Source organism: Balaenoptera acutorostrata, chromosome 10 (assembly GCF_949987535.1).
Source record: "Balaenoptera acutorostrata chromosome 10, mBalAcu1.1, whole genome shotgun sequence".
NCBI classification, from domain to species: Eukaryota; Metazoa; Chordata; class Mammalia; order Artiodactyla; family Balaenopteridae; genus Balaenoptera; species Balaenoptera acutorostrata.
In genome coordinates, this window is record NC_080073.1 from 84,814,279 (window position 1) to 84,875,226 (window position 60,948).

The following is a 60,948-nucleotide window of genomic DNA, read 5'->3' on the forward strand; positions in this document are numbered from 1 at the left end:
CCATTACAATAAGAGTTAGGTAATAACACTGTCTGACCTTGGAGTGACTCATGCCCTTCTCTGCTGACTGGCTCCAGCAGAAAGGGTGATACAAAATAAATGGATGGGTTAGTACATCGTAATAAGATGGGCATCACCAACTCCAGGGCTTCTGAATCTTACTAATTTTAAACATATACTCTGTTCTAATGGCAAGTGCCCCGAGTAGATTGGGATATAATAAAAAATTGATTACTAAAAAAAAAAAAAAAAAAGGTCTTTTAAACAATGAGTGGTAACAATTAATTCTTTGCTAGTAATTAGTCAAAACAAAGTGAAAAACAAACATTCTAATATATGCATAACCAGTTTCAGAAATAGTTATTTTAATATTAGAAAGTATGTAATTACAGTCTTCAACAAATATTAGATAAGTCCCTACTTTGTGTCAACTACTAAAATAGATACTGGAGATACTGAAAGTATCATTAGATGGCTCAATAAACAATTTTTCTAACTAGTTGGAAGAAATTTTTTTAACTCCATGTTACAGAGTAGGTTATCAGTATGTAATTGCTGATCTACAATTAAATGTATAGCATCAATGGTTGAAAAATCAGGAAATTATAATCTGAGAATCTCCTTTACTCATGTGTAAGAGGCAAAGCTGCCTCTAAGGTGAAAACATTTTATCAGCTTAAATTCATTTCTCATAGCAAGATTTATTCTGATGTCATTTTTTTTTAAATTTAATTTAATTTTATTTATTTATGTCTGTGTTGGGTCTTCGTTTCTGCGCGAGGGCTTTCTCCAATTGCGGCAAGTGGGGGCCACTCTTCATCGCGGTGCGCGGGCCTCTCATCATCGCGGCCTCTCTCGTTGCGGAGCACAGGCTCCAGACGCGCAGGCTCAGTAGCTGTGGCTCACGGGCCTAGCCGTTCCGCGGCATGTGGGATCCTCCCGGACCGGGGCACGAACCCGTGTCCCCTGCATTGGCAGGCGGATTCCCAACCGCTGCACCACCAGGGAAGCCCTCTGATGTCATTTTTAAAAGACGATATATAATGGAATCATCTATAGGACTTGTTTAAACCACAGAGCTATACCACGTCCCAAAGCAATCAATTATATTTGCCAAAAGGCTAATGTTCAGCCGAGATTGAAAACAAGTGCCCTATAAAATTAGAAAATCTAGGAATAGGATGTTCAGAAATTGAGTCAGTCCATCACTTCATTTACTCTTTATTGCCAGGGCTAACATTTTGTAGTGTAGTGCCAAAATTGCAGACGAAAAGAAAGAAATAGATATAGTAACTTTGATGGAAGCAAAGATGTTGGAAGTAAAAAAGACATTCCAAGTATGGGCCTTGAAATGCCCAGTGAAATTTTGCAATGGAAAAACTCACTAGCAAATAATTCTATGTCCAAATAAATCGTCTTTTATATGTGAAAGAAGCAGAGAGAAGCTTTTCTGATATGGAATATCTCAGTTAGTAGACAATTCATGTAATTTCTTAAATTTTTCAGAATTAATGCAGCCAAGGAAAAGATCAATCAAAATGTAAAATAACCCAGAACCAACAGACTAAAGAATGTATTATTTGTTACCAGTGTGTGCAATATATTGTTGATTAGTACTCAGAATACACTTTAGCACCCCTCTGGTTTGGTTTCTTGTACTATAAGGGCTAGAAAGTGAAAACAATTAGATGTATTTGTGTAAGAATCTGAAGGGGGAGGCAGATAGAGACCATTCTCTGCAGTGTTTTCTTCTGTAAAGTGAAGGTGTAAAGATGCCAGTATTTCATCTCCAGCTTGATGGTTGTCAAGATGCTGATTTGGTGGTAGTGTCAGCCAGACTCTCTGCTTCAGTGTGTTTAATTAATCTAATAAAGATTAGCTACAAAAAAAAAGCTTGAGCTAACAGGATGTTTAATAATGAAGTAATGAACACTTTCCTCCTGAATTCAGGAACAAGATAAATATAAATTCAATTTAAAATTGTAGTAGAGACCTTAACGAGAATTAATAAGTGAAGTCAAAAGGTGGCTAGATACAAGATGAAAATTAAAAATTCAGTTGCATTTCTATATAAGCAATAAACAATAGAAAATTGAAATTTAAAACTAAAACCAGTTAAAATAGCATTTTTAAATAGGAATAAATCTAAACAAATGATGTGCAAAAGCCCGCTTTGAAAACTATTAAGCAACACTAAGAGAAATCAAAGAAGGCCTAAATAAATATGGAGCTATACCATGTTCATGGATTGGAAGACATAATATTGTTATAATGTCAGTTTTCCCCAAACTGATCTCCAGATTCAAAACATCTCCAACTAAGTAGGCAGAATAATGGCTCCCCAAAAGATGTCCTCATCCTATCCCTTTGAACCTGTGAATATACTATGTGATGTGGTAAGAGAGAATTAAAGTTGCAGATGGAATTAAGGCTGCTAATCAGAAACCTTAAAAGAGGGAGATTATTCTGAATTATCTGGATGGTCCCAATGTAATCACAACCGTCCTTAAATGAAGGAAAACGGAGGCAGAAGAGTCAATGTCAGAGTGCTCAATGGAGAAAGACTAGACTGGCCATTCCTAGCTTGAAGATGGAAGGAGGCCATAAGCCAATGAATATGGCAGACCCTAGAAACTGGAAAAGGCAAGAAAATGAATTCTCCCTAGAGCCTCCAGAAAAGAATGCAACCCTACTAAAATCTTGCATTTATCTCAGAGACACCCATTTTGGACTTCCGATCTCCAAAAATGTAAGATAATAAATCTGTGTTATTTAAAGCCACTAAGTTTTTGGTAATTTGTAACAGCACCAATAGGAAACTAATATACCAACCAAATTTTTTAAGAAATTGACCAGCTGATTGCAAAACTGACACGGAAATGCAAACACCTACAATATCCCCAAACCATCTTAAAAGAGAAGAACAAAGTTGAAGGAACTACATCACCTAATTCCTAGATATACTATAAATCTACAGCAATCAGGACATTGCAGTATTGGCCTAAGCACAGACAAAGAGATCAATAGAGAGCCCAGAAATAGATGTATAAGGTCAACTGATTTTTGACAAAGGTGCCAAAACTTAATAAGGAAAAGATAAAACAAATGGTGCTGAAATTGCTGGATATCCTATGGAAAATATTGAAGTTCAACTTCTACCTCACACCATACATAAAAATTAACTTGAAATGAATCATAGACCTAAACATAAAAGCTAAAATTATAAAGCTTCTAGAAAAAATATAGAACACTATCTTCATAACCTTAGAATAGGTAAAGACTAATCATAAAACAAAAATTCATGTATTGAACTTTTTTAAATTAAAACTTTGTCTCTTCAAAAGACACCACTAAGGAATTTAAAAGGCAGCCATAGTCTTAGGTTACTGCATGTTCAGGATGGTCTGTGTCTGAAATAGAAAAGTAGTTAAAATTCCCATAAATGAAGAAAAAATGACCGTCGGGACTTTTTGTCTACTCTTTTTGGGGAGAGAATGAAAACATTTTCAGTAGACTGAAAAATAGCTATATCTTGTTAGGCAGAAGCATAAAGTTGTTACGCTAGCTCATAAATCTTCATATACGTGTACAAGGGTATGTATGGATGCTAAGTAACTAAAGATGAGCTGGATATTAAACTCGATACACAGCTGGATTATGCTACATATTAAACTTTCTATTCTGAATCTACTTTTCTATATCTTGCTCTGCAGTTCTGGATTTGGTAATCTAAAACTACACTTCTTCTTGCAAGATGGCTTCTAGTTAGTTACATTCTATCAGAGAGCCATAAAGAGGTATTAAAAGGCAGGGCATGGCAAGAAGGAACTTCCTCATTACTCTTTTGTTTTTGTTCCTATATTACCCCAGTAACAGAACTTAACCCAGAAGCAACAATTGGTTCCAGTTTCCAACTATTTTAGTGATTCTAAAGCCAGTGTCCTTGTACCTCTTCAGAGTTACTAGAATCAACAAAGCAGCACCAAATCCTCAGTGCTCCAGAGGCACCAGCCACAGCCAAGTGGAGACCTCCGTGTGGTAGTCTGAGTCTCAGCTCTGCAAGTCCCTCCGCAAGCATTTGGATTCTCTTCCCTTTGTATTCCTAGCCCTAGGGTGGAAGCTAGTTCCTGAAGTTACTATGTCAGCCATTTCAGTGTTTCTTTTTCTTTTTTTTTTTAAATAAATTTATTTATTTTTGGCTGTGTTGGGTCTTCGTTGCTGCGCGCAGGCTTTCTCTAGTTGCAGCGAGCAAGGGCTACTCTTCATTGCGGTGCGCGGGCTCCTCATCGCAGTGGCTTCTCTTGTTGTGGAGCAAGGGCTCTAGGCGCGCAGGCTTCAGTAGTTGTGGCACGTGGGCTTAGCTGTTCCGCGTCATGTGGGATATTCGTGGACCAGGGCTTGAACCCACATCCCATGCATTGGCAGCCGGATTCTTAACCACTGTGCCACCAGGGAAGCTCCTCTTCTTTTTAAGTCTTCCAAAATCTGTTTAGCATATTTTTTTTATTAAACTCTCTTCATTTAAATAACATATTTCTTACATGACTGGAATCAGACTGAAACTGTACTTTCAAGAAACCTTTTAAATATATTTTTTAAATTAATAGAATTATAAGGATCAATTGACAAATATACCATCATGGTGTATAATTTCAATTCACTTCTCTTAGTTATTACAGATTAGACAAACCCGGTGAACAAAGGTACAGAATATCAGAACAGCAATTAACAAGCTTGATATAAGGGTCATATATACATTCTTCTCAAGTACACGTAGTACATTTTAAATTTTTTATCATGTTCTACATGTTACAATGTATTTAAATAATTTTTTAAAACTGTATCCTCTGAGGAATTTTCCTGGAGTTCCAGTGGTTGGGACTTGGTGCTTTCACTGCTGTGGCCCTGGTTCAATCCCTGGTCAGGGAACTAAGATCTTGCAAGCCGTGCAGTGCGGCCAAAAAAGAAAAGTGTCCTCTGACCAAATTAAGCTAATTTTTAAAGATAATAAAGATAAAGTTTCACATATTTTGGGATTAAAACTCATGGGTGAAAGAATAAATTATAGTGGAAATTTTAAAAGCTTGGAACCATAAGAATGACATCATTAAAATAGCAAAATACAATAGTCCACCCTTATCCATGAGGGTTACATTCCAAGACTCCCGGTGGATGCCTGAAACTGCAAATGTTGTAGTACCAAATCCTGTATATATTATGTTTTTTCCTATACATACATACCTACAATAAAGCTTAATTTATAAATTAGGCATGATAAGAGATTGACAACAATCACTAATAATAATATAGAACAATTAAGTCAAGAACCTTCACCTTCTCACTTAAAGGAAGGACTTTACGGCTTCTTTTCTGGTATATTCTAATTGCCAGCATCACTACTCTTGTGCTTTGGAGCCGTTATTAACTAAAATAAGAACTACTTGAACACAAGCTCTGAGATACCACAACAGTTGATGTGATAACTGAGATGGCTACTAAGTGACTAACAGGTAGGTAGCATATACAGAGTGGATAAGCTGGACAAAGGGATAATTCATGTCCCAGGTGGGACAGAGCAGGACAGTGCAAGATTTCATCACACTACTCAGAATGGCACACAATTTTAAACTTATGAATTATTTCTGGAATTTTCCATTTAATAGTTTTGGACCATTGTTGACTGCAGGTAACAGAAAACACAGAAAGCAAAACTGTGGGTAAGGGGAGACTACTGTAGGAGTTTTCTACCATCTTCCCCCCAAAGAACACTGACTTTGACAATCACCAACAGACAACAGTGCCTTTGTGAAACTCTGGGAGTCCATTGGAAAAGTACCAGCACATCGTTGGAGCAGAAACAAATCCAAGATTGGACACATTGGTGAGGGTAAGAAGAACAGTTTTACTTTACTACCTGCCACCTCTCCTCCAAGGTGTCACAGCTCAGTGCCAAGGGACACTTCCTTAGCCTGTGATTTCTCCTTTGTGAGAAAGTGAGAGCATCTGAGTGAGCACCCGGCTTCCCTAGCTGTGTAGGACACTGTCAAAGAAACCGACATCTTTCTCACCCCATCCAGTATATGGAGGATGTGCTGCAAGACTCGGACGGAATGGAGACCGTGGGGAAGGAAGGGCCTGAGAAAACAGCAGCCAGGGCTCTTGGAGGGCAACAAAAGGATGCGGTTCCTACTAAATGCTTTGCAGACTCCACCAGGAAAAAAAGAGAGAGGACAAAAATAAATAAAATTATAAATGAGGGCTTCCCTGGTGTCGCAGTGGTTGAGAGTCCGCCTGCCAGTGCAGGGGACACGGGTTCGAGCCCTGGTCTGGGAGGATCCCACATGCCGCGGAGCAGCTGGGCCCGTGAGCCACAATTACTGAGCCTGCGCGTCTGGAGCCTGTGCTCCGCACCAAGAGAGGCCGCGACAGTGAGAGGCCCGCGCACCGCGATGAAGAGTGGCCCCCACTTGCCACAACTAGAGAAAGTTCTTGCACAGAAATGAAGACCCAACACAGCCATTAAAAAAAAAAAAAAAAAAAATTATAAATGAAAAAGATATTACAACTGACACCACACAAAATACAAAGGATCATAAAAGACTATTATGAACAATTATACACCAATAAATTGGACAACTTAGAAGAAATGGTAAATTCCTAAAACCATACAACCTACCAAGATTGAATCATGAAGAAATAGAAAATCTAAACAGACCAATTACTAGTAAAGAGATTGAATCAGTAATCAAAACCTCCCAACAAAGAAAATTCTAGGACCAGATGGCCTCATTGGTGATTTCTCCCAACCATTTAAAGTAGAATTAATACCAGTTCTTCTCAAACTCTTCCAAAAAAACTGCAGAGGAAAAAAAACTCCCAACTCATTTGATCAGGACAGCATTACCCTGATACCAAAGCCAGATAAGGACACTACAAGAAAAGAAAACTACAGGCCAATATCCGTGATGAATATATGATGAATATAGGTGAAAATTTCTCAAAAAAATACTATCAAACCAAATTCAGCAGGACATTAATAGGATCATACAACATGATCAAGTGGAATTTATCCCTAAGGTATAGGATGGTTCAATATTCCTGAATGAATAAATGTGATATATCACATTAATAAAGTAAAAGAAAAAAAGTATATGATCATCTCAATAGATGCAGAATAAACATTTGACAAGATTCAACATACATTCATGGTAAAAACTCTAAGCAAAAATTGGTACAGAAGGAACATACCGCAACATAAGAAAGGCCATATATGACAAGTCCACAGCAAACATCATACTCAACGGTAAAGGTTGAAAGCTTTTTCTCTAAGATCAGGAGCAAGACAAGGATGGCCACTCTTGTCACTTCTATTCAGTATAGTAGTGGAAGTCCTAGCCAGAGTAATTAGGAAAGGAAAAGAAATGAAAGGCATCTAAATCAGAAAGGGAGAAGTAAAATTGTCTCTGCAGATGACATGATCTTCTATATAGAAAATCCTGAAGACCTAATCAAAAATCTGTTAGAATAGACAAATTCTGCAAAGTTGCACATAGAAAAAATACGTGCTATTTAGACATTCACATATGTATGTGAGTGTGTTAATGTATAAACTATATCCTAATGTAAGTATGTGATGAACACAAAATGCAATATCACGATTCCCCTGGGGGTCAGGCAGGAAGACGGGACAGTGTAAAGGCATACAGGTAGCTCTAAGCTATTAATAAGTTTCCAGTTCTTGAACAGAGTGGCAGGCTGGAAGGTGTTCATGGTATTATTTTTTTTTTATTTATTTTTTTTATTTTTTTTATTTTTGGCTGTGCTGGGTCTTCGGTTCGTGCGAGGGCTTTCTCTAGTTGCGGCAAGTGGGGGCCACTCTTCATCGCGGTGCGGGGACCGCTCTTCATCGCGGTGCGCGGGCCTTTCACTATCGCGGCCCCTCCCGTTGCGGGGCACAGGCTCCAGACGCGCAGGCTCAGCAGCTGTGGCTCACGGGCCCAGCTGCTCCGTGGCATGTGGGATCTTCCCAGACCAGGGCTCGAACCCGTGTCTCCTGCATTAGCAGGCAGATTCTCAACCACTGCGCCACCAGGGAAGCCCCATGGTATTATTTTTAATTCATTGAAAATGGAACAATGATGATATGGCTCATGAACCTAGAATGATAATTATTCCATAATTTTTTTAATCAAATAGTTTCTTTCCTGAGGACACAACATCTAGAAGTTGCCTGTATTTCTCCAACTTGATTAATATGTTACCTGTTGAATAAACCAAATTCCAATTAAATGTGTTGATTTTTATAGATATGGTTTACATTATATTTATAATATTTAATAGTAAATTTAATATATACATAAAAATTAATATCTCTGAAATTAATTTCCATGGAAGAAATCTAAATAGAAAATAGAACCTAATGTCTTAAGGGAACTTTTCATAAAGTTGTTGTTTGGATAAGCCTCTGACTGTAGTCAAAGATTTGTTAATCACCTCTGTGGGGCACCAGTCCCCAAGGTCTAAACCACATCAACATAGTAGCCTTTAAAGTTGTACATAAATACTTCCCTGTTACATCATTATGGTTCCTGTAGTACACACAGACCAACAGAGCACTCTGTTTAACTAGGCAGAAATCTATCTACAAATGTGTTTAACAAGAATATACACTAAAAGACTACAAATGTAAAGCAATTATACTCCAATAAAGATGTTAAAAAAATAAAAAAGACTACAAATATCTATCGAAAATACATTTAACAAAACCTAATTTTCAACTCTTCCACCAGTCCCACATCTAGTTTTTCTCCAACATCCACATTAGATAGAGACTTCTATTAAATCTCAGTTCAGCTGTTGCATTTAAATATGAATGTGATTGTGATGTTAGTATAAGAAACCGGTGGCTATTCCAATATTTCATACTCAGTAACTTGCCAAACAATTTTTCTGAATTATCAATGAAATGAAGGATCATCATAATGGGCACACGGGTACTTCTGGACTACATAAGAGCATGACAGCTATGAATTCTTCCCTCAGGAAAGCATAAATACATTCTAATATTTTTGTCTTCTGGTAAGTATGCCCTGCTATCTCCAACAGAAGACGTGGTGTAGAAAACAGATCCTAGATAGCTTAGATGTTAGACGTCAGTCTAATATGAAAACAAAAATGTGAAAGGTATGTGAGATATAAATAAATACCAATATACTAATGCCCTCCCAGGAATGAAGACTATATTAAATTTCAACAAGAGCAGTTAGTGGATATTTTAAGTTACTAAATGCTCTCTATGTGCCAAGCATCTTACTAAACATTTTATGTTTAATATATCATTTAATCCTCCTCACAAACCATTCTACAAGGCAGCTGCTACTAGAGTAACTATTTTATGGATGAGGAAACTCAGGCTTAAAGAAGGTAATCAACTTGCTTCAGTTCACACAGTGAGAAAGTAGCTGAGGTCTGTTCTAATAATATCACTGATGGTCTGACTCTAGAGTCTGGGGTCTTAACTATTTTTATATTGTATTTTTCTGCTTTGGCTTTGTACAGCTACAGCAATATACTTCTCACTTCACAATTAATGAGATCCATTTAATATCTTTTCATTTTTTACAAAATTTTAGACAACTATGAAATGTTATGTTTCTGGTTTTCTCTCCATATCATTCTGTACACTCAAGTTATGGTTCATTTGACTTTAACTTCACTGAAGAAAGTAAAATGTAAAATTATTCTAAATTATTAGAAACTGAAGTCCATACTATGAAAAATGAAAAAGTGAGTTTTAATTAAAATATAGCATGCCTCTTTTTTTTTTTTTAATGGCGCCAGCTTCAAATGGATTCTTTAATTAATTTATTTACTTTTGGCTGCACTGCGCGCGGGCTTTCTCTAGTTACCGCGAGCGGGGGCTACTCATTGCAGTGGCTTCTCTTGCTGTGGAGCACAGGCTCTAGGCGGGCAGGCTTCAGTAGTTGTGGCAAACGGCCTCAATAGTTGTGGCGCACAGGCTCTAGATCGCAGGCTCAGTAGTTGTGGCGCACGGGCTTAGTTGCTCCGCGGCATGTGAGATCTCCCCGGACCAGGGATCAAACACGTGCCCCTTGCATTGGTAGGTGGATTCCTAACCACTGCGCCACCAAGGAGGTCCACATGCCTCTTTTTTTAACATCTATTTCTTCAGCTTATGCTCTAAGTCTCTTTTTTATATCATATTGACTTTTAAATTTAAAATAATATCTAAAATTTGAGACTTAAAGGCTTAAACTAACATGGAAAATGTTTAAAAGCATAAAATGAAAAGTCCTATATTTGGGTTCACTAGATTAAATTATGCATAAAGTATAATTCCTGGCTTGACAGCACTTCTAACAAGGGTCCTTAAATAATCCAAAGCTTAAACTGAGCCAGTAATATTTTTCACCTGCTAAATCTAGCTAAAACATATTTTGGGAAATGTATGTAGATCATAGATGTTCGCCATTCTCTTCAATAGTGTAGCACATCTGGAGTACTGTGTTCACTTCTAAACTCCCTAATCTGAGGCATTTGATAAACCACGGTGCATCCAATGGATAGCAACCAGAAAAGCATAGTAATTAAAGATCATACAGTGATCTATGCAATTAGCCTGGGAAAATAAATCTAAATGTATATTTAATAATAGATTATAATATTAAAAGAGGCTTAAAAGACAAAAAATTTTAATGAGTCAAATTAATATTGTCTAGAGATGAATATTTGAGTAATTAAACTATTAAAATACAAGGAGGTGATTACTATAAACATCAGGACAGTGGATACTTTGGAGGACAGAGAAGGGTTATGATTGGGATGAGGCACAAAGAGAAGTTCCTCCGGTGGCTGGCAGCATTCTACTTCTTGACCTGGGTGTCAGTTACAAGAATATTCACCTTAGCTCATCAAGCTTTTATTTTTCTTTCTGTATCCATGTTTTATTTTATAATAAAACTGTTTGTTATAAAGCCATGTCAAATTGACTTATTCTGTATTTATTTCCAGAATAAAGAAAAAGAGTCAGGGCTGCTCTCGTGGCGCAGTGGTTAAGAATCTGCCTGCCAATGCAGGGGACATGGGTTCGAGCCCTGGCCCGGTAAGATCCCATATGCCGCGGAGCAACTAAGCCTGTGCACCACAACTACTGAGCCTGTGCTCTAGAGCCCGCAAGCCACAACTACCGAGCCCATTTGCCACAACTACTGAAGCCTGCGCGCCTAGGGCCCAGGCTCCACAACAAAAGAAGCCACCGCAATGAGAAGCCTGCACACTGCAGCGAAGAGTAGCCCCCCGATCGCCGCAACTAGAGAAAGCCCACGCACAGCAACGAAGACCCAACGCGGTCAAAAATAAAATAAATGAAATAAATTAATTTAAAAAAAAAAAGCCAATGCCTGGATCTTACAAAGAGGCATGTTTGAGCTCAACATAAGAAGTAAGAGACATTGATTAAAGGAAAGAGGTTGCTTCATGTGCAACTGACTTTCCTGTTACTGAATTTATGAAAATAGGAGTTGTGTAAATATTCTGTGGAAAGATTTCCTATGCAGGGCAGAAGGCTGGATTCATGGCTTCCAAGGTTCATATCAACTCTAAAATTCTATGGCCTTTTGATTCCCAACACTATCCCAACCTGAAGAGGTCAAAAAAAGCCAAGTGCATTTTGTAATCAAGGCATTTTGGAAGCTCAAGTCCTCTCCTCCTCTGAGGCTTATCGGTTCAATCTGTACGTTGAGTTTGAAAGTAATTTTGTGTATATAAGTATGCTTGTGCACTTAAAAAATCATGCCAAAAAAATGTTTAAGCATTCCAGTTTACCTCTAGACCATCACAGTGAATCACCAGTGTGAAAAATGAAGGGAATAAGGGATAGATAGAGTAATAATGATTTGTGGATAGGTGAATATAGTTTTTCATTTTTAGAATTAAATATAAACCAAGCACAGTTCCAAGTGTTTTCACAAATATTAACCCTCACAACCTCCCTTCACTGAACACATAGAGAACCTAGTATACAGACAGGTTAAATAAACTGCACAGGGACACATTGCTTCCAAGTGGTGAAGCTGGGATTTGATCCCAAGCACTCTGAGTCAGGAACCTGTGCTCTTAAGCACTATGCTTAACTTAGCTGACATCTACTCCATAAAAACTAGACACTCATTAATTAAATTAAATTTCCATTTTGTATTGAGAAAAACTACATCCTTATCTCATACTGCTTGGATACTACTTGGTAATAACAGTTCTTTCTTCATGATTGTAACAGTATAATGTTCTAACTAAAATGCTTATTACAATGATATACTGTAGGTAATTTATCTTTACCTTATTTTACTACAACTGCAACAAATAGGTTATTATTCCTTGGCCCCAAAGACACTATAAATGTAAAGTACCCTAGGTCTGAAGTTCACAGTCAGAGATTATATGCATTAAAAAATTCATTAACTCAGTAAACATTCCATCTGTTTAATATGATACAGTATTCAGAAATAGTAAGACTGATGTAATTTTATCCCTTATCTGTATTCTTTTAGAGTTGAAATTAGGTGATAGTTTTACCTATAGAGTTCCAAAGCAACCAGAGGATAAACTCATGTAATTAGTAAACTCCGTGGGGAAAAATCAATTCATTGATTGTTTAATTAACTGCTTTTTGTTTGAATTAACTGCCTTGTTAATTTTGCTGAATGGCCAAGTGAATAGGAGCTAAAACAGATTGTTGCTATGTATATGTGGTGACCAAAAGTTTCTGGAATTAGTTCAATTTTTAACTGCATCAAATCAATAAGGCTACTTAGATGGTGTAATAGGATTCATAAAAGGTATTCAAAGAAATATACAGCCTCTGTACATGTAAATAAAGGTTGATAATAAGGAGGATTTTTTTTCCTGGCATCAAAAACACATGCACAAAAAAAGGGCAGTATAGGAGAGAACATCAAAACTGATACAAGAAGGGGGGGGTGGCGGTGGGGTGGGATGAACTGGGAGATTGGGATTGACATGTATACACTAATATGTATAAAATAGATAACTAATAAGAACCTGCGGTATAAAAATAAAAAAATAAAATTCAAAAAAATAAAAAATAAAAATGATACAGGAACAACAGTGTCTGTAATGTTGAAGAGGAGGAAAAAGAGGAGGAGCCTGGTTGTGATGATGATTATGATTACAAAGGTTGAGATGTAGACATTTGGAAGTGAATATGGAAAGTGGCTGTTAGCAAATGGTGGAGCTTATCCCAGGAAAGTGTCATTTAACTTTTACCTCAAGCTCAACAGCTTTGTAAGAAAAATATTTGTGTGATCAAGTGATGCTTATGTCATAGTTTCAAGGAGGAACAACTCCTCAAAATATAACCCACTCTTAAAGTTATATAATTAACTTTATGGATTTATTACTTAATCAAAATACATAAAACCATGAGTGACACAGAATATTAAGCCCTTTCAATGATTCACAATTCAGTGTGATTGGGTCTGACGTATTATCTTTTTTTTTTTTTTTTTTTTAGATCTTTATTGGAGTATAATTGCTTTACAATGTTGTGTTAGTTTCTGCTGTACAACAAAGTGAATCAAATATATGTATATTATCTTTAGAACCATTCTGGGGAATTCTTTGGCAGTCCAGTGGTGAGGATTCCCAGCTTTCACTGCTGGGGGCCCAGGCTCGATCCCTGGTTGGAGAACTAAGATTCTGCAAGCCTCATGGCGTGGCCAAAAAAAAAAAACCCCTCTGGATATGATTAAATATGTAGAGATTTTGGGAAATGAACACAGGAGATATGTTAAGAGGTGTTCCAAAATGGGAGAAAGCATGCAAATAAGTGAGCTTTGGATATTCATGACAAACTTTGCAGATTTTTAGTTCTACCTAAGGCTGACACTATTTTTTGTTTTTATGGTATTGTCTCTTAGCCTTTCATAAGGAACAATGGAAACCAGCAATGGAAGTTCCAGAACAGACTTCATCCTTCTGGGCTTTTCTGATCAGCCCCAATTAGAACACATCATCTCTGTGGTTGTCTTCATCTTCTATATTGTAACTCTGGTAGGAAACACAACTATCATTCTTGTATCTTACCTAGACATCCAGCTCCATACTCCCATGTATTTCTTCTTATCCAATTTGTCTTTTTTGGACCTCTGTTATACAACTAGCATTATCCCCCAGATGCTGGTAAATCTATGGGGTCCAAAAATGTCCATTACATATGGAGGGTGTGTGCTCCAATTCTTTGCCCTTGACTTGGGAGACACAGAATGTCTTCTCTTGGCTGTGATGGCTTGTGACCGCTATGCTGCTGTCTGTCAACCTCTTCACTACACAGTAATAATGCACCCTCAGCTTTGCCAGAAGATGGTGTTGACTGCCTGGTTAGGTGGTCTTGGCAGTGCCTTAATTGTTTGCTCTTTGACTTTGAAGTTGCCAAAATGTGGGCACAGGGAGGTGGATAATTTTTTCTGTGAGATGCCAGAGTTGATCGAGACGGCTTGCGTCTATTCAAAAGTAATGGAGATTGTTGTCTTTGCTCTTGGAGTGGTATATTTCTTCTAATACCTCTATCACTAATTCTGATCTCATATGGAGTTATCACTCAAGCTGTCATGAGGATCAAGTCAGCAGCAAGGTGGTGAAAGATCCTTAATACATGTGGTTCCCGTCTCACAGTAGTAACTCTGTTTTATGGAACAATCATTTATACGTACATGAAGCCGCAGACTAGCTCCCCGCAAGATGAGGGGAAGTTCCTTACTCTCTTTTACACAATTGTCACACCCAGCCTTAACCCTCTGATCTACACTTTAAGAAAGAATGATGTGAAGAGTGCAATAAAGAGAATACTGTGGATAGAAAAAGGGCCAGCAAAGTCACGAATTAGATGGAAAAATCAGAATGTAGAGAGCTAAAGAAATAATATTGACCTTTTCCAACAGAAGATGAATCAATTCATTTATTAAAAGAGCATTTCTTGGGTGTTTACCATGTACCAAGAATTGTACTAGGTACTGACCTTGTAAATAAATAGGAAGAAGAGAGAAATGATAAGGAGACAGAGATACAAATATATAAATAAAATGTAATTCATGCATTTAAAAAGCTTCAAGACTAATCAGGGACTATAGATAAATAAACATATAATTATGAAATGTTGTAAGTACAGTAATGTACAAAGAACTGAGGAAAGATTTCTCATAAGCATCTATTCTAATGTAAGATTGTACTGAACTTCTTTTCTTCCCCGACGTACCACTTTTATTAGAAATAACACTCTCTTTCATTCACCTGTTACTGCCAGAGGAGCCTCTGGTGGAGACTAACAGCCCACCAACACCCATTCCACCTTCTGCCTCAAGTTTTAACTGAGCGTAGGGCTACCATGCTACAAATTACATTTCCTAGCCTGGCCTCCATCAACACAATTCCAGGGAAGTGATGTGTGCAACTTCTGGGTCATCTCAAATATGAAGCCACTTGCTCTCACCTTCCACCCTCTCCTTCCTCTTGGCTGGAATGTGAACGTGAAGGGTACCTACTCTGACAAAAACCCTAAGAGGGAATGGAACAGTAAGATGGGAACAGAACAACTCCATCAGCAGAGCAAAGCCTCTAGATTATTACGGGAGAAAAATGTTTCATATATTATTTAATATTAATTAAGCCACTGTATTTTGAGATCTGTTATAAGAGCTTAGCTTTTACCCTGATATGGCCTATTAAGGAGTTTAGGCTTTTCCCTGTAGGGCAGTGTGGTCCCTGGACCAGCAGCATCAGCATCACCTGGCCATTTACTACAAAAGCAAATTCTTGGGCCCCACCTCAGACCTACTGAATCAACAATGAGTTTGGACCGAGCGAACCATGTTTTTCAATAAGGCTAAAGTTTGAGAATCACTGTTGTAGAGAATAGGGAGACACTGAATGTCTCTAAACAGAAAATTAATGTGGTTTTATAGATTTTAATTTCCTTCCTGATAGATATGTGAAAGAAGGTGGATAAGGATTTCTCAAAGCTTTTAGAGAAGTACTTTCCAAATGTCTTAAGTGTCAGACTCCAGGTCATGACCAGTCCAACTTTTTTTTTCCCGCCAATCTGGAGAAAGGAGAAAAATAAGAAGTTTCGACTAAGGTTAAATGAAGTCAATATAAAAGGTTATTCCTTATTTAATACTATCTTCTTGCACTTTGGCTTTATAATGTTCTTTCTTTTGTTGAATTATGGTGGTAGTAGATGGTGATTTATTGGAAAGGGGCTTGATGCTCTTACTTGACAAAATAAAAATTTAGTAATCTCATGTTTGCTCCCTTTTTTTCACTTTATTTACTGGTAAATACACTCAAAATCTGGGGATCTCTATGCTGGAGAATAAAATAAACTTCTCTACAAGTTGGTCATTTCAGAGATTGAAAATCTTCTCTGCAAGTGAAAGATTTCTCACATCTACAGTGCCATTGCTATGTCATTTCAAAAGCAAAGTAAGCCACTATCTGCCTGAAGTATCAAAATTTGGGCTAAACTGATGTTAGGTTATTTCTCATCTGTTCTTTCAGTTCTATTAAACAAAGGCAGACCTTTGTTAACAGAAAAAAAAAATCCTTTGTGAGAGAGAATAATATTAGCTATTTGACATTTGTCAGAAAAAGCAGATACTTCTTAAAGAGGACACTAATTATTATCACTAGTCTATAAAAATATAGATTTTCTTTGGAGTTGAGGATTCAAGAGATTTTATAATTTTTTTTAAGATACAGTAGTATAAACAAAGGAGATACTGTCAAAGAATAACATAACTTTAACCTATTTTTATCTAAGATTTTAGGTGCCCATTTACAGTATCCACATGAAAATGATGGGTTTTAAGTTCTTGTGCGCCAACTGATATATCAAAAGAAAAGTTTCCATCCTTGCTATCATTGTATCCTGCTGGTAAGAAATGTTTCATGAACTCTGAGTACAAATATGGCCCATTGCTTTTCTTTATTGTCATATTTTCCAATTTATTCATTAGCCCTCAACTGCAATATTAACAGAACGTCTCTCCATTTTGAGCTCCCTTTCCCCCAGAATGATCTCCAAATTTGAACAAAAATGAGTTTATATCAGTTCGCACACCCAACCAGGAAAGGACCCCTAAGTCCACTACTGCCATTTCGGCTTAGTGCCACAAGGTGGTGCTATTGAAAAAAATGGTCCTTCAAGGCATAAGCACTGACATGGTAACGAGAACTAAATACTTCAGATCTCCGCAGAGGTCACAATGGTCCTTATAGGGAAGTAGATTCCCTTCCCCGCTTTTTCATAACAATTGTGTCCCAATGAGCCCTGCCTTCCATCTCTCTGAGTGGTAGATCTTCATTTTCAGGTCTTCCAGTTTGAAATTCATCCATCTTCATCACAGAGCTTGCAGCCCAATAACTGGCCAAATTTGTTTGGGTGTGAGGTCCTTGAGACCCTGATCACTGTGCCCTCTTCTTCCTTGGGAATCCCCATCTCCGTAGTGTCAGACAATTTTTCCTTCATCAATCAATCCTCCAACCCACACCCCCCTCCCCAGACCCCAGACACACACACACACACATTTTATAATTCATTACACTCTTTCCCAGAAGATGGCGCTCTCCATCCACACCCTCTCCATACCCCCAGCATCTCTAACTCAAATTTGCTGCAAGAATGTGGTACAACAGGCCTTAGGATAAATTCTGCAACATCACACAGTGAGAACCAAAGAACAAGATTTATTGGGGAAACACAGAAACCAAGAGTCAGGCACGAGAGGCAAGGTGCCTCTGTCCTCTCATAATCCCATGGAGAGGTGAACTAGGGCCAAGGCCAAGCTGTTTGACATGCAGTGGGTCAGTGCTCTAGTCCTGACCCAACTGCCATACCTTCTCAGAAAGTAAACTTGAATGCTACTTCTTAGTGAGACATCAAGACTACTTGGTTGCCAATCTGGGTTTAGATGCCAGCTGTTTGAAGAGAGCCAGCTACCTGGCACCTGGAGACCATGGATACTGTGGAAATTTGTAGCGCCTCCTGTTAGGGAGTGTAAGGCACTGGTCCTACGGTAAACTGAGTTTAGGTGCAGCCCCTCCTTCCAGGAGGAGGGGGAAACCCCAGTTCCAGCTAGCTCCTTTCCTAGGCAACCTAGAGTGAGATCCCAGGATCACTTTTGAATAATTCTGCTCATTGCCACACAGAAGATTAAGAAAAATACTGCACACAGTGTTCAGTATGCTCTGTAATTAAAGTGCTCAGTAAATATTAACTATTGTAATTAGTCCTATTTGACTATTGTTCCTTTTATATAACTCCCTTAGGAACCTCATATGGGAAGAGTATCAGAAGTAATTGACAAGGATGGACTTAGCCTTTTCTGAATCTGTTAGCAAAAAGGAAAAAAATCTAAAAGTAGCTCAACCCTCACACTCAACTCTCTATGTGTAAGTTGGACTTAAACTACACATTAAACCAGATGGACTTAACATTTACAGAACCTTTCATCCGAGAGCAGCAGAACACACATTCTTCTCAAACACACATGAATATTCTCAAGGATAGATCATAAGAATTAATATTGTTAAAATATCTATACTACCCAAGGTAATCTACAGATTCAATGCAATCCCTATCAAAATTCTAATGGTATTTTTCACAGAAATAGAACAAACAATCCTAACACTTGTGTGGAACCACAAAAGAACCTAAATATCCAAAGCAATCTTGGAAGAAGAAACTTCCAAGAAGCAGCACACTTCCTGATTTCAAACTATATTACAAAGCCATAATAATCAAAACTGTATGGTACTGGAATAAAAACAGACACATAGATCAATGGAACAAAACAGAGAGTGTAGACATAAACTCATACATATACGAGTAATTAATTTACAATAAAGGAGCCAAAAACATACAATGGCGAAAGGACAGTCTCTTCAATAAATGGTGCTGGGAAAACTGGATAGCCACCTGCAAAAGAATGAAACTAGACCTCTATCTTACACCTCTCACAATAATTAACTGAAAAAGGATTAAAGACTCAAATGTTATGACCTGACCATAAAACTCTTAGAAGAAAACAAAGGGGGAAATAAATGATTTTTTGGGTATGACCCCAAAAGCACAGTAAAAAAAAAAAAAATCAACAAAATGAAAAGACAACCTATGAAATATGAGAAAATACTTGCAAAACACATATCTGCTAAGAGGTTAACATCTGAAGTATATAAGGAACTCATACACTCAACAGCAAAAAAAAAAAAATCCAATTTAAAAATGGGCTGAGGACCTGAATAGACATTTTTCCAAAGAATATATACAAATGGCCAACATGTACATGAAAAGATGCTCAACATCACTAGTCATCAGAGAAATGCAAATTAAAACCACAATGAAATATCACCTCATACCTGTTAGAATGGCTATTATCAAAAATACAACAAATAACAAGTGTTGGTGACAATATATAGAAAAGGAAACCCTGTGCATTGCTAGTAGGAATGTAAACTGGTATAAACCATTATGAAAAAAAGTATGGACATTCCTCAAAAAATTAAAAATAGAAGTACCATATGATCCAGCAATCCCACTTCTGGGTATATATCCAAAGGAATGAAAACAGAATCTCAAAGAAATATCTGCACCCCCATTTTCATTGCAGTATTATTCATAATAGCCATAATATGGAAACAACCTAAGTGCCAATCAGCAGATGAGTAGATAAAGAAGATGTGGTATATATGATGTGATATATATATATATACATATATACATATATATATATGGTATATATGATGTTATATATATATATATATATATATATATACATATAAAATGGAATATTACTCAGCCATGAGAAAGAAGGACATCCTGCCATTTGTGACAACATGGATGGACCTTGAGTGAAATATGCCAGAGAAAAACAAGTACTGTATGATATCACTTATATGTGGAATTAAAAAGAAAAAAACAAGGTAGAAAAATGGTTGACAGGGGCTGGGATTGGAGAAATAGGGAGAGGTTTATAAAAGGTTACAAGGGGAATTCCCTGGCAGTCCACTGGTTATGACTCTGCACTCTCACTGCCATGGACCCGGGTTCCATCCCTGGTTGGGGAACTAAGATCCCACAAGCCATAAGGTCTGAGGATCTAATGTAAAACATGGTGACTGTAGTTGATAACACTGTGTTTTATAATTGAAACTTGTTAAGAGAGTGAAACTTAAATGTTCTCACCTCTCCCCCCAAAAAAGAATAAATACGTGAGGTGATGGTATATTAGTTAACTAGATGGGCAGGGGAGAGGGTGATATCCTTTCACAATGCATACACATATCAAATCACCACAGTGTACACTTTAAATATCCTACAATTTTATATCTCAATAAAAAACTGAAATTTACAAAAGAAAGGCAAAGCAGGGTAAGGGGAAACAATGATGGAAAGTGCTATTTAGAAAGGATGGTCAGGAAGGTCTCTCTGAGTAGGTGATATGTGAGCAGAGACCTGAATGAAGTAAGGGAGTCAGTCTTGTGAAAATTATGGGGAAGAGAATTCCCAGGAAATCGCAAAGGATATGTTTGACGTGTTTGCCTAACAGCAAGAAAGTCAGTGTGGAGCAAGTGGCAGAACTGTAGGAGATTCTTTCTATGGGAACAGCAGGGGAAAAAGCTAATCATGAGAGGCATTATATTTCACATACTATAATTCTTATTCTGAAAGTGATCATTCAGAATGTAGGATGTTCTATAAAACAAATTGCCTGGACTCTTTAAACAATCAATGCCATGAAAGAAAAAGGTGAGTGATTTGTTCTGGTTCCACAATATACAACAGAAATATCATGTAAGCAACAAATTCAAGTCACATATGTATTTTAAGTTTTCCTGTAGTCACATTTTTAAAACTTAAAATGAACAGCTGAAATTAATTTTAATCATTTGTATTTAATTCATATATCTAAAATATTGTCATTTCAACATGTGATCAATATAAAAACTGAGGTATCTTACATTTTTTCTGTACTAAATCAAAACTGGTGTGCATTTTAACTGAAAGCACATCTCAATCACCCTAACCACATTCAGCTCAGTAGCTACATGTGACTAGAGGCTACCGTATTAGAAAGCATAGTTCTAAATTAAAGTAAACTAAAGAAACATAACTATTACAATGTGTGTACCTTAACTGGATTCTGACTGATGGGGGAAAAAAACAGCTATAAATGACTTTCAAGGATAATGGGGAAATTTGAATGTGGGCTGGATGTTAGATGTATTATTGAATCAATAATTTTCTTGGGTATGAGAATGGTATTGTGACTGTGAAAAAGAATGCCATTATTCTCAGGAAAGCATGCTGAAGTATTTAGGGATAAGTATCATGATATCTTCAACGTATTTTCAAATGGTTCAGAGAGAGACGAAGTAAATATGGCAAAATGTTTTATAAAAGTGGGAAGTGAGTGATGGGAAGCCACTGGAGAATTTTAAGTGACATCACCTGATTTGCATTTACAAATAATCTGGTTGGCTGCTCTGCAGAGTCTGTCTGGCGTCTATCCTGCAGGGAGACCAGTGGCATGACCTAAATGGAGATGGTGAGAAATGTATCCAGGATATATTTTAAATATAGCATTGACAGGACTTGCTGACGTTCTTGAGATTAAAAAAAGGAAGAAGACTTTCAGGCAAGAGAGTGGTATAAACACAGGTATTTATTTTTCCCATTCCATGATTTGCCTTGAAATGCCCCCAATGAATAGAGAAATAGCATGTGTGTGGTTTATGTAAACATATTGTTGACATAGAGTTGATAGCAGAGCATCACTGAGTTTAACAGGATTGGAGTGAAGGTCAGGAGAAGATACTGGCAATTAAGACCCCTTGCCTAAAGAATAGAACATGATGCTCAGCCAGAACTTAGAATAAGGGAACCTAAAGGAGTCAGCAAAGGCAAGAGGAAAGGAACAGTTGGAGACACTGAAAGGCAACCCAGAAAAAAGCATAGCATGGAAACCAAGAATTCATTCCATTCAAAAGTTATCTATTGTGCCCCCCACTGCCACATTTACCAGGCAAGGGTCTAGTGGCCTAGAATATCTCAATAAACAAGGGCCCAAGTTCCTTGTCCTCATGGAGTTTATATTCAAGCAGAGGGACAAGATAATACACATAATAAATAAACATTATAAATAAAATATATATTAGAAGTTATTAAGAGGTACGGAAAAAAGTAGGGTAAGGTAAGAGCAATTGAGAATACCAGGAGGCAGAATACAATGTTAAATAGGGTTAAGTTTCCCCAAAAAAGTAAGGGCTCCTTGGTGTCAAAGTAAGGGCAGGGAGGTAGATGTGGATGTGGCTGAGAAAAGAATATTGGACTTAATTTTTCACTTTCACACTCAGGGAGTTTCTCTTCAGTATGTGTTCTTCTTTTATGCCTATTGAGATCTGTGTTCACTCTGAAAGCTTTCTCTTACTTTTCACATTTATATGGTTTCTCTCCTATGTGGACTCTTTTGTGTACGTTAAGTGCTGAGTTCTGATGAAAGGTCTTCCCACACTCATTACATCCAAAAGGTTTCTCCTCAGTATGAACTCTTCTGTGGTGCCTAAGGCCCAAGCTATAACTGAAGGCCTTTCCACAGTCTTGACACTCATAAGGCTTCTCCCCATTGTGGATTCTTTTGTGTTCAGTAAGATCTGACGTCCCACAAAAGGTCTTCCCTCACTGGTTACAACCACTCGGTTTCTCCCCATTGTTAATTATTTTATGTTTGATAAGGTCAGATCTGCAACCGAAAGCCTTCCCACACTTGGCACACTGATAGGGTTTTTCTCCAGTGCAGATTCTTTTGTGTTTAGTAAGGTCTGAAGTCCCACTGAAGGCCTTCCACATTCTGCACACTCATAGGGCTTCTCTCCAGTGTGGACCCTCTGACGCAGTGCCTAAACTGGAAGGACTTGCCACAGTCATTCATAAGGCTTCTCCCCGTTGTGGATTTTCTGGTGCATGGTAAGGCAGCTCCTGGTCTTAAAGGTTTTCCCACAGTCACTGCACTCATAGGATTTCCCCTCATTGTGAATCCCTTTATGCTGAGAACAGGCTGACCTGCTACTAAAGGTCTTCCAACATTCTTTACATTCAAAGGGTTTCTCCCCATTATGGATTCAGCAGCATTCAGTTAGGGTCGATCTCTTCCTAAAGGATTTCCCACAGTCCCCACATTCATAGGGTTTTCCTCCAGTGTGAATTCTCTTGTGTTTACTAAGAGCTGAGCTCCCACTGAAGGCTTTGTGACACTGGTTGCACATACACAGTTTCTCCCCACTGTGGTTTCTTTTGTGTAGGGTTAGGGCAGAGCTCCGGCTGAAGGCCTTCCCCCATACTTTCACATCTGTAAGGTTTCTCCCCAGTGTGGATTCTTTTATGTAGAGTGAGGGCTGAAATCACCCTGAAAGCTTTTCCACATTCATCATATTCACAAGGCTTCTCTTTGGTATGTTATTTTCTCATGGAGAAAATGACTGCCGATAGATGTTTTTACAACCTGTGCTATATTCAAAGAAACAGTGCCCATTCAAAATTCTCTCATACTTGGTATACTCCAAGCTTATGTGCAAGCCTTCCTCTAAATCCTTATCTTTTGTTCTGAAATGAGGATTTTCTTAGCTTTGTCTTTTACCTTCCTAGAATTTCTATTCTTATCTTTCAATGCTTCTGTGGATTTTCCACACTGATTCTTCTATTTGTCAAGATGACCCAATGTGACTGCTCATTTTCAAAACATAGTTTTTCAGTTGATTCCCTACCTCCAGTCTTGGTCTTAACACTGGACACTAAAGAGAGAGAGAGGGAGAAAAGAAGAAAGGAAGGAAGGGAGGGAGGGAGAAAAAAGAAGAAAATGTCACTTGTTTATTGCACTCATGTGGGGGGAAAAAATGGATGGTAATTATATGGAAGAAGAAAAATGGGCTATGGTGAGACATTTTCTAAGCCTAAACATTGTTTAAACATTATGGGCAAGACACAAGACAAAATTAAGAAATACTGGGATAGTGCTATCCAAGAAAGACAAAGGAAAAGGAAAAGGAAAATGAGTTGAAGTAGAAAATAAAAGGAAATAAAATATGTGGTAAAATAAAATGGAAAATCTAAGCACGTAAAGATATGGATTTATAACCTCAGAGTGCCCTCCAAACTGAACAAAATGGAACTAAAAGATAGGTTATATCTGCAGTGATCCCACCAAAGAGGCTCAAGAACGAGATGCAACTCAAAGAATCTGTTTAGCCCTGGCCTAATGTCACACACCTCACTTTGAATACATTCTCTTCTGACTGCTAGATTATTTTCAGTATTTTCTTTCAAAATATAACTCTAAACTCCTCTTCTATATATATAAATCACTAAACACCCCTCCTGTAGAAAACCTCCCCTGATTAACTTTGATCCAACCCTTGTCAAACAAGGACTGAGTTGTCTTTGAGTTCTCTTAAAAATTACTGCTCACTGTGTACTAATATGTGAGTTGTTACATATGCTATTTTGTTAAATCTTAGCTAATCAGGTCACATATTTATTTTGTCTCCCTAACAAGAATGCAAAGGCTCTTCTGGCATAGATTCTACCTATTCTAGGAATAATCTCTTCATCAAAATCCAAAATAAAGTTTACAGTAAGTCCCCTACATACAAACCTTCAAGTTGCGAACTTTCAAAGATGCGAACGTGCCCAGAGAAAGGACAAAGAGAGTCAAGAGGAAGAAGAAGTAACTGAAAAACCGAAGAGATTCATGAAGCAGGAAATGGCAAGGGGATTTTCTTTATTTTAGAAGGCACTGTTAGTTTTGAGGCACAGGACCCGAACATAAAACGGTACATGAAGGTTGCAGCAGCCGTTCAGAATGCAATCCAGTGCTACTGTGTCATCTATGATGAGAAAAAAGGAGCTACTACCCAGACATCACTGGATCGTTTTTTCTCAAGAGGGTAGATAGAATTGAATCCAGCAAGGAACCAGAACCTGTGCCATCAACATCAGGCATTAGTGAAATCACAGCTTGCCCTCCATCTCCTATTGCTGATGATCCTTCAGCTCTGCCATCTCCCACCTCCTCTCCCTCCTCCAGTCAGTAACTCTTCTTGCCTGTTCACTAGATGGCAGCCCCTGTATGCCAGCTGTTGGACTGTACTACTGTACTTTTCAAGGTACTATACTGTAATATTAAAAATGTTTTCTTTATTTTTTGTTTGTTTTTTATGTATTATTTGTGTGAAAAGTATTATAAACATATTACAGTACAGTACTATGTAGCCGATTGTGTTAGTTGGGTACCTAGGCTAGCTTTGTTGAACTTAAGAACAAATTGGACTTATGAACGCACTCTCAGAATAGAACTCGTTCGTATGTAGAGGACTTACTGTATCCTCAATATAAACACAGTATAGTTGAACAACAAGGGGGTTAGGGATGCTGACCCTTTGCCCAGTCAAAATCCGCATGTAGGGACTTCCCTGGTGGTCCAGTGGTTAAGACTCCGAGCTCTCAATGCAGGGGGCACAGGTTCGATACCTGGTTGGGGAACTAAGATCCCACATGCTGCACAGCGTGGCCAAAACAAACAAACAAACAAAAAAAACTACAATGAGGTACCACCTCACACCAGTCAGAATGGCCATCATTAAACAGTCTACAAATAACTAATGCTGGAGAGGCTGTGGAGAAAAGGGAATCTTCCTACACTGTTGGTGGAAAGCAGTATGGAGCTTCCTGAGAAAACTAAAAAAAAACTGAATTACCATGTGATCCAACAATTACACTCCTGGGCATATATCTGGACAAAACTATAATCAAAAAGATACATGCATCCCATGTTCATAGCAGCACTATTCACAATAGCCAAGACATGTAAACAACCTAAATGGCCATCAACAGATGAATGGCTAAAGAAGATGTGGTACATATAAACAGCGGAAAACTACTCAGCCATAAAAAAAAAAAAAAACTCCACACGTAACTTTACAGTCCGCCCTCCATATTCGCAGTTCTACATCCTCCCGCAGATCATGTACTATGTACCAATTGAAAAAAATCTGCATGTAAGTGGAACCACACATTTCAAACCTGTGTTGTTCAATGGTCAAGTGTATATTATTGCAATGATGCTATCTATAGACTGTAGACAAGCGGCGACACCTAAAATAAGAGACTGGTATACACATGGGTTTTTTCAGTGATCATACAACAGATATTTATTAAACATGAATCATATGTCACTGTGTTCTAGGGATAACTACAGTCCCTCGCTTCAAAAAGCTCACAGTCTAGCACAATGCTTCTCAAACCCTTTTCTCTTCTGTACCCTATACATTTACTCAAACATAAAGCCAAATATTTTATTCCCATTTTACCTCTGACCCTACTCTCACAACACCCTGTACCTGCTTCTATCATGGTATTCATCACACTGGAATGTTATCACAGATGTCCTAGTCTGTTTCCCCAACCAGACTGAAGTACCTTGAGGGCAGGAGCCAAACGTCCTTCAACTTTATATCTCTACTGCCCAGAATAATTATCTGGCACTTAAAATATATTCAACAAATGCTGTATGAATGAATGCATGAATTAAATGAATGAATAAATAAATGAATGAATTGTTTAGCATCTGCTCCAGATGTACAAGGGGCTGACAAGGAAAGCTGGCCTTATAATACTGAGGGCTGGCCTCTCCTCCCATAGATATATGAGGTATAATACAGACCAATGTTCACTTAGGTCTATTTTTTTTAATATTCATATGTATAACAACTAAAAATCAGTTCTTGGTACCATCATTTCAAAGATATGCTCTGGAACTCACCTCATAAGCAGGATGACTGCTAGCTCCCCACCTCTCTTTTGCAGGACCCAAGAAAAAGGAATGACGTTTTCAGGCTGGATGACTATGGGCCAATGTTGAATAACTGGTGAATCGAAAGCTGATGCCAAAATCTTCTCACATGCCAAGCTCTGCCCTTCCTGGGCACTGGATGGAACCTAGATGTAGGAATGTCATCAAAGGGAAAAGAAAAAGGGATTATTTACATGTTAAAATTAAAATCCTAGGAAAGATATGAAAGAAAAATCTCTCTGGACTACAGAGAAAGGGAAAATCCAATTCTCATTCCATTTTAGAAAAAGACAGAGGATACGCACAGTCTTTCCTACAAAAGCATGCAACTTTAAAGGCTATCAATACAGTCAATAACAAAGAGGTTAAGGAAGAAACTCAATTGAGGCACTTAGCCACTATTTTCTTTAGCCCTTAAGAAAACCACATCATTCATTGTTTCTCTTCCCTGGCCAGTAGAAACACTGCCTCCTCTTACCCATTCTTCTCCATCCAGATCTCGCTCTTCATCTCCCATCACTACTATGACCTTCTCTCTGCTAGGTGAATCATGTACCCACATCCTGTTCCGTCTCTCTCCAGGTAGGACTTCCAGGGCCTGCTGCCCAGGACAGGTCTCCTCAAGGGGGCCAAATCCCTGTGAACACTCATCAGAAGTAACTGCCTTCTCCCAGTGACTGACATTTTGAGCCAAGGGGCAGGAGGTGCTCTGCATTTTTTTGTCCATTGGCAGTATGGCTTTAGATACCAGTGAAGTTCAGTGGCTCCACTCTGCATTTTAGGTTACTGGCCTGAAAGAAAAGGGCAGGAAAAAAAGAGAGAGGGAGGGAGGGAAAGTCATGAATGGGAGTAGTATCACATCAACAAAAATCACAAAAGAACCAAGCAGCCGGATGGGGAAAGAAACTGGCAAAGAGGAAGGAAGTTAAAGCTCTGATGAGAGTTTCAGAATTCGTGAGGAAAGACTAAGAGCACCATATCGTTTGGGTTTCCTCTCCTCACCTTACCACCTATGCGACTGTGGGTAAGCTTTTAGTGTATCTAGGCGTCAAGTTGCCTATCTAAAAATTGGGGTAGTGATAGTACCTACCTCATTGGGTTGAGAATTAAACGAATGAATATCAATATGTATACTACACTTAGGACAAGGCCTGACCCAGAATAAGCGCTATATTCACCAGTTTGCCAAATAAAAAAACTTTAATTGTAATATTAAAGGATGGCCTGAAGAAGGAGGAGAAGGAGAGAAAAACAGACTAGAAGAGGTAAAGATAAAATATGCTTCAGCAGGCGGGCCCGCCTACATCCCAACCCATCCCATCCCACCTCCGACCGCAGGCCCCGCCCCTCCCCAGAAGGCCAGCGAGGTGCTCCCGCCAGAACCCCAGCGAGGGGCTTCCGCCAGAACCCCGGACAGGGCCTCACAGACCTGCCCCGCGACCTCACCTTCTCCGCCGACCTTGCGGGTCCTGCCTTCCACGCGGTGGGGCCGAAGGAGCGCAAAGGCCTCCTCAGGTGAGGTCCAAAAAACGCCACCCGCACCTCAGAGACGAGGGGCTGAACTCCGAAGTGCAGACAGAACCTTTCCATTCCACGGTCTCCATGGTAACGCGCGGCTCGCCCTTCTAGGACCCCCGGAGGACTCTTCTCTTTGGTCCAGCACTACAAACCCTGAGAAGCTGGACGGTTCCGGTCCCTGCTTGCTAGTTTGGACCTGTTGCCACATGGAGAACACATGAGCTTGAATATGAAATTGATCTTCAGCGTGTGAAGAGGGAAAACAACGAAAGAAAATGGAAGCACGAGTTAATCAGAATTACGTGAATGTAAGCTCCACCACGCAGAGACCTTTAACTGTTTTGTTCATTCCTGTATCCCAAGCTCTTATAACAGTTGCTGAAGAAATTCTTGTTAAATGAATGAATTGAAACGATTCTGAAAAAATATTGCTGCAAAGCATCATTGACTAATATCAGTATTTGCCTCTGATCAGTAGCTTTATTTAAAAGAGAACTATGTGTCACATACATTTAAATATCTTATAATTTGGGGATTATGAAAACCCACAAGCATGCATTATAAGTAATGTATGCTGTATTTTCCAAAATATTATATTTCTAAAGTATTATATTTTTCTGTAATATATTTTCAGTATGTTATATTTCAGTATAACGATTAGCAGTAGAAACTTGAAGAGAAGTAATTAAGTAATTAAGTTAATTACTTAAGTAATTAAGTTAGCACAAAAGATATATTTAAAAATTTGAGGAAGTGGCAAATACTTTTTAGATTATTCTTTCTTACACTAGAATATGAACTGGCTAGCATAAAATTATGGGACATAATCTTTTTAGAAGGGGAAACTCCAAGAAAATTATTTCAAAAAGACAGCCAATATAAACAAAATGAAATCCATAAACTCAAAGACAAAAAACAAATACTTGCTAAAGTTCTGAGTTGAACTGAAAAAATAATCAGAATAATGAACAAGACTGTTGGAAGGAAAATGAAAAATACCTGTGACAGATAAGATGAATGAGCTAAGGATAAGAGCTAAGGACTTTTCATTAAGGATATATCTCAAAACCATGAAGTTGAGTATGTACAAAGAACGTAATAACCTCTATGAAGCATTCTTGCCAAAAATATTGAACCTAAATCAAATCAAGCCTTTCAAACTTAAATATGTACAGAGTGAAACTATTTGTATAAAATTAGGGAAACGTAAATTATACTATAAAATGTTTATGGCTACCCACATATGTACTAAAAATATATAAACATGCATCGGAATAATAACATCAATATCAAGATAGTAGTTAACCTGAGAAGGAAGAGGAGAGGAATTGGAGAGGAGTAGACAAGGGGATATAATTATATCTGTAATATTTATATCTTAAGATAGATGTTAAGTGTTTCTTATATTATTGTTTTGTATGCCTGAAATGTTCGCTTTTTTTTTTTTTAAAAAGCCCCTGGAAATGAATTTGGTAATTTCAACAGACAGCAGAGGGGCCATAGAATTACTTAACACCAATCAGGCTTCTGTTTCTCCATCAAGGATCATGACCTTCAAATTGGGAATGGTAGGACAAACATTAATATGAGGAAATTAAATTTCAGGTCATACAAGGAGATAGTAAAAGAGTAACTACTTGCCTTAAATGAGTGCAAGTCTTCGTACCCAGATAAAATTGCTTGAAGGATCCTGAATTTCAGGCAGATTAGCCACAGGGCCCCTGGAGGCCATTTTTAAGGAGTGAGACTCATGCCTAAGACTGGCAAATATCCAAATTTTCAAAAACTAAAAAAAGATGAACTGTGGAATTAGGCTGAAAAGCTTGACATGGATCCCTGGCAAAATTCCAGCATTAATTATTTTAGGAGATTTTATGAGATTGGGGTTAACCAAGAATAATGTAAATAAATTGTATCTCAATTGGACTAGATTATTAAAGTCATATACTAAGGATCTGCTGTGGAAGTAAAGTATCTTCATATCAGCAAAGGTTATAGCAAAGTCTCTCATAAATATACCCTGTGAGTATATGTGTACTGGATGTTAGTACTGTTAAGTAGATTGATATCAGGAAGAAAGACTGTACCTACTCAGCCTGAAGAGTGGGTGACCATGCATAGCATCTTTCCTGCAGCCTCTTGCTCAGTGCCTTTGTGCGGTATTCACTGAACTCAGTTTCAGAATTAGGGACTTAGGGATCAGTCTAATCAAAACCCAATTTCCTTTAGAGGAGAAGGATACATTTGTATTAAATTGGAGGATTGAAGGAATTTTTTTAATATAATGATCATTATTTAGCAATTATTATGAGCCAGGCACTTTCATATACTGTATATTGTATTTTCACTCTCACAATGAGCTGAGATTAAAGGATTTATTGTTACTGTTTTCCAGATGCAGCAATTGAGATGCAAAGGAGTTAAATGACTTGACCAAAATATCAAGCTAGTGAGTGGCAGAGCCAGGAATCAGGTCTTCAGAACATAAGATTGATGAACTTTCCATAATAGCATTTTATAACTAATGTGCCAAGTACTTTCTAACCTCTTTTGTTTTTGAATAAATAAAAGCCCTGATCGGGCTGGAGAGACTGCTTTTTATCAAAATAGCCCAAGTATGAGATCCAAGACTCTGGAGTCATTAGTTTCTCTTCTAATTTTATCCTCCATTGTAGTTTTAGACAAAATTTTAATCTCTTGGGCCTCAGGTTTCTCAAGTGTGAAATGAACGAATTGTACTTGGTCATCACTGTGGTATCTTTCAGACTTGCAATTCTGTTATTCTAATGATGAAATCTGATGCCAGGTGATGTGTTAAATGATTTCTGTATATTGTCTTATTTAGTCCTCATAATGACTCCGAAAATTAGGTATTTACCCTGGACCTATTTTACAGTTGGGGAAACTGGGGCATGATGTATACCTTGCTTTGGTTCTCATGCACACAGGTACCAAGTGGTTTAGCCTGGATTCAATCCCATAATTAATTTTATTTCATTTTGATAAGCTTTAAAAGAAGTTATGACCATTCACAAAGCTATGCAATCACTCTTCCCTCTGAAAGGAACCAAGACTCCTTGGAGAAATGGCTGATTCCAGGTCTGGAGCAGGAAATATACAAAATGAGCCTGAAATATCTTGTACTGCCAGAAGGCAAAAAAAACATCAAAGACTCTTAGAGTTAGATGAAAAGGACACAGGAAACAAAATAAAGGGACTCCCACTGGCCAAAGATGGAATCATTTGAACATCAAGAAGAAAAAGAAAAAAAAAAATGCAATTGATTAAGATTCCTTGAATGTTTTTAAAAATTCCATGAGTTAATGATGCTCAAAAAGAGAAAACAACAAAAAATATTAGTTACCAATTGCTGCATAACAAATTACCCCCAAATTTAGAATCAAATATTGAATATTTACTCTCTCACACAGTCTCTACAGGTCAGGAATCTGAGAGCAGTTTAGGGGTTGGTTCTAGTTCTGTCTTAAGGTTGCAGCCAAGATGTTGACCCAGGATGCAGTCAACTGAAGGCTTGACAGGGAGCTGACGGATCCACTTCTAGACTCACTCATATGGCTGTTGGCAGGAGGCTTTAGTTCCTCACCACCTGGGTCTCTCTTTTCAGTCTGGCAGCTGGCTTCCCCTAGAGCGAGTGATCTGAGAGAAAGGGAAAAAAAGAGAGACCAAGATAGAAGCCACAGTTTCTTTTTCTTTTTTTTTAATTGGGGTACAGCTGCTTTACAATGTTGTGTTAATTTCTGCTGTACAGCAAAGCGAATCAGCTGTGTATATACATATATCCCCTCTTTTTTGGATTTCCTTCCCATTTAGGTCACCACAGAGCATTGAGTAGAGTTCCCTGTCCTGTACAGTAGGTTGTCATTAGTTATCTATTTTATACATAGTGTCAATAGTGTAGATATGTCAATCCCAATCTCCCAATTCATCCCACCCCTCCTTTCCCCCCTTGATGTCCATACGTCTGTGTCTCTATTTCTGCTTTGCACATAGGTTCATCGTACCATTTTTCTAGATTCCACATATACGCATTAATATACGATATCTGTTTTTCTGACTTACTTCACTCTGTATGACAGTCTCTAGGTCCATCCATGTCGCTGCAAATGGCACAATTTCGTTCTTTTTTATGGCTGAGTAATATTCCACTGTATATATGTACCACATCTTCTTTATCCATTCTTCTGTTGATGGACATTTCGGTTGCTTCCATGTCCTGGCTATTGTAAACAGTGCTGCAATGAACACTGGGGTGCCACAGTTTCTTTTATTACCTAATATTAGAAGTAACATAACGTCATTTCTGCCATACTCAGTTAGTCACACAAACCAACGCTGGTGAAATGCAGGAAGGAGCTACACAAGAGTGTGAATACTCTAAGGCAGTGCTCATTGATGGCCATTTTGAAGAATGGCTAACGTATCAGTGGCCGTGGCACCTAGGGCACAACTTTTTACCCTGAAAATTAGCAATTAAATAGAAAAGTAAACATTTATTCTGTCTTTCCTGTTTGAACTGACATTTCAGGATAACCAAATAACCCTGAATTGATAGGTTAATGAGATAAAACTCTTGTTTAAAAAGGAATTCCAACTCATAAATGTGAAAAAAATATTGAATTAGAAAATCCCAGTTCTGCAATAAAATGGTTGATTCAGGCAAAGATCATCAGTGGATGAAACCATCCGATGAAAGGTTGGTGAGGAGCTTTACATGGAGGGATCCAACTAGCAAGTGCTGATTCATTGATCAATCTTAGTATCACAAAGAGTGAAATAATCAGACATTATATGCCTCCTGATATAAAGCAAAAAGAAGTACGTAGCACCACGTAAGAATGCTTACCCAAAAAGGTAAACCAAACTCTAAACCTTTAGAGCTAACATCTAGTTAACAAATACAAGTCTAGAGAAACAAATTAAATGAGGATGCAAACAGACAAAGCCAGCATGTGGAACATTCAGGAAAAATGACCCAATTTACTCAATGCGGGGAAAAATGAAAGATGGAGGAACTATTCTAGATCTAAATTAAAAGAGGATTAAGAGAAATAACCAAATAAAGTATGTAGACTTTAGATCTTGATTCAAAAAACCAGCGTATTTTATATATTTGGGAGATTTTAATATGGACTCAGTATTAGATGGTACCCAGGAATTATTTTAATTTTGTTAGGTGGGGTAATGACATTGTGGTTCTGTTTTAAGAGACGCATTCTGAAGAACATGAAATAACACGTTTGGAGTCTGCGAAGGCTTTCTAGGGAAATTCCTCGACCAGCGAGTTGAGGTTTCCTAGAAAGTCACCGGAAATGATTATTGAAGGACTAGGAAGTGGAGCTGGAATAGATTTCTCTACTTTCTCATTTTTAGAGGAGAATGTCGGCAGGAAGGTCTGTGTCTTCAGCCAGCGTGGGACGGGACTCTAGCCGAGGGGCTCCCAAGCTGCCATTGGGGTCTCCGAACCCGCCGAGGGTCGGCTGGGAGGATCCTGGCACCACCACCTGGTTCACTTAAATACACCCCCTCCCTGGGGCCCGGGACGGCTGGCGGGGGACGGGGCGGGGCTTTGTAGCCTGGTCCGCCGGGAGCTGGGGTCCGCCGCGGGTTCCTACCCCACACGGGCGTTTTCCTCCTGCATTCCTAACTCCCTCCCGTTCTTCTTGCTCTCAGCAGCCTCTTACCCTTTTTTTTTTTTTCCGTTTATTTTCCTCCCCAGCATCCATTCGTACATTCATTCATTAAGCCAATTTCTAGCTGAGCGCCTACTGGTGCAGGCACTGTTTTAGAAGTTGGGAATACAGCAGTGAGCAAAATAGACAAAAATCCCTGCCCTCAAAAGCCTGGGAGCCTACATTTTAGTGAAGGGGAAATCTATAATAAACAATAGAAAGAATATAAGTAACTTATGCACCATGTTGGAAAGTGATAAAGTGCTATATAGGAAGGTAAGTCATGTCAGGATTGGAAGGAGGGGATAGGCTGTAATTTTAAATAGGGGACCTAGAGTAGGTTTCCTTGGGAGGATTACGTACAAGCAAACAGTTGAAGGAAGCAAAATTATTCATCGTGAGGGTAGCTTGAGGTGGAGGGGACAGCCAGTACAAAGGCCCTAAAATGGAAATGTGCCTAAAAAGGAAGAGAAAGGTCTGTGTGACTGAAGAAGGTTGAATGATGGGGAGAATAGTAGGAGAGGTAATAGCACACCCTGTAGTCTTGTATGCCATTGTAAGGACTTCAGCTTTTATTTTGAATGAACAAGAGAGATGTAATGGACACATTCTTTAGGGCCTTTTATGCTACTCTTTATTTTGAGTAAGATGGACCCACTGAGGGGTTTTAAGCAGAGAGATGAAATAATCCAACTTAAGTTTTAAGTGGCCTACTCTGTTGTATTGAGAAGAGGCAGGCGGAAGTCAAGGATAGAAGCAGGAGACCAGCTGGACGGCTAACGTAATTCTGTAGGGCAATGCAGACAATGGTGGCTTGGGACAAGATAGTGGCAGTGGAGGTTGTATTCTGGATATATTATCATTTTCAGTTTGTCTTCCCCTGCTCCCTCATCTCCCATAGATACCTCAGATTCTCAGTGATTCCTTCTTTTTGCTTTGGTCACATTCCTCTCTTTTCTCCTCCCTTCATCGAATATGCAGGAAAACAAGGTATGGGATCACCACTAGCTTAGTACTGCGATGAACCCCAAATCCAGGGCAGTATTTGACACATCAAGCCAAAAAGCAGCTGCCCTGTGGGTCAGGAGAGGCCCTTTGGCTGGCACCACCAAGGCTTAAATCCCTGAAAGGAGGCTGGTATCCACTGGAGCCACTTCAATACTGGTTGTCCAGGCAAAGCCACGATTGACTTTGGGAGCTGGATCCAACCAGCAGAGAAGAAACCGGGACAGTGTTAGAAGACTGGAAAAGAAAGCTGGGTAAAAAGATGCAGCAGGTAAAAAGAGGAGTGTCTGCAGTGTATCACAAGGAGGATGAAGTAAGTCCAAGAAAGGAGGAAAGCAGTGGGAGTGTGGTGGGCCTGGATTGACCTTGTGGAAGTTTTCTCCTTCAAAATACTTTTTTTCCTGGGTGGCCTGGTGATCATTTTACATTATAGAACAATTGGATGCCATTTCTGTTTTTCATAAGGTATATCAGGGACTGAGTCCCTGATTTTCTCACCCCTCTTGGTAGTTCTGGGAGTTGATTTCCATGAACAGAACTTCATAGTTGGTTGCAGCTTCCCATACATTTTCCATCCCTCCATAACCTCTCCAAATGTATTCTTTTCCTTGCAATAGGTGGTGGTATCAGTTGAGACTCCAGGACCATCAAACCAGCTTTGTATCCGTGATACCAAGCTCCTGCAGGAAAGAGGTAATGCACACAGGGTATTGTGGCAGGAGTTATGGCAGCTGAAAATGGGGCAGGGACACAGACTAGGTGGGAGATGCTTCCTGGGGCCTGGAAATATGCTCATTATTGAGTATTTATAGGAAATCTGTTATTTCTATACTAGGCTTGGCTCGGTATTGAGAGGAACTAAATAATTAGGTTTCTGCCCTCATCTTAAACCAAATTTGGATAAAATAAAGATTCATAAAAAAAGATTCTTCAAAGCAATTTATGAAAGATATTGAATGTATTCATTCACTTATTATATGTACAACTTAATGTATGATAAGTAGCTTACATATATGTACATGAATATTTGCACATATAAAACTTGTGGTATAATACAGTAACTCCTCCCAACCACAATTTTACCAACATGTAAAATTTGAGTGTAGGTAATTTTATTTCTGTACATGTGTTAACCCTGAGATTTTTAAATTATAGTATAGGTATACCTGAGAAATAGAAGATAAAGCCATGGCAAAAGAAAGAGCAAAGGTATTGTCATGAAGCTTTGAGAAGAATAAAGGAAGATGGGGAAATGTGGGGCTGGGCTTTAAAAATGCTCTTTGGTGGCATATATGAAGAGAAAAGTGGGTAAGATTTGTATAGAAGTGGCTGATGGTATTTAACAATTCTGGAGTCATAAAATCAGACCCTGAAAGGCACAGACTTTTAGAGGACTAGGCCCCTCGGCACCCCAAAAATAGGCTTTTAGTATATATTACCTACAAAGAAAAAAACGTAAAATGAATTTCTAAGCATATTATTGGAACTTCCAGAAGAGAAATCTTGAAATTTCTACTGTATAAGTTATCATAAATGAAAATTAATAATATAGAACATATTTATCACAAATTTAGGAGAGGTAGAAAATAATGAATATTGCTTAACTTGGTTGTTCATTTTATTTCATTTTTTAAAATATATATAATTTTATGGTTCACATCTGACCTGAGTATCCAAATCCTCTTTTTCTCAAAAGATCTTGAATTATCTTCCTATAGGTGATTTTCAGGGCCATAAAGTTTACAATTACTTAACATAAAATGTAAATGAGTTAATCTCACCCTGGATAATATCTATACACTGCTTTAACAAATAGTTTTGTTATGGGCTGAATGTTTGTGTCCCCTCAAAATTCGTACGTTGAAGCCCTAACCCACACCCCGCAGTGTGATGATATTTAGAGGTGAGGCCTTTGGGAAGTAATCATGTTTAGATGATGTCATAAGGGTGGGGCTCCAGTGATGAGATTAGTGTCCTTAGAAAAGGAAGAGACTGGAGCTTTCACTCTCTCCCACATGTGAACTCCCGCCAGGGAATTCCCCCAAGTTCATTTTTAACTTGAGGGCAGAAACTGACCTTTCAAATTCTGAGGCTAAAAAATAAAGTGTAAGAATCACTACAGTGGGGGGAATTCCCTGGCAGTCCAGTGGTTAGGACCTTTGCTGCCGTGGCCAGGATTTGCTTGGGGAACTAAGATCCCGCAAGCCTCCGCGAGGCTAGGAAAAAAAAAATCACTGCAGTGGTTACCAGGGGCTTGGGAGAGGGAAAAATAAGGCGTTGTTGTTTAATGGGTATAGAGTTTCAGTTTTGCAAGATGAAAAAGTTCTGGAGATCTATTATGCAACATTGCGAATATTTTTAACACTATTGAATGGTACACTTAAAAATGGTTAAAATGGTAAATTTCATATTATATGTTTTTACCACAATTAAAAACAGTTTTTAATGTAATGAGCACTTAGGGGAAAAAAAGCCATGACAAGGTAACAAAACTTTCCTAATTTATGAAGAAGATATGGTAAAAATCCAACTGGGACGTATATGGAGAGTTTGGGTTAAATAGGGTATGCTTTGTCAAAAATTTAAGACTTGTACATTTTACTGTATGTAAATTTTACTTCAAAAGCAAGAATGTAAACAAATATTGAACTCTAGTTAATAATATGTATCATAAAGTGTTAGGGGTGAAGTATGCTGATGTCTTCAACTTACTTTGAAATGCAACAAAATATAAAATGAATTTATGGACAGAGACAGGGATAGTTAGATGGACAGATACGTGATAAAGCAAATATTGCAAAATGTTAATTGTAGAATGTAAGTGGTGAATATATGGATGTTTCCTATACAGTTCTTTCAACTTTTCTGTATATTTGAAAATGTTCATTATAAAATGTTGATTGAAAAAAAAACCCAATTTGGAGGTTTAAGTTTATTGATGTTATAAGGAAAAGAACTGTTATGGAACATGTCAGAGCAAAACACGTATCTGCTGTGAGCTGTGTGCCTTCCAGGTGGTTTGGGAACTTTTTGAGACAAAGAGTTATAAAGTAACAGGCTTTCAGAGGAGATAGTTGGAAAACTGTATGGAACCCACAATGATTGAACACAGGCCTGTTCTTGATCAAAAGCTAAGGGTGGCCTAGACCAAAGAAAAGTCTTCTTGGCCTATTTCTGTGGAAAGAAGCCAGTTTACTCCTAAATTGAGGTTTTGGTAAAATTGAAATGATAGTTTTAGGGTCCTGAGGCCAAGGGGTTATCCTAGAGACTTACCAGTAGATGACTTCAGACCAGAAAGGAATGGTCTTGGACTTGGGAATATGTTGATGACTATCAAGAAAGATAAACCACCATAAACACTGAAGCTACAGAAAGGCTGAGCTGGATTGCAAGGAATAAAACAGGGCCCCATTAATCAGTAATGTGAAACTGTACTTCTTGCCCAATCCATATGAATTATACCTAGTCATGTGTACACTCTGAGAAAGTTTCTTTTGCATTTTAAAAGCTGTGTGTGCTATACTATACTGGGAGAGCAGTTGGGGGGAAGCGGAATCACTTAATACTAGGGAATTAACAGGAAAGAGACTCAGAATCAAAGGGGGAAAGTGATTTTCTCTAAGAAGAACAAGGGAAAAATGTTTTCTAGTAAGCTAACTTGAGTTTGACCAGCCATTAAGTTACCTAAAGAAAAAAGCTTTGGACCTATCCCTGGATATTTCTGATCCATACCTCTCCTTCATTCCTTTCCCTCCACCTCCACCCCAAGTCTTTTTGGGCAAGATGACTTCATCGTTCAAACACAGGAAGCCAGGTTATCGTATAAGCTGGGAGTCGGTGATCTGGGCCTTTTGGGGAGGGTGTAAGGTATTCTAGGATGAAGAGAGACCAGAGAAAAAGGTGTAGTAGGTGAGAGAGAAGAAGAACGCACTTACAGTTGGCTTGGCTGCTGGCCAGGGCCTGATAACCCAAACTGGAAACTGAGACTAGGGGAATGATGGAGAAGGAGGATACTGTAATGCAGTAGACTTAATCCCTAGGTTAGAGCTTCAGAAGCTTCTACATTTGGGGAGGAGAGGATGAAAGCGGAAGGTTTCAACACTGTGCTGAATTGACTCTTGGCTTATTTCTCTTCTCTCAGCTCTGCCATCTCCTCATTGTCCTGCCTTTGCCGAAGATGGATGCCAAGGAAACCTGCCAGGAGCAAAAATCACACTGATGAGCCAACTCCAAGTGAGCTAAGGCCCCTTCCTTCCCTCCTGGAAATATATCACTGCCTCCTAAATGTGGCCTTATTTTCACTGCCTTCCCTGGCTATGCACCTCCCAAGTCCAGGTGCTCCCTCTCATAAGGGATACTTTGTTGGGTGACAAACCATTTGTGGGTTGTTTCCTCTTTCGTTATTTTTTGCTACTGAAAGCTGATGCTACCTTTCACCTCATCCCCAAATATACACGAAACAGTAACAGCCTTTCGCTTCCGTAAACCTCCCTACAAATTCCTTTCTTCTGCCTCTGTTTCCTGAGGGAACTTTGGAGTTTTCTCCAGGAAAGCAGGGACATATTGTTTCAGGAGGCAGTGACATTTGAGGATGTAGCTGTGAACTTCAGTAATGAGGAGTGGCAGTGTCTGACCCATGCTCAAAGGCACCTCTATAAAGACGTGATGTTGGAAAATTATGGGAACGTGGTATCACTTGGTAAGGACTTTCCCTGCACTTGGCTTAGTACTTTCTCCCTTCCTTTTTCTTTTAATTGCTTTATTTATTGATGTGTGTGGGGTCTCATATTGAAAATCAGAGCTCTCATTCCATATCATCAATATCTTCCCCCAAATTAGTTTTGAGTTGCCCCTGTTACATAGCAAGATAATTTTCTGGCTAACCTAGTTGTTGTTTTCTGATTCTTTGCAATGAAACTCTCCCTGGGTAAAAAGGAGACACTTAACCTCTGTTCTCCCTGGATTCTTGCCTCCTCAAGCCTCTCATTTTCCATTAAATGCTCTGTATTCAGCTCCTAGTCATGAACTCCTTCCTAGCGGCTGAAAACAGATTAACCTCCCTCTACAGACTCCCATCCTCCTAAAGAGAACAGGGAAAATACAACCAACTGACTGTTTCCCAGAATCTCCTTCTTTGCCCTTCTGAGTATTGACTTTTCTGAGAAATTTCCTAGACCTGTTCATTTACATGTTACCAGACCCCTGAATAAACCCTTTTCTCTACCCAAATGGACATTTCTTTCCTGTTTCCATATGCAAACAGAGGGGTCAAGGTAAGCGTTAGGACAGTTCTCTGTTGCTCTACACACTGTCTTCTTCCTTCTCAACAACCAGGATTTCCATTTCCTAAACCTCCTTTGATCTCCCATCTGGAGCAAGAGGCAGAGCTCTGTGCTCAGGATCGACAGGACAGGGAGTTCCTGAGCTGCTCCTACCCAGGTGAGTGCCAGAGAAGCTGTCAGTCCCCTTCTGTGTTCCATGTGACAAAATGGTTATAGAATGTTCTTAGTGGTGGGTCATCCATCCTGAAGGGCCCAGAAGGATATCTATTTAGGAAATCTTAAGGCAGAGGAAACAAACTGTTTGGATAATTATTCTGTCATTATCTAATTGGCTGTTTTCAACCTATCTAATAAAGGCTTTTTGCAATTTAGTTCTCCAGAAAGGCTCAGACAATTCATCTCCTCTCTGTGTATCATTTACTCCAGTGCTCAGAGAGCATTGCCTTTCTGCCTCCAGTTGTTTTTTTTTTTTTTTAAGGACCTTCCCCCATTTGGAGACCTGAGCCTTTGACCCTTGCCTTTTCTATTCTCTCTTATTGTGAAGTTAGTTAGTTTCTGTCATGGCTTCAGCTCTTAGCTCTGATGCAGATGCCTGCCACATTGATAATGCTAACCTTTACCTCTTTCCTGGGCAGCAGTCTCATGTTTCTAACTCCTGGTTTTTATTTGAATATCCCATTGTCATCTGGAAAGCAACCTGTCTAAAGTCAAATTCATCTCTCCCTCCAAGGCTGTCTCTTCATTAAGCTCTCCCTATTTCTATATCTGGTTCTACCTCTTTCTTACTTTGTCTTTCCATTCCCTGAACCTCTTATCTAGTCAGTCATGAAATATTACCAGCTCTTCATTCAAACTATTTTCTGTATTTGTCATTCAAAAAAAAACTTGTCCTTTGTTTATAGGCCAACTCCAGCTGCTGTATCCACAATGCCTACTCTTCCTTCCTCCCTTCCTTCCATCTAAAAAACATTTCTTGAGCAACTATCATATGCCAGGTACTATACAAGGTTCTAGAGATATGCAGTCAGGTAAGATATGGGCGAGCCCTGAGTTACGGAAGCTTATTTTCTAGTGGGGAAGGCAGGTAAGTAAATAAGTAATTATATAGTACAGTATGGTGGGAGTTCTTGGGATATGTAGATAGGGATATGTACCTGGTATATACAAACATAGAGGAGAAGCATCTAAATCTGACCTGGGGACTAAAAGACTGCAGAAGGAATGACAACTGAATTAAGTTATGTAGGATAAGTGAGGTAATTTAGTTGAAGGAAGGGCAGAGGGGAATAACAAGTAGGAAAGTATTGAGGAGTAAAAGAATGTGAACTGTGAATAGTTCAGTGTGACCAGAGCCAAGGACTTGGAGTAGCCAGTGGGGAAAGTACAGGAGCAGTAGTCAGGGACAAGATCATGATTGAATGAGTTTTTGATAAACTACAGACCTTTAACTTTATTCTTATAATAACAGCTAAGATTGATTAGGTACTTATTTTGGTGATGGAAGTGCTTTGCATACATTGACTCATTTAATTATTGTGGATAGTCTAGATCCCATTTTATAGATAAAGCAACTGAGAGAGGTTACAACATCCTCCCAAATTTGCACAGGTATTAGGTGTCAGAACTAAGATTTGAACCCAGACAGTGAGCTGGGGCTCTTGATTGTACACTTTACTTCCTTTCTGTCTGGTTAACTATGGAGTGCCATTGAAGTGTTTAAAGCTAAAGAGTGATGTGATTAGATTTGATTTTTAGAAGGAATAATCTGGAAGCAGTGTAGAGGATGGATTAGAGGGGAGACAGACTAAAGGACGTTTGAGGGTTATTAAAGTTAGCTGGTGAGAATGCACTGGCAGTAGAAGTGAAGAAGACGGGATAGAGTTAAGAGATAATAAGAGATTGATTTGGACTCTGGTTACCAACTGTAAAAAGTAACTCCAGCTAGCTTAACCAAAAGAAAAATAATTTATTATTCAGGGTGTGTCATGGAATTTAAGGGCAGGTATACATGAGGCTCAAGAAGGGATTGGAATGCCATCAGGCCCCACTCTCCAGCTGTCTTCTCTGCTACTCTGTGGGTCTGCTTCATTCTCCTTTCTTGGCAGATGGATCTTCTCTGCTTCTCAGTCCCGATGGCAGAGCATTCCCTCCCCTACACGACATACCATCCCACCACCACTGGTTCTCAGATTTAAGTGCTAAAGCTCTAGCTATCTTCAGAGCCTGGCCTTATCTGCTTTCACATCATGAGTCCAAAGTTCATGAAGAGAGAATCTGGCCTGGTTTGGGTCAGGTCTTGCCCAGATCTAATCTGCCCTACCCAGATGGGTGGAGTTACACCACAGAAATAGGGCTCTCCAGGGCCCACTGTCAGGAGCAAAGCAGACCGATCCCTAAAAAGGGGGCTGCACTGGCACTTCAGCACCCGCTTTGCAGCTCACTTCACAGGTAACATTTATACAATGTTAGTGAGTATATATGAGAAGTTGAGGATGATTTCCGGTTTCCTGTCTTAGGTGACTACGTGTATGAAGTTGTCATTTACTAAACTAGGAGATTCTAGAACATGAGTAGATTTGGAAGGATTTTTGTAAAGTTTACTCAGTTTTAACTATCTTAGTACTTTTCAGTAGTTCATCCTATTTTGACCTTTGCCATAACGTTAGCAATTTTTCAAGCATGGGAAAGTCAGTTACTCTTCCAACAGCTTAACCATTGCTTCACCTCTTCCAGCCCACTTATTTCCTTTCCTCTGAACATCTGACATTTTTATTTTCTTGTTTAAGTATCAGCTGCCAAGACACGGCCGGAGAATGAGAAGGCAAGTTCAGAACAGGAGGTTTTCGAAAATGGAGAAGTCTGCTGGGTGAAATTTAAAAGTCTCCTAAAAGTTGTTTCCCAGGATCCAGAAGTTGGAGAAGTTTGTGTACAAGATGTCAAATTAGAGAATCAATGGGAAATGCCTATGAGGAAGAAACTGAGAGAAGAGAAAGAACGCTGTGAGAAAGTGACCTTCAAGAAAGGAAAGAACCAGGAGGTACTTAGAAGAAACTCAAAATGTATTCCGTATAGAGTTCTTACAGAAAAGAAACTCCATGAATGTGCCAGGTGTGGCAAAAACTTCAGCTGGCATTCTGACCTAATTCTCCATGAGCGAATTCACTCTTGCGAGAAACCCTATGTGTGTAATGAGTGTGGGAAAGCATTCAAGACCAAAAATCAGCTTTCTATGCACCAGATAATCCACACAGGGGAGAAACCCTTTAACTGTAGCCAGTGTGGGAAGGCCTTCAACAGTAGATCAGCTCTTTGCCGACATAAAAAAACGCACAGTGGGGAGAAGCCTTACCAGTGCAGCGACTGTGGGAAGGCCTTCAAGACCAGGAACCGTCTCAGGATGCATCAAATCATCCACACTGGGGAGAAGCCTTATGAGTGCAGTGGCTGTGGGAAGGCCTTTCAGTTTAAGCACTCCCTTATCATCCATGGCAGAAGCCACACTGGGGAGAAACCCTATGAGTGTGAGGAGTGCGGGAAGGCCTTCAGCGGGAGTTCAGACCTCATCAAACACACAAGAATCCACACGGGGGAGCGACCTTATGAGTGCAGTGAGTGTGGGAGGGCCTTCAGCCGGAGCTCAGACCTAAGCAAACACACAAGAATCCACACTCAGGAGAAACACTGTGGGTGCCCTCAGTGTGGAAAAGCCTTCAGCAGCAAGGCAGAGCTCACGAAGCACAGAAGAATCCACACTGAAGAGAAGCCTTACAAGTGTAAGGAGTGTGGGAAAGCCTTTCGTCATAACTGTAAACGCAGGACTCATGAACGAGAACACACAGGGGAGAAGCCCTATCGATGTGGGGATTGTGGGAAAACTTTCCAGGATCGACACTGCCTTACCATCCATCAAAGAATCCACACTGGAGAGAAACCTTATAAATGTTCAGAGTGTGGTAGAGCTTTCAGTGGGAAATCAAACTTGACCAATCATCAAAGAATCCACACCGGAGAGAAGCCTTACAGATGTGAGGTGTGTGGAAAGGCCTTTCATCATAGTTCAGTCCTGAGGCAGCACAAAAGAATCCACACTGGTGAGAAGCCATATACCTGCAGTGAATGTGGCACATCTTTCCGTCAGAGCTCAGCTCTGATTGGACACAAGCGAGTTCATACTGGGGAGAAACCTTATGAATGTGAGGAGTGTGGAAAAGCTTTCAGAGTGAGCTCAAATCTTACTGGACATAAGAAAAGAAAACATAGAGTATGGGGAACCCACAAACTTGATGAGAATGGGAAATCCCTCTCTCCAGTAACCAGTTCTCAGACCTTTTCATTCATCAATATTTTGACCACCAACACTTGAGGGTAGTGATTCTGGTGTTTACACTTTCTCATTTCTCCTTCTACTTCTTATACTGGTACCTCTTGTCTCCTGTAATGGTTCTTCCTGGTTCCCTGACCCCCTAATTGTGAGACCCCACCAAGCCTTTGTCCTTGACCTTCCTATTCAGTGTCTCTTCAGTGAGCACATTCACTTCCAAGGCTTTGTCTATCAATAATAGTACTGTAATATTAGATACTAGTGCTTGACACATGCCAGGCACTATTCTTTACAATTTTTAATCATTTAATCCATACAACATCCCTATGGGATGAGGAAATTGAGGCATAAAAAGATGAAGAAACCTGATGTGGATCACTTAACTAGTAAATTCTGAACAAATGCCCACTGAATGCTTAGACTTACCTGAGCAATTTCCATAATCCTGCACCACATCTCTTGGCTATGAAGCTATACCTCAGTTCAGCACAGAACATTTTTTTAATTGATAAACATTGATCATCTTTAGCAAGTTTTGCTTTAACTTAAAGCCTGAATGGTACTTCTGCTTAAAGGATCAGAATTGCTGAGATTCAGTGGGGGAAGGGAGGCAGGACAAGGGCAGATTTTAAAATTACAGATAAGTAGAAGTCAGGTATACACTGCTCAAGCAGCAGTGTACGTATGGAAAAAGCATGAAGCCTGACCCACTTTGTTATAAATACACTAAAAGTTCTTCAAGATGTTGATTTCTTAAATATTGCTATATCTGTTTGCATGACATATGAAATGCTGTTTCAAATAGATTAGTAAATTTATATCTATCTTTTCAAGTCTTTCAGTGTCTAACATCTATCCTTTCTCTTGCGAATGTTATAGGTCCTTACTGCAGACAGAATTAAATACCCACATGCAATAAGGCTGTTAAAATAGAAATTGAAAATCCTAGAAGAGGATGCAAATGTGTGTCAACTTAATTAACATAATGACCATAATTGAGAATTAAATTTAGTTCTAAGTTCCCTGACTAGTAAAGAGATGAGCAATGGGTTCCCCAGCATTTGTCAAAAGTGTTTTACAAGCTAATGTTTTTTAAAAATAAGTTTGAGAAATGCTGGCTGGGTGGAGGTTTTTATTCCCTTAAAGACTTCTCAGTGTTTATACTATGCTAATATCCTTTCTGAATCTTAAACAAAGGAACTGTAAGAAGCATTGCTTTCCCAAAGTGATGGACGAAGGAATTCTGTTTGGAGGAGCACCTTCATGGACTCTTGTTTCACAGAAAACATCTTGGGAAATGGTTACACATTAATATGGACAAGGAGTCCAAGATACACAATTTTCTAGTAACAAATTCCAAAGGGAATTACATGGTTTATGATACAAAAGACGGATTAAACATTGTTTCTTAAGTTCAGTTTCTACAGGAAATTAGAGCATGTTCTTTATATGGCCATTTCTTATATAGTTTGTTGAAGAAAACCAAGATGAAAACATTTAGGATATAACTCTAAAATTGTTTCTGTGGAGGATGACACGCTGTATATGTGGCTTTTGGATGATATAACGTGACTTAAGGACAGAGTTTAGGCTATGTCTGGAGAATTGGCAGTGCTTTTCCAATCTCTTTTGACTGCAAGGACCCCTTATTTGATGATCAATAAATTTTACCAACACTCTCTCCCTCGTGCATACACACACTACAAGTAGTTGTACTTTAATGCTTGATGGCAAAATGTTGTCATGTTCTAGAAAATCTGAGGTTTTGTTAATTACAACAGCATGTATATGCTTTTGGAAAATGTATACACATGTTCAGGATGGTTTTTTTACCCACAGGCCATGAGGTTCATTTGGATTTTGGACTCAAAGTCCTTAGCCCATCATGAGAACCCTCCAGTGTATCCTTTCAAGTCACTTCTTCAGTCAGTCTTAACAGAATCTGGCAAGGTTTCAATTCCAGTTTAAATTCTGGACAGTCCTGGAGTGTTGATGTTTTGTGTTATTGATCAGAGTCATGTTCTTCAGACACCAGTTAACTGGAGGGGGTGGCAGGCCTGACATCCCGCTGTGAAAGTTGAGAAGCCTCTGTACTGAGCCCAAATAGAACACTTTTAGACTTCATCCTCACCAGTCCATCTTCAGCATGACCATTGTCTCCCTAAAATATTCCTATGATCTTGACACCTGCTTTTTTTTTAAAGTTTTATTTATTTTTATTGAAGTATAGTTGATTTACAATATTTTGGTTGTTTTAGGTGTATAGCTGCTTTTAAAACTCCCAACTGACTCTCAGTCCTGCAGTAAGAAATCCCAAATTACTATCTTGAACTCCAGGAATCTTTTGATACTTCCTGGACACTTAAAATGAACATTATGAAAAAAAACACTGAAGGAGTTTCAGATATTTTACCTGTGGAAAAAGTCATTTAGAAGGGGTCCTAAGGTGGAATAGACTCTGCTATACAGTTGTATGTTTGGTAGACAGGCATAATGTATAAGGAATTCAAAGATCAGATGCATAGTTGAATAATCAAACATGTTAGTGTTTCTTGAAACCCTAAGATTCTTGTAGTTCTAATTGTGAAGTTACCAAAACAAGAGTTGTTGATTTAGTTATTTCTTAGAAAAATCACCAGATAAAACTCACTTTTTTAAACCTAATTAATTCTAAATGCGAAGACAGAAAAATTTCACCATGAACATTGATACCATGAGATTGTTTTCACTTTACCTGTACAGAAGAGGTAAAGAATGCCCATTTCACTCAGTTTTTAAAAGGGTGATAAAATACAGATTTCAGAATTAGAACCACAAATGTACAGAAATGTCTTTCTTAGCTCCTACCCATGGACTGTAGTTCTGTGCCCTGGGATAATTGCAGAGTAAGATTAACCCATTGCTCACAAGGTAGTCCTTCAAAAATTTCAAGACAAAAGCTTCTCTTTCCACCAGGTAAAATATCTGAAATTTCTTCATTGCCTTTTCACAATGTTCATTTTAAATGTTCAGGAAATATAAGATTCCTGGAGTTCAATTTGGGGTTTCTTCCTATGGGATTGAGAGTTACTTGAGAGTTTTTAAAGCTGGTGTCAGGATCATAGCAATAGGAAGACAATGATCATATTGAAGATGGGTTGGTGAGAGTGGAGTCTAGACATCTTGGCCTTTGTTCCATTGGTCTGTTGTCTAGCCCTACACCAATGCAAAACTGCTTAATGACTATAGCTTTAAAGTATCTTGACATCTGGTAGGGTAAGTCCTACTGCTTTGTTATTATTTTTCAAGACTGACTTGGCTATTTTTGTCTAAGACTATACTTCTTCATGGATTGGAAGACTCAGTGTTATAAAGATGTCAGTTCTCCCCAAAATTGATCTATACATTCATTGCAACCTAAGTAAAAATCCCAAGGGTGCATTTTTATGGTAATTGACAAATTGATTCTAAAATTTATGTTGAAATGCAATATAATTCTTGGCCAAGGCGGGAAGAATGGGGGAAAGGGATAGTTAGGGAGTTTGGGATTGACATGTACACACTGCTATATTTAAAATGGATAACCAACAAGGACCTACTATGTAGCACAGGGAACTCTGCTCAATATTATGTAACAACCTAAATGGAAAAATGTATAACTGAATCACTTTGCTGTACACCAGAAACCATCACAAGGTTGTTCATCAACTATGCTCCAATATAAAATAAAAAGTTTAATTAAAAATAAATATATGTAATTCTTGGCCAAGAATAGCCAAGACTATAAAAGGTAAAATTTTGTCCTTTACAAGTAAGTTTTGGAAAATATTTGTATGCCCTCAGCTCAAGAAAAGATTTCTCAAACAAGACACCAAAAAAAGGTTAATTTTAAGGAAAGTAATTTAATTTTCTGATAAATTCAACTAGATTAAAATGAATTATTTTTTCAAAATCACCATAAGGAAAGTGAAAATACAATTTTTTCATGAAATGAAAAAAGACACTTGGAACAAATATACTTGGCAAATTATTATCTAAAATATTTTATGTTGAATCCCATGAATGGTCAAAGAGGTTGAATAGTGGCAATTTAACATGTTTCAATTTAATATAAACACTCCTATGAGTCAATAAGCAAAAGACAACCCAAAAATAGGCAAAAAGCATGAAGTATTTCACAGAAAACTGAAAAACAATGATGACCAAACACAGAAGTGTCCAATCTCAGTAATTAAGGAGTTTTGACCATAATGATATGCTGTGAGATACCTACTAGGTTGACAAATTCTCTTAAATCGGGAACTTCCTTCAAAGTCCTCACGTAGAGGACTTTTTTTTTTTTTGGTAGAGACTCAACCATATTTGGGCAATAACTTATCTATTACATGAACCCCACTACGCTTTAAGTTCCATGAAGGCAAGGAACTTGGAGCTGGCAGGAAGGAGAGAGGGAGATCGGGCGGAAACAATTTCCAAGCTAAGTCCTGGAGGATGAGAAAGACACGAGGATCTGCTCAGAGCAAAGAGAGCGCCCACCCCAAGTCACAGAGGTGTTGGATGCAGCTGAACTCGAAAGCGCCCAGAGGGGCGAAGGCACCTAGCGCTGGTGCGATGTGTCTGGCAGTTGACGAGGCGCTGGCGCTTTCCAGAGCCTCTTCTCAGGTCTGAATAACTAGGGTTCCAAACACAAAGTGCGCTGCAGAGAGGCTGGAGGGAGAACAGTGATTATTTTGAACATAAATTATTCCTTCGGAGACATTGGCAGGATATGTATTGAATTACAAGGGCTTTCCCAAGAATCTGACATCTATTCATTTGTTTGTAATAAAGACTGTATGCATAAAAGCACTTTTTGGTCGTGTTACTTGATTGCTGCATCCGCAGGGCCTAGAATTGTGCCTAGAATATACTGGCCGCTCAAATAGACAGATTATTTGAGCGGTTATTTTCGGTTGAACATTGTTCTAGGGCAGTTATCTATGGCCCCTAGGTAAACAGAAGTCAAAAGAGGGGAAGATAGGGACCGACTTTGTAGTATGTTAGAACTGTCCACATTGGGCGTGAATAAAGGACGTCTAATACCAGGAAGTTTTAAGAAAGAAAAAGGTACTTGGCAGCGGTGGGATTCGAACCCACGCCCCCGAAGAGACTGGAGCCTTAATCCAGCGCCTTAGACCGCTCGGCCACGCTACCACTTCCGGCTTGGTTTTCTTTCCACGTTTTCCCTTAGAGTGAAAGTCCTCCCCTTCCGACTCCCACACACGTTTCCCACCCGGGACTCTTTTCTGGCGTTCTTCCCACTAATACTACCCTAGAACTTCTGCCTGGTGTTCAGCCACCACGCATCCTGACCCCTGACACCCTGCTTCCCCACAGCTGGGAGTAGGGCGGGAGGAAACCAGGGCATCCGAGACTCCCGCCCCTTTGGGCCGCGGGGCCCGCGTGGGTTTCAGGTCCGCCGTGGATGGGGATGTCCAGCCCGAGCCGCGACACAGCTGAGTGAGTCCGGGAGTGGTTTGGCCTCCTCCCGAGGGGATTCTAGGAAAGAAAGGCAACCCGACGAAAGGAGCAGAGAGCGCAGTCCTCAGGGGGACCACGGTCTCTGCGGAAGTGCCCCCAGGACCAAAGGCGTTGGGCGGTTCATTTTGAAACGCCAAGATTCGAATCATTTAAAAATATAGTTGCGGTCGGGCCGCGAAGGTGGCAAGAAGAAGCCCCTGAAGTAGCCCAAGAAGCAAGCTAAGGAGGTGGACGAGGAAGATAAGGCATTCAAGCAGAAACAAGACGAGGAGCAGAAGAAACTCGAGGAGCTAAAAGCGGAGGCCGCGGGGAAAGGCCTCCTGGCCACGGGTGAAATTAAGAAGTCTGGCAGAAAGTAAGCTGTTCCTTGTGTCTGAGGCTATGATGATCCTTAATTCCATTCCTGTTTAAACATCTGGATTCCCTGCCATAACATCTGTTGCCACCTATAGCTAGAATGAAGCGTTGTCTTGGAACCTACTGTACATTTAAGAATAAACTTTTGTAAAAAAAAAAAAAAAAATCATACAGTGGCTCATCTTGTCTTTAGTTCTTCTCAGCCATTTCTGCCTTAGCTATGAGACCTGCATAAACCCAGCCCAGAATCCTGCCAAAGTGTGTTCTTAAGTCTTTGTTCTATCCTGAATTGTTCCACCTGGAATTAAACCAACTCATTTGAAATGGCAATATATATATACATAGTTGCTGTCACAATATAATGCAATACATTGATAAAGTTGTTGTCTGCATTCCTCTTCTTAGGGCAGACGGTGGGGCGTGGGTCTCCCTGACCTAAAAGTTTTGGCTCAGACAAGGGTGTCATAAAACAAGAACACATTGTGCAGATTATGTCAAAAATAATATCTAGATAGAGAAAGTTAGCTATCACTGGAGTTTCTGTTTGTTTTGGCATTCATCTCCAAGAAAGTCAATGCTGACAGTGTATTTATCCACTATTCCAGTGAAAACTGGGCTTTCTTACAAATTCCTATACTAGAGTTGCTCATATGGAGTTTATTGCATAGTGCATGGGCGTTCATTTCCTGTGCCTACTGTAACAAATTAGCGCAAACTGTGTGACTTGAAACAACAGAAATGTATTCTCTCACAATTCTGGAGGCCAGAAGTCCAATCTGTATCACCTCCCAAATCAAGGTGTCCTCAGAGCCAACCTTCCTCTGGAGACTCTAGGGGAAAATCCGGTTCCTTGACTCTTTCAGCTTCAGGTGGCTGCTGGCATTCCTTGGTTTGTGGCCACATCTCTCTAATCTTCAAAGTAGGCATCTACAAATCTCTCTCTGCTTTGTCTTCAACGGCTTTCTCTTTCTAAGAAAATAAAAAGTAAAAAACTGATTTAGTAGTATCTCATTATCCGTAGCTGCAATACTTTAGCAATTACCAGTGTTATTTCCTAAGGAGATTACCTTAGGAAAATCACTAAGAAAAAGGATTCTCAAGACAGTAGAAGCAACATAGTTACCCCTACGCTTGCTAAAGCCTCACTTTCCCCAGTTTCTCCATATATCCCAAGCTAGGAGCCTCTTTTCGCACCTGCTGTGTCATTCTGAGCCCTCTCCCTGGTCCTCTCTCTCAGTCCCTCACAACAGCAGTAGTCTCCTCCCCACTATGAGCACCATGTACTCCCACCAGTTCTGGATCTCTGAGGGCAAGATGGACAGACTTTGATGGAAACTGACCACTTTGTGACAACTTTAACCCTCAGAGACACAGAATGGTACCCTCCTGCTAGGCGCTAACTGGTTCAATGCTTCATCAGCGTCATCTTGATCCATCGAGGGCATCAATTCAGAGACCAATTTTCTCTTTCTAGTGCTCACATTCCTACATGGTAAACTAACAGGGGGGAAACAGAAAAATGAAGAAATAAATTGAGATAAAGTGACTATATCAAGGAGTGGGCACCAGGAGTCCACTCATTCGTTCAACAAGTATTGACCAAGTGCCTACTGGGTACCTGGGCACTAAGCTGTGCACTGGGTATTCAGCAGAAACACTTGACCATTGCTGTCCTCACCCTCAGAGCTACCAGGGAAGGCAAACATTCATCTAGTTATTACAACTCAGTGCTGTGAATGAAGGAGGGCTGGGTTCACACTTGGTTGAAGGAGCTGACTTAGTGTAGATCTGGAAAGGCCTGCTTGGAGGAATTTACGAATACGCGGAGGAATGCGGTGGGGCTGGGGGCTGGAGTGATCCAAGCCTGGCGAGAAGCATAACAAGGAAAAGTTTGGGTGGAGGGGGGCCGGGGTCGGGATTGCACCTGCAACCCCTTCCCCACCCCACAGGCCCGCTCCCGGAGGAAGACACAGATTCCTGAAGGATCCAGGGGTGAAAAGTGGAAGAAAGGAGAAAGAGGAGAAGGAGAATGAAAAGCAAAGGAGAGCTTCTCCCAAAGCCCCCACGGTCCAGTCCGGGGGATGGTGGGGAGGCCCCCGTCAGCTGCCGCTACCTGACCGTTTCCGGATCTATGAGTCTAACATTCCGAGAAATAATGAGCCCAACCGTGCTCCTCAGAAGGCAGTCCCTGCAAGGACTAAAGGCCTACGCCACACAGAGCAAAGAATTTAAATGGTATACAGATATATCCCTCTTCCTGGTCCCTAGAGAGGCACTTTCTAGTACCCTCTATCCAACTGCCACCTCAGTGTGTACTCTCTAGGAAGCGAGGAGGACTGCCTCTCTCGCTGGTTCTAGTTCAGTCTTGGGGAGCCCACAGCTTCAGGCCGACAGTTGGGTAGGAGTGAGATTCGGAACCACCCTCACAGGTTCCTGGAAATCGAACAGGGAACTCTGATGATCTTCTCTTTAGAGACTAAATTGATTGTAAAGCATTTAAAATTAGTTCCTCAGGACCGACCGACTTAAGAAAATTTCTGGGAAGCAACTATGCACCTTTAGGAGGTGGATTTGTCAGCAATTGCCATCGGAACATATACAGAAGTGTAATTCTAGCTTCACTGGGTATGGCCAGAAAGCTTGACATTGAAAACTTATGCCATCCCATCAGTAGCAGAGATTTTCCAAATTTTAGTTCAGAATTCAAAGAGTTCGGATTTCAAAGTCCTGAATGATCCAGGAGCTTTCACAATTCCGCGCTTTGCTTCCCCTGATCCCTTGTCCTGGAATGCCGGTCTCCTCCTCATTCCCTCTCAGAAATCTTGCTCATTCTTCAAGGCCCACTTCAAATAAGTCAGTTCTCCACCCTGCCTCCGAATCTCTCTCCCTCTCTTTCTCTCTCTCTCTGTGTCTGTCAGTGTCTCTCTCTCTCTCTCTCTGACACACACACACACACACACACACCACCGTGATTTTCCACACTTTTTTTTCTTAGCAGATTACTCTTTCTGCCCAATGGAAAACTTGTTCACAATATCTGTCTCCTCCACTCATCCTAAGCACCACAAATGTAATAAAAATAATAATAACAATAAAATCATATGGATTAGGATAATAGTATGGCTGAGCACTTTTTGTGCATTACTCCCCATAGCAAATCTATGCAGTAGATTTTTTATTCCCTTTTTACAGATGGGAAAACTGGGGTTTAGGGATGTTAAGAGATAGGAGCGTGTCTTGCTCATTTTTCATCTTCCATAGGGACTAGTGTAGTGCAAACCTACCTTGGCCCTTAAGATTGATTTACTGACCCCCAACTGTTGTCCTTTTTCTTATAGTCATTCAACTTCTCCCTCCTTCCTCTTGTACTTATGTGGATTTTGGTTTTGTTACGTTTTTGCCATTTTCTCTCTGAGTTGACAAGTAATTAGGTAGCAGTCTCATGAGCACAGAACCTACTGTGCTAAAATACAGATTAGAGATTCCCCCCCCCCATGGAGAATAAGTAATAGCTCATAACAGAAGAATAAAAAAAGAAGTCACATCACTTTCAAAGAAGAGTCCTTTGTCTCTAATCCAATTAGGTTTATGTAGGAAAGTTTTAAAATTTAGAAAACCATTAAACACATTCAGGGGTTCTACCCAGACTCCTCCCTAAAAACAGACATATAAAAAAAAATGAAGCAAAGGATTCTTGCTGCATACAGAGGAGACAAAATATGACATCACTAAAAGAGGATGTTGTTCAGGAGTGATTGCCATCAGCCCTATGGGGTTGATTTCCTGTGAAACACTAAGCAGAAAGAAACAGAACAGCTTCAGTATATACAGAAATTTGACAAACTATACTACTTTTATACTTACGGCAAAACAAAATTTCTTAGACAAATTGATCTTACATAGGCGTCAAAGTGTATTAACTCAAGGAGAGTATTGGCAAGATGACAAAGGAGTGTCCCATCTCAAAGAGGTTTTGGAATTTGTGAATTTATATATGGGGGTTGGGGGAGAGCAGGGAATGTGCAATTAGTTAGAAAAAGAGTATTACTGCTTCATTTAACATGATCATAAAAACATCGTGTCCCCATCTGTTGGTAGAGTAAGATCAGGGTCACCATGATCTTTGTTTGGAAGCTTGTGGAGAGTTCATATGTGCATTGAACTTTTATAAGAAATGAGAAGGAAATAGTAAGCAATACTTCTGTGGCTGCTATTTAGACAAACTAAGTAACAAAGATTCGTGCCACAATACTGTCAGACAGGAGCCAATTAGCACAAAGGCATCAAACCTTGTCAAAAGTCAGAAGGATAACAGAATCTGCTTTCTCTCAAGTAGCTGTCAGTAAATTTCTCAGATGCCCATTCAGAGATGCTGAATACATCGTTTGCCTGTTTCTTAGTTTTTTGACAGCAGTTTTCCTTTAATAATATGGCCTTCCCCTATTTCCTCTCTTAGGAAACCCCAGACAAATTGTAAATTCATAGCGGAAAACAGGTGGAGGCGCTGGGGAGATGAGGCAGTCCGGAGACCGCCTTGATCCAAGATTAAGTTACCGTGTCAGTATTTCTAGGCCGATCCCCCTTCTCCCAGCTGGATCAGTGAAACTAGAAAACCCGCCGGAGAGAGTGCGTTTCACAATTCCAGCCGCTCTCGGGAATTCAGAAACTCGCCGACAACCAGCCAAGGCAAACTTCCAGGAAATAACTTCGCGATTTCTTCCCTTTCACCTTCATTGGTAACTCTCTTTACAAAGTGTTATGCTAATCTCAACCAACTCCTAAAGCTAATCAGTTTCCTCCAAAATTTCCTGCTCACTGAACCATCCAACTGAATAAATTAAAATTTTGAAGCATTCAGGATAGTGGCGAGCTTTTTGGTCAATGTCAGGGAGCATGCTCATCAACAAAACTTTGTAAATAGCTGGAATTTACATCATTTGTCATTTTGTGGCTGGAATATCAAAAACATTGCAGAGTTTCTAGGCAGAAAATGCCTCATATGAAAATTAAAAGTTAACTTGTATACACTTCAACTTTTAGTATACACTTCAACTTCTAGTCTTATTTACAACTTTCCCCCTTGGTTTCGCAATAGCCGAGTAGGTGAAAAGAGAGAACCTTTCCCTGACCGGGAATCGAACCCGGGCCGCGGCGGTGAGAGCGCCGAATCCTAACCACTAGACCACCAGGGAAGATGTCGAACAACTCTCAAAATAAACCGACAGAGCTAATGCTCCATACGTACGAATGCGGCACTCGTTTTCTGGCTATTCAATGAGGCAATGCAAGACCACATTCATTTTATACATGAACCTCCTGTTCCGCACCAACCAATAAAATCTGGACAAGGGGAAGATGTGGCAACGCCCAAGAAGGAGTAACCGGGGCCACGTAGCTGCATAGAGTCTCCTTCCCTGCTCCAGACATGTGGATTTACTCAGGAATAAATTGTAGATTTAACTAAGTCGTTACGGCAGTTCTTATGACATTAATTTGTAACTGTCTTCTTATCTTCCTCCTCATAAATTGGTGAGTCATTCGAAGATGAAAACCGTTTTTAAATTTATCTTTGCTTTCCTCAAAGTGTTTATGATTATGTTTATCAAATTTTTTATATTTAGTGAATAAAAAGACAGAGGATAAGTCATAAGACATTATTTGAAAACTCTGTGGGCGGGGCCGAAATAGCTCAGTTGGGAGAGCGTTAGACTGAAGATCTAAAGGTCCCTGGTTCGATCCCGGGTTTCGGCATGTCTCTTTTCGGAGCTACATTAAAATACTGAGAGAACAGACTGCAAACAAGAATATACCGAAACACGAGGCAACTCTTTTCTCAAATTCATACAGGAAGACACAGAGGGTTGTGCAATAAAACGATTCTTCCAGTCAGAGTAGCCTAGGGATGGGCTTCTACATCTCACAAAATAAAAGAGGTAGATCCAAACGTGCAGAAGGAAAACCACTTTCCCTTCTTTGTAATATTTAGTGTGTATCTTCTTTCTTCGTTCGGGCTCTGTTCCACTTATGCTATGTTCCTCTTTCTTCAAACCTATCCCTTCTTCATTCCCATGGAATTATTCCAACAACCGTAAGCCAAAGTCAAGAGACCCCAAAGTACTCCTCTTTCTCCTGTTCATTTCTACTTCATGATCTCCCTTTCCCCCTAATCTTATTCTCTGCCAGCTTCTAATGCAAAGGAGACAGGTCATCCAGATAGATATGGAAAGGAGAAGTTTAATATGAGGAATACCAACTGCATTTTATTCTCGACGTCATGTTCCTTCAATAAATATTTATTAGGTGGACTCCTATGCAACTCTGAAGAGAAAGAGAGAGGCAAGGCAGGAGAACTGAAGGAAAGGTTCCTGGAAAATGAAGTCATCTGAGTTGAATTGAAGAGGTGGCTCCTGTCTGGAAGGGCGGTGGCGGGGCGGCGTGCGGGGTGCCTGGTAAACTGAGCCTGAGCCTTGAAGGAGAGAAGAGAGTCATGATATTCTTGTAGCTCCTTTTTCCCCTACCTCCTAATTTGGTAGTTCTTCACATATCCCAACCTCTTCCTTTCTACTCAGAGGAAAATTTCCCCTCATTTCCGAGGCTAATAGATATGCCATCTGAGCTTTTGACCCTTCTCCCAATTCCATTCTGCCCTCGTGTCTTTGATCTCTCTCCCTCTTACCTGCCTCTCTTCAAACTACAGAATGCCTGCATGTCCATCTTCAGACAACAAAAAAGAGAACACATGCCCTCCTGTCTGGCCCTCGTGCTTCTTCCCCAGAATCTTTCCTTCCAACCACCACCAAACTTGTTACAGGAACAGTATTTGCCTCCACTTCCTTGCCTCATCAGTTGCTTGTCAGCTGAGGTCTGCCTTCCAAACCTAGGAAACCATTACCATCAACTTCCCAAGTTTCTAATGCTTTGTCTCTTTTTTTGGCCCTAAACTTAATTCTGTGCAGAACACAAACTATTGACAACTCATCCTTCATGAATCAATCTTCCTTGGACCTTTTCTTCTCTGTACTCTCCAGCTGTTCTGTTTCCATCTTCCCTCTCCCTTAAGAGTCTAAGGACTCTTTAGAAATGGCTGTGTCTCAGTGTCCTGACCTCTGTCTTTTTTAAATTCAATTTTAAACTTATACATAATTGTAGATTCACCTGCAATTATAAGAAATAATATAGAAAGATCTCATGTACGCTTTACTGAGTTGCCCCCAATGGTGACATCTTGCAAAACTATAATGCAATATCAGGAGCAGGGTATTGATATTGATAAAGTCAAGATACAGAACATTTCCATCACGACTAGGATCCTCATGTTGCCCTTTTATAGCCACATCCACTTTCCTCCTGCCCCCCCCCAACATCTGGCCACCACTAACCTGTTGTCCATTTCTATAATTTTGTAATTTCAACAATGTTATATAAATGGAAACATATAGTATGTAACCTATTGGGATTGGCTTTTTGCACTCACTGTAATTCTTTGGAAATTCATCCAGGTTGTTGAGTGCTTCAATAGTTCATTCCTTTTTATTACTGAATACTATTCTGTGGTATGAATATACCACAGTTTGAACATTCCCCATTAAAGGACATTTGGGTTGTTTCCAGCTTTTTACTATTATGAATAAATCTGCTATAAATATTTGAGGATAGGTTTTTGTGTAAACATCAGTCTTCATTTCTCTGGGATAAATGTCCAGGAGTGCAACTTCTGGGTGGCATGGTACTTGCATGTTTAGTTTTTAAAGAAACTGCCAAAGTGTTTCCCAGAGTGGCTGCACCATTTTACATTCCCACCAGCAATGTATATAGCCTCATCAACACTTGGCATTGTTACTAGTTTTAGTTTAGCCATTCTGGTAGGTATGCAGTGACATCTCATTGTGGTTGTAATTTGCATTTCCTCAGTGGCTAATGACGTTGAAAACCTTTTCATGTGCTTATTTGCCATCCATATATCTGCTTTGGTGAAATGTCTCTTTAGGTCTTTTGTCCAATCCAGGAAGAACATTTGTGTACAGGTTTTTGAGTGAGAAGTTCCTGAAAAAACTTGGAATTTCAGACCTGTGGCAAATCTGTCTTGGATTATACAATTGTCATGCAATGCAATATAATGCAGCAGTATTTACAAAATGCAGTGCAGCCTTACTGTTTTGGGAAAGGCTGATTGCAGGGTGGAGAAATCCCCAGGATAATAAGTCACTAAGAAGAGCTTCTTCCAGTGTGGACTGACTACACCACCCTTCCCCTGTGTGCAAAACCTAAAGATAAAGTATACAGTAGTGTTAAAAAAAAAAAAAAAAAGACAGGCCCCAAATGGAGTTATTTATGCTAAGCCTCATTGTCACCAAACCTAGATCTAACTACGACCTCTGCCCCCTAGAAATGTAATCTAAAACCATTCAATGAGGAATCACCTGATCAGCACTACTAGTTAGGTTATCCGCCTGATAGACTCCTGCCATCCCCTAAAGGAAAGTAACCTAGCAATAGCCAACCAGCTTTTTTGCCTAGTATAACTTCCTTGTTCCTGCTCCCTTCTGCCTACTAAAGTCTTTCATTTTGTACAGCTCCTCGGAGCTCCTTCCTACCTGCTAGATTGGATGCTGCTCGATTGGAATCGATTTTTGCTCAAGTAAAATCTTAAAAATTTTAATATGCCTCAGTTTATCTTGTAACAGTAGTATGTACGCCGCCCCGTGTACTCCGTTAAGTTAGGTGGTCTGCTGTGTGCAAAAATAATGCTGGGGAAAAACGATTCTTTAAAAAGAGAATCCAGGGAAGATTAAACAAAAGAGACCGGGTCTCGTCGGATGTCCGGGCAGAACTGCAGGCACTGCTCGCAGGCGCGGTCCCACCGCCGCCCAGCACGGGGAGTTTGACCTGCTCCGTGTCCGGCCTGGGCCGGGTCCCCCCTCCTTAGACAACCTGGTACCCCCGGGCTCCCCCGGGAGCCCCATGTTGGTGCCAGGCCCAGTGCGGACGCCCGCTCTACACAGCGCGGTAGTCCCGAACCCCCGGTCACCCACGATCCGCCGACCTCAGCCTCCCGGGAAGCTAGGATTACAGGCGCGCGCCACCGTGCCCGGCGCGGGGAGATGCGGCGCCGCGGGCCTGGAGGCTGCGGCCGGCGGCCCTGCCGTGCTGCGCGGCGCGACCCGCGCGGCGACTCCCCTGTGCCCAGCCCACTACCCACTCTAGATTGCTAGAAGGGGCTGATAGAACCGAGCTCAGGAGACGCAGAAAGCCCTGGCAGAGATGTGAATAAACTCGGTTTATCGTGTTGTCCTCGGAATCTTTGCAAAAAGGTCTGTTAAACAAATGGCCGTAAATTTAATAAAGGAAAGGGTGAAGGAGTGTATTGAGGGTTGTGTTCTTCGCAAACTTCAATGCGCACACAAAATCACGGCGGGGGGTGGGGGTCTCGCTAAAATGCAGGTTCTAATGCTGTAAATCTGGGGTGAGGTCTGAGAGTCTGCATTTCTAAGAAACTCCCAGGTTAAGCCAATCAGCGGTCCGTGCTGCAAGTGACAAGGCTGTTGACGCTTTGGAACCAGATGTCTACACATTTTCATTTATTTTAACAGTGGCAGCGTTATGATATTAGAACATTAAAGAGAAAAATAAAAAGATACCTACAGTTCTTCCTTCCCAACTGATTATGGGCATTTCCCTTCTTCCTTTTTAGTTCCCGCCCTCATGCATACATAATTTTGTGCATGGTTGAAACCAGGACATTTGTACAATGTCATGTTGGGTGCATTTTCGTTTTGTGGTAAGTAATAAATATATGCAGAGAATTGTTCAATTACTACTCTGTTAGCCAACATTTACTGAGACCCTTCTTTGTGCCATCTATACTAGGTCCATCTGGGGAATCGGAGAGTACAAAATGCACTCTTCTGAGGAGCGTATGGCCTGATTTTTTAAAAATACAGACAAGTAAATCAGTGAGAATTAAGACACACTCGTATTCTTCCATAGATGTAAGGGCAGGATGTTGTGTAGAGAAAATCATCAGTACGGGCACCTAACCTAAGATGGGGATGGTTTACTGAAGGAGATGATAGCTGAAATGTGTCTTAAAGATGAGCTATAATTAGGCAGGTAAGAAAGATGTGATTGATCGTTGTGATTTATAATAAATATTAATTGGTCTTCCTCACACTTCTGGCACACAGTTCCTAAAACCCTTAGACTTTCCTAATTGATGAGAGCCCTAAAGGTGCCTTTTGTAATGTTAATGAGGAGACTTTGGGAAAGCCCCAGAGGTCTCCTAAGGATGGGCACAGGTTGCCAGGGGATCTAACCATGTGATTGGAGGGTTGAAATTTTCA

General features: G+C 39.7%; 1 protein-coding gene, 1 long non-coding RNA gene, 3 other non-coding genes and 2 pseudogenes across 5 annotated transcripts; 4 read left to right on the forward strand and 3 right to left on the reverse strand.

The window, feature by feature from the left end:
* The first annotated feature begins 13,971 nt into the window (after positions 1–13,971).
* Positions 13,972–14,940, forward strand: LOC114237379 (olfactory receptor 2G3-like; annotated as a pseudogene).
* A 19,139-nt stretch (positions 14,941–34,079) lies between these two features.
* On the forward strand, positions 34,080–46,557 carry ZNF311 (zinc finger protein 311). The gene is made up of 6 exons (XM_007179084.2): positions 34,080–35,462; positions 35,767–35,842; positions 39,291–39,382; positions 39,722–39,848; positions 40,484–40,588; positions 43,218–46,557. Exons 1-6 carry the CDS (start codon positions 35,412–35,414, stop codon positions 44,792–44,794), a joined length of 2,028 nt encoding a protein of 675 aa, XP_007179146.1. The 5' UTR covers positions 34,080–35,411; the 3' UTR covers positions 44,795–46,557.
* A 2,785-nt stretch (positions 46,558–49,342) lies between these two features.
* LOC114237378 (translation machinery-associated protein 7-like) lies at positions 49,343–50,774 on the forward strand (annotated as a pseudogene).
* Positions 49,843–49,924, reverse strand: TRNAL-AAG (transfer RNA leucine (anticodon AAG)). The gene has a single exon. It is a non-coding gene; the product is annotated as a tRNA-Leu (tRNA).
* Positions 50,775–51,328: 554 nt separating the features above from the next.
* On the reverse strand, positions 51,329–52,850 carry LOC114237374 (uncharacterized). The gene is made up of 2 exons (XR_003623052.2): positions 52,722–52,850; positions 51,329–51,577 (listed from the first exon to the last, which is right to left on the reverse strand). It is a non-coding gene; the product is annotated as an uncharacterized LOC114237374 (long non-coding RNA).
* Positions 52,851–55,728: 2,878 nt separating this feature from the next.
* On the reverse strand, positions 55,729–55,800 carry TRNAE-CUC (transfer RNA glutamic acid (anticodon CUC)). The gene has a single exon. It is a non-coding gene; the product is annotated as a tRNA-Glu (tRNA).
* A 486-nt stretch (positions 55,801–56,286) lies between these two features.
* Positions 56,287–56,359, forward strand: TRNAF-GAA (transfer RNA phenylalanine (anticodon GAA)). Its single transcript has one exon. It is a non-coding gene; the product is annotated as a tRNA-Phe (tRNA).
* Positions 56,360–60,948: the final 4,589 nt, after the last annotated feature.

Excerpts from the sequence above, each read along its gene's own strand:
- ZNF311 (XM_007179084.2), top strand. The coding sequence starts at position 35,412 with ATGCAGCAGGTAAAAAGAGGAGTGTCTGCAGTGTATCACAAGGAGGAT. Across the intron at positions 39,383-39,721 it reads CACTGATGAGCCAACTCCAA|GAGGCAGTGACATTTGAGGA; the intron begins GTGAGCTAAGGC and ends ATATTGTTTCAG. Across the intron at positions 39,849-40,483 it reads TGGGAACGTGGTATCACTTG|GATTTCCATTTCCTAAACCT; the intron begins GTAAGGACTTTC and ends CTCAACAACCAG.